At 47.3% G+C, this 72089-nt stretch overlaps 1 protein-coding gene across 1 annotated transcript; it reads left to right on the top strand.

Moving 5' to 3' along the window:
- The first annotated feature begins 19888 nt into the window (after positions 1 to 19888).
- LOC131289681 (protein doublesex-like) lies at positions 19889 to 37182 on the top strand. Its single transcript, XM_058318978.1, has 2 exons — positions 19889 to 20384; positions 37124 to 37182. The coding sequence occupies exons 1-2, from the start codon at positions 19889 to 19891 to the stop codon at positions 37180 to 37182; spliced, it is 555 nt and encodes a 184-aa protein (XP_058174961.1).
- The last annotated feature ends 34907 nt before the right edge of the window (positions 37183 to 72089 follow it).

Genomic DNA, 72089 nt, shown 5'->3' on the forward strand with positions numbered 1-72089 from the left:
TTCGGGCCAGGAAGGGCGCTAGCGAAACAACTGGGCGGAAAAGCAACGATCGTTTCCAATAAGTTGGTCTATCTGAGTTGATTGCGTCTATATTTTGGCTTCTTGGAATCACTGCTTTAGCACATACATTCGCAAATCAGTTACTAAACCAAGGGCAACCATTTGAATTAACATGCTTCGATTATCACTCGATCAACCGGGCGGAGGAAAGACGAGCGTAAAGAATCCGTCGCATTCTATACACCGGTTGGTTGTATGATGCTTTTTTAGAATTGACAAAATGTTTTTCTTAAACGAAAGTAAAATTTAAGAATCGTCCATTTCCACACGATTGCTACTCGAAAGCGGAATGAAATAACGCTTTGGAATGTATGCCAATTTAATGTGGTGTTGGTCAATCGAAACAAACACAATTCCAGCACTTCAATCTTGATACGCTCCACCAAACTGGCGATCAAACCCTGCCCAATATAGTGAGGCAGATGATTTTTCGTTTCCTATTTTCTTAAATTTTTCTTTACACGCAATACACTAAGCAACATGTATTAAAGCAGAAACAGAACAAGCACTCAAAGCAAATCAAGCAGATAGCAGCCAACTACTAAACTAACGAAGCATGGAAGGAAAAAAACAATTTAACTATAAACAGATAAAACCTAATACAGCACCGTGAAGACGACGATGGACGGATGAAGATGATGAAACAAGAGGAAACAAAATGCATAAACCTCCCCCTATCAACCGATCCAGTGAGCTTCGAGGCGAGCGCCGATGGGCCGTGCACCGGATCACAACTATTTTCTAGTAGATTTAAGTGATTTACATTGGATGGGCGGTCAACAGAGAGCCGAAGGGCGACGAGATGTGTTTCCTTTCACCGGCCCGGAGCGACTTGGCTTCTCAGGTACCCTTTTGAGGTGCCTGTTTGCACAAAGCACCCTGCGAGGTGGCGTAAAGAAAGCGGACCAATTCGATCGAAATTTGTGTCTGGCATTAATGTCTGGATCGGGAAGAGCCGAAGGTCCATCTGTGACCGAGGTATTCTGAGCGTATGGAAAATAAACTAAAATGTTGTTCAAAGATCATTGCGATCACACACTCACGCTTGTGAAATGGGGTGGGTTTCGGGTTCGCCCGGATTTCATCTCAAAGCATCCAAGGCCGCTTGCCACCCGGGGATGGCTATGAAGGGTAGATTTTTCTTGGAGCGATTTCGGACCGGTTCTTGGACTGATAAACAATGATTCCTAACACTTGCGAGCGTACACTGAAACACAAACAACCATACAGCATACATACAAGCAAACAACCGATCCACCAGGGCGGTACCTGGAGCGCTCGCCGTACTCGGTCTGCGGTCGGTATGGGGGGGTATAACTTATTTTTTGTAATCTAATTTTAATCACACAAACACACAACAAGCATATTGTATTTATTCTCTATTTAAATGCAGCAACAAGCAAACAAGCAAAGAAACATATTGAATGAAAAAAAAAAACAAATAAATAAACACAAACTCACAGTAAATAGTATCGAAATAATCAGAAGTATTCAAAAATTATTTCTCAAACAAGCAAAAAAAAAATGACAACCAACAGCAGCAAAGAACTAAGATACGCAGTAATTTCTACACCAAATGTCAAACAGAAATCAAATGCAAAATGAATTACTAACTAACTTTACACACACAGCGAAAGAGTACACAAGCGTACACAGAGGAAAGACCATCTCAGCAGTAACTTGAATGAAACTTACCATCCATGAAACCGAATCTGGAATATCCACAGTTTTTCTTTCTATTTGGGACGGTGCGTATGGGCGTGGTGCGGTGGAAGATCAAAAGCAAAAACGTACTGCGCCGTACGCTAGGAACTATCCGACCAAAAGCCATCACTTTGAAGCAAACAAAACAAGCAGAAGAAGAATACGACAGTAATTTAAAGCAAACAATAACATCGCCACAGTTAGTAGCAAAAGAAAATGTAAGAGCACAACGCATTGAAATATATCCAATAGAGACTAACGTCAGCGACGATGAAAGAAAACAAAACAGGAAAAACCAAACATAAACCAAAATGAAAACAAACTTTCAACTACTTCTTATTTACTTCATCAGTTTTCTGATTTTCACCTGAAAAAAAAACAAATCCATTCGGAAGACGTAAGAACCAAAGGAAGGCAAACAAAATAACATAAAACAACAACAACCACAATGGTAATAATGCAAAACCGACAGTACCAAGTTTGACAACGTAAACTTTTTGGCACAATTTTCGCACAATTGGAAATCATCGAATTCGGCTCAACCATAAGGCGAGAAGAAACCGGGGCCCAAGCCATCCTTGGATTGACAACCTTGCGCCTCCGCGCAATCCCCGGAAATTTTCTCCAGGCGATCGCACATTTGGTGCAGGTATGCTGTTGCACTCCAACGAAACGAAACGGACGTCCAGGTGTGAAGCGGAGAGTGAGGGGCAAAAGATAAGAATCGAACCAACAGCACACCTCTTCCGCAAATCCATGCAAAACCAAAACGAGTAACAGATATTTTCGGTACTTCTTGGGAGTTATTTTTTTTTCCTTCTTCGATCTTTGCGTTCCCTTTTTGCCATGCGTAGCAAACACATTTGGTTCGGTGTTTTTTGTCAGGATGTTTTGTGAGATAGAACCCGGAGCAAGAGAGCAAGGAAGGACGGAACAGGGAAGGATCTGGATCTGAGGCGAAAGCGCGAGGGAGCGTCACGAGTGTGTGTGCATTGGCGATAGGACAGCAGCAGGAAGCTTCCCTAGGACTGCCACAATCAACCAAAGCAGATCACCGATCAGATCCAGCGACAGAGCGCTAGGTTGCTAGGTTACGTGAATCCCACAAACACACACAGCAACAGTTATACTTTGTAATCACAAACCACAATAGACCAGCGGGCGCATCCTCGATCCTCGCCGGACGCGGTGCGCGCATTTCTCAATAATTTGATTTTATTTAATTTCACTCTCCAACTCCAACAATCGAGTTCAAGCAGAAAACCAATGCACAACCAACAAACGGTGAAACACAGCCACTGTTACACACCTACACATCCGACACCGGCACACGATTACACTACCCACAACAACGACAGCAGCATGCATACAACAGTAGCTAAACGGCGGCGATCTGCCGCAGTCCGGATCAAGTAACCCCAAAATGGCGCTACGCCATTGCCCAACTACAAAACTACAGAATGACCATATGTAAAACAATAGTATACCCTAGTTCCCGGCGGTTTCTGAGCTTGCTCGGGGAGGCAGGGGACGCAGCAGGCTAGCAATCCGATACACACCCACACAAACACACACACACACTGTAAGATATCAAACTCGAACGGCCACCGCCCCTGCCGCCTTGCCCCGGCAGCATGGGCCGAACCGGGGTCGCCAGGGAACGCACTGAACGAACGTGGAGTTAGATGTACATACATTAAGCACACCGTTTAATTTTCTCGGATCTTTACGTTCCATTTATGCGGGTTTTTGATTTTCCACTTTTAACTGGTAATCGACATTGCCAAAACCGCAATAGCTGAGGGCTCGCGCAAGGGAGCCCGCACACACAATCCCCCGGGACGCCGGCCAACCGTTTCGTCTGCAGTGCCTCTGTTCCTGGTGGCGGTTGGTAAGTGGATGGATCAAAGGGAGCCGGGATGGTGCGGTGAATGTAAAATGTTTAAAACCATTCTCATTTGACTCCTCCATCCAGCGTCCAGGACCAGCCTGTGGCTTGTGCATTACGGGACGTTACGGGGACGGCCGGCAAACGGAGGCAAATGATATATTTTATGTTGAAATAGGATAAAGTACCTAAAAATATTTCACCACAAAACCAAGAAGCCGATAGCAACGGGCTTAAGCATCACTGAGATAGAGACAGAGAAAGAGAGAGAAAGAGCAAGATTAATGAAAGAACAAAAAAACCTAAGGAATGCAAGTAGAGCACAATCGTTGTACACTGGGAATGAGAATATAAACAAAACCTAACAAAAAACCCAAGAACATGCAAATTTATCACCGAACAAAAGCAGAAACTGAAACTTCCAATAAAATGCAACATGATAAGCGTATTCGTAAAACGAACGCACACAAACAGAAACTTGTAGTAGTTGAGAAAGGATACCGAAGCCCATGAAAAAACAGCATCGGAGAAGAAATGCGAAAAAAGAAACCAAAAAAAAACAGAACATTAAACACAAGAAACGAAACATTTGTGCCAAAAATTTTCGATTGCAAAACACAATGAACTATGCAGTAAAATAAACATAAACTAACAGAAAACTGGTGGATGAACAGAAACCGAAGAGCCAGTAAATCCACCCTTACCCATACACACACACACAAGCAAAGTAATAACGATCGATGGGAAAAATCACAAACAAAAACTTGGTAATAATGACACGCTTCAATGCGAAATTTGATGTTTCAATTTTCCGTTTTCACGCAGTTTTTCAAGTGCAGCAAAATCACAACACTGGAATGTTAACGTTTGCCCTTAGTTCAGGCTTTGGTTCCGAAAACCATGGGTTTGCATTTGGCGAGGGGGTTGGAGGCGCTACGCGAAACGGGGCGTCTCCATCCGGGGCTTGAGGAAATCGAACCCGGTGCCCTCTTGCGTTTCAGTTAAATTTCACCATAGAACAGCAGGCAGTATACAGTACCAATAAATGTAACACAATGTGCGTACACTGCGAACATATTCCACTAGTTAAGAATGGTCGATGGAAAAAGTAAAATGGAAACATTCAGGCTACAAGCTGCGAGTATCAATGGCAGTGTTTGGTAAATTTTCAATACTATTCTTTGGCGACCAGTTTGGGCATTTATTTTGGGCAGCAAGCAACAACCAAAGCGAGATGCAAAGGAAGTGTACCGATCAGAACACCGTTTTCGGTTTGCTTTGCATCATTTGCACACACTACGAAGCTCTTGCGACGCCCAACGGAAGCGTCCTGTTAAGTTACTGTAATCGCAAACTGCGGCATTGAAAAAGAAATGAACTCCAGGTTTTCATTATGTTTAGAAGGGCCATTTTTACATCATCGACAGTTTGAAATGGGTACGTGAATGTACGCAAGCACACACCGGATGTCAAAGCAGTTAAACATTTTCCAAATACCCACATAGTAGCGTAATAATAGAAACGGAAAGTATCAACCGAGAGGACGAAGGAAGATTATAACCACATACCGAAAGAAGGGAAAAAAAATCCAACGAACGAAGCAGAGCCACACACGGTTGAAAAGCAAAGTTACATCACTGTCAACATCTGAACAACATCAATGCAACACAGCAATAGCAGGGTTGAAAATAAACCACCACCTACCACAACGTAGACAGGCATAACTGGAAAAACAGAATATAGCAAGCATCTACAGCAGAGCAGCAATAGTAAACGGTTAATTTTGTGCACCTCCATATAAACGCTGGCGGGTGGTGCGCTGTCCATCACCACCCGGTCGATGGATGACTTTGGATTCGTCAGCCCAAGCTGCCAGCCCGTTCACCAATGGATGAGACTTGGGTGCGTCGTCGAAGCATAGTTGATGAATGTTGAAGGAAAGGCCGTCCAAGTCTAAGGGTATTACAACACTGGAAGCTTAGACCCGCACCTAGTGGACAATTGAAACTTAACAACTTGCTCCATGACTAGTGAAGCGACGTTTCGTTCTTGGAGAACATCGACACGACCAACTGGCGATCCAAAGTTTCCACCACCTCCCGCCAGAGTTTGACCTACCCAACAAAACTAACAATAGACAGGTTAACAATAGTACACCGGCTACCAGCACATGGAGCTGTAACGACGACTAGCGAACACCTTTTGGATCGAAGCCACCTTTCGGACCGACTTTATGTTTCCATTTCGGTATCACACGGCTGTTGTGTAACAGCTCAATATGTCTGGCTAATCCTGGAATATACAAACATAAGCTTACACACACACACTCACATACTCACACATACAGTCAACGCAATGAGTGGCATTGCGGGCAGATTATAGAGCGGCAATGCAATAGGCGAAGCAAGATTTAGCATTTAGGATGCAACTGGCATTGGAAATTCCAGCAACGGTAAAGGCAAAAACAAAAGCGGAAAAGAAAACTCTTTCGGTCACAAACACTTTTAGAACCATACATTTTGTAACTGGCCACGCGGGCATCAGTTTGTGTTTTTCCGTTTCATCATGATTAGTACATACTTTCGTTTCCTTCATTCAAGAACGTTTCAGGTTTATTAATATCGAAACATAAAAAAACGAACATCAATGGTTCGCAAAATTGCGAACATTTTTAGGAGATTTGTGGAAAGGAGAAAACACCACATCAGTATCAAAATCCAACGGTAAGCAATACGAGCAGTATCGAGTGAAATGATAATAAACAAAACAGAAGCAAAAGAGTAAAACAAAGACGACTTTAACAACTAGTCGAGACGCCTCAGACGAAAAAAAACCCTCAAAATAACAACCAAAAATATCGTACATCGCGAACAACACCCAACTGGCGGATGTAGGCAAGATAAAAAGCAAAACATTACAACAATACGAGCAGCAGGACAGGTGGAGAAGAATAAGCTGGATCAACATCAAGTTCCAGAGAAGGTAGCGGTTATGTTTTTGGAAATTTTTGGGCCACAAAAGCAGCGCAGCAAAGATCGTAACCGATCACTCAACCAAACGAAACAAACAGTAACCCCGGCAAAACCAAAAGTCAAAGAAATAGTCAGATCAACCTAAATACTTAAAGAAAAAAACCGAAACGAAAACAAACGACAAAAATCAATACGAAAACACGTACGAGATGAAAATAAACATTTGGGACACGTTTAGCAAAAGAAATTGAATTTTTACGTTCCCTCGAGGACTTTTGGTTTGACAAATCCCTAAAATATCAGCTTTGGAACGAACTAATGTTACGGAATCTAATCTAAACGGTAGTTATTCTTAAGGAAGATCTAGACAGTACATGGGAACAGTGAACACAAAATTGAGACTGTGTTGAGTAAACGTTGATATGCGAAGCCATAGCCATCTAGAAATGATTGCGCTCACAAAACAAAAATTTAACGAAACCGGTGCAGAAAAGATTCACTGATCGAAGCGAATTATCTCGCTAGCAACGAGAAGCGAACGGACCGTGGTGTGGACGCTTTACTGTGTTCTGCGGACATCCCAAATCTGGGTCACGGCCGGTCAGCCGAGCAGGATTCCTAGAACTGAAGTGGAGCACAGCGAAATTTTATGCAAAAATTCGGTGTGTCAAAAAAATTATGTAATCAAAAGTATAACAAATTTTATCGTAACCGACCAGAACGCTAGATAATGCAAATTTAGACAGCAGATATACTCGTGGAGGTACGGTAGAGCATATGAAAATATGCATAATTTCGGCCCAACCCCCTTTGTGGATTTTTGAGGAAACAAAAATTGTATTTAGAACCTGTACATAGTGCCGCATTGTCCGAGCTGACCGAATCGGATCCGAAAAGCGTCCACCACACAAACACACGGCGACAATGGAATAGCATTGAAAAGATTGAACGCAAAAGGTAACGGTTTGTTACATTGTATTAAAAAGGAAATAAAAACCGTAAACGTTACAGAACGCGAAAAGATAACTTCAGTCCTTTGGCAGGAAAAGAAGGAGCTGTAAAAAATAAAACAATATAAAACGAAACTTGAACAGCAAAAACACACACACACTCGTTAAAAAGACCATCAATCTGAAGCTGGGTGAGGCAAACAGAATGTATTTACCAGTAAAATAAGGAACTTTTTGATAATAAACGCCACACTCAACGAACTGGGTTTAACGTTACATTCAAGAAGCAAACGAAAGTTGAAGTGAGGGACGAAATTGAGAAAAAGAGCGTCAAAGATAACGTAAGAAATTATGTCGAAGAAAAAAATAATAGAGGCAAAGCGTACTTACTTACTTGTGACGTACAAAAGGCAAAAAACAATTTATAGTATTTCGTGTTTAATTTACAATTACCAAACAGTATAAGTCGCAAAATCGAAGGCAAAATAAAACACCGACGTTCAGCGACAGATGTTCGAGAAGAAGACGGAGTTATGTTTTGTTGTTTTCAATTTTTAAATTAATCGTAAATTAAGTCAATCTTACTATATAATGAAAGTCAAAAACTGTGCAAACATGCAACTAAAAAGGTTAAAAAATGACGAGGTATTTGAGCAAATGCGAACGTATAAAAGCACTAAAATTTGAGAAGAAGAAAAAAATACACTCACACACACAAACGAAAGGCTTGGGAGACAAGGAAAATCCCTCTTTCGGACAATGCCTGAAAACGAAGAGAAAAAATATTCCAAAGGCTCGAGACTGTAGAGGATTGATGTTTAGAAAAAAACATTTGGTGAAAACCCAAAACCCACTGTTTCGGATTGAAGCGCGAATGTTACCTTTTGCGCACAAAAGCAGCAAAAACTAAACGTTATGTAAAATTGAAAGAGAAGGGAAAACATTACCAAAACACAAAACTAAACTCAAAAAGAAACAAACGCAAGAGCCCGCTTCTATAGATGAACGGAATGGCGATATGTGTATAAAACAAAACGGAACAAGTTTTTATGTTTGAGAATATTTTTGTCTCAAAATTTCTAACTAAATTATAATTAAAATTTAAGACGACTAAACAAATACAAACTATGAGTGACAGAGTTGGACGATTCAAAAGGTAATGAAAATTAAGCAAGAAGGAGCTGCTAAAGCTAGTCGGAAAGTAAAAAAATAAACAGAGGGAGTGATTAGGTGATTGATCATGCCATAAGTATGGAAAAGACAATGGCGATACGAAACAATATTACCTTAAATCATTTAAACATGGATATGGCGGAAGCAGTGGTCTAAAGTGTAAAAATGGAACGAAACCCCGATACTAAATCTGTAAAAAATACTTAAGCGACTAAATAAAGGTCCATTTTTAGAGAAAACAAGACCTGCGTAAAGAAAAAAGAAACCAAAATTAAGGAATTACGGAAAACAAACTAGGAACAATGACAAGCGACACGAAACCGGATGGAATCCGACGCAAACTATCATCAATCGAAGCAACACTGATACCATCAGAAGAAAATGCAATGTACTTATGCAAAAACTAAAAGTGGTTGACGCACATTAAAAACCGTTTCAATCCCTACCGGGCAAGAAGGGGACTGTGAAGAAAATGATGAAACAGCCCTCTCAATATTGCACTGTGTAAAGCAGTAGCCATACGGAGACCGTAATGCAAAAAGCTAAAAGGAAAGGGAAGAAAAAGAGTAAAAGAAAACTGCAACAATGATATCTAAGCTATGACAAGTAGTTGACGTAGGGCACGGTAGTTTGGTGGCAGTATGCCGTCTGCGTATCCCTACAGCAAACACAAGCTACAAATTGCTGAACGAGTTGGTAAGAGAACTATCTGGCAGCAAACAATGAAATCAAGATCCAGTGATGTAAGAAAAGTTGAAATCGAAAAACAACATCTAACAAAGTGGTACTATTCATGTAATTATATACTTACGAGAGCCGCAAAAAAGGAATAAAAGGTGAAAACTTAAGAAAATTATAAGACAAAATCACACTAATTGAAAAAAAATCTACATTTTGCATAAACAAGAACACAAAAAAGATATTTATGCTTATTATTTTATCTCTGTAACAAAGCGTGTCATTGTCCATACATGTTATTAGAAGTTTCAACTGTTTGGTGTAATAAAAATTAAAACTAATGAATAAAGAAAAGTAAAAATTATTAATAAACATCTGTTTTCCCTGGTTGCGTAAGATGACATTTTTTAATGAGTAAGTAGTGCAGCGGAAACAGGAGCAATTAGGAAGATCAATTTCAAAATACAAATATCACAACATTATTGGATTTTAGAAAACGAAGCCTTTTGTTTGTTCCAGCTTCAACCAATTTAAAACTTCATTTTTCGATTAACAAGAGATGAAACGAGAATTATTCTTCTTAGATAACATGAGTAATCCAAACTGGATAGGGTAGTGTTTTACTCACCAATTTATTCTAAAAGGGGGTAAGGATGGTCGAAATATGATCGCCAAAAACGAAAGTTTTCATATATTTTAACCTATCCAAGGATTCCTGAGTCATGAGAAGATGGCGTCGAAAAAGAAGCGAAAAAACGAATCAGAAGCCGTTTCTCGCGAAGGACATCATCTGGCCGTACTGTACGGCAATCAAAAATGCTTCTTGTGTCGTCTTTGCTATATTGATAAAGCGTAAGAAACGGTTTAAGTCACTTGTTTGAGAGATCCACCACCGTATCCAGACCGTAAGAAATTATTATTTTTAGACCATGTGAAACCAACTGTTGCGAGAGTACAAAGAGCACTATCTATCTTACCAAACAACTTTCCCCAGCCCTTGTGTCGGTATAGGAGCTAAACAAATAAAGAATTTTTCGTTTGAAACCTTTGCCTATGGGCAACAAATGAGCTTGCCTTCTTACGTAGATACAATTTTCTTCAACGCCTTACGTTCAACGTATCAACGTATTCTATAAATTATTAAAATTATCTGAGTAGCTCTGGAGCTGGATTCACTCGATGCCAACGTCGGATTGATTCACCTTCAACCAGAGTTGTTCACCACTAGTTGCATACTATTTTCCTCAAGTCGCACGCAACTTGCGTACTAGAAAGTATCATTGCACTCAATCGAAATATTTCCGAAATAATTAAAATTAAATTCAAATTATATAAAATTTTAACCAACACATGATTTGTCAACGTTTCCCTAACATTAGCGTTGAACAACGCCTTCAGCGTCATGGTTCTATTGGTTATTTATTTCTTGTCTTGAACATAATCATAACACAGGACGAGGAAACAAGTCATTTAGTAATCCTAAAATCCGGTCATTGGAAAATCCAATCAGCGACTCTTGGCACACATTGCTTTGAAAATTGTTGCAGACATAAAATAAATCTGATGGATCAGTTTTTTTTAGTGGGATTACTGACCATTCTGCAAAGAATATAACTTTTCAATCACATATTCGGAACAAAATTACAGGATCCTGAAATACCGAACATCCACCTGACCAGTCAAATCTGTTTAAATTCAACGAAAATAGCAGATAAAAAAATATCCAATAAATTAATACCACTTATGATGCTGGGCGTCAACGAAGTGCATTATTTCAATGCTGTTTCTATAATTGAATACAATTTTGAACCTTTGAATATGCATAAAATGATTACATTTACATTACAAATGTAAGACAAAAATTAAATTGACAAGGGCTCAAAGACTTCTTTATTTTTTAACCATAACAATGTTCACCGAAGCATTGCCATTATTTTCACATGATAGTAATTAGGTGTGTTTGAAAAACTAGAATCACAGCGCACGCTAATTTTCCTGCTTGGCAAAATGTCACACGATTTGTCAGGAGGTTTCACCCCTTCCCGAGAGCGTTTTCCTTGACCCCTTAAGGTTGACCCTTGCCGCGCCTTAGACAATGACACAATCAAATAAAGAAACGTCACTTCCGCCGAAGGAAAAAAGGCGAACGGAACGGGAAACATCATCCCCTCAGCGAAAGGCCACCAGGCCGGTCGGTTTCGATTGCAGCACCTTTTCTTCGGCGAGCCTCCCGGAAAGGCAATCCCCCTCGGAGGTTCCACAACAAACCTACCTTATTCCCCCACCCTACCTCGCCATTCCCGTAGGACACAGAACCCCATCGTCGTCGTCGCCTTCGTCGTCGTTCCGGCCGGACACCCGGAACTCGAGAAAAATGTTTTGCGCACATTGCGCCTTTCTTTCGCCCTTTGCCTCCGCCTTGGCCTTCGTCCGGCCCGCGAGCCAGCGTCCCGATATGCCAAGTGCCGAACGGTGGAGGGCCGGGCAGGGGGCGGCACGCGTGTGAAACTGAAATACGAGAGCACTTTCCGACGCGACGCGAACTGGTTTGAAAAGCAGGTCCTCCGTGGGTTGGCCGGCCGTGGCGGGCCCTCGGGTTCGCAGGGGTGGGGGTTGGGAGGGGTTGCAAAACAGGGTGGCTTGAATCTGCCAGTGGTAATGGTGGTGGTGGTGGTGGTGATGGTTTGCGAGCAAATGTACGCGAATCACGTTCGCAAGCGTGCACATCGTGAGTGGCCCCGGCCCCGTTCGCGTGTGTGCGTGTGAGCCTCGACGGGTGGCGGGCGTTCATTTTCGCTTACATTGTATCGATGTCCGTTCAATGGGTCCTGGTACAGAGGGGAGGAAGAACAGAGGGGCGATCTCGGTGCAGACTTTAAAAATAGCATCGCCGTCTTGACGCGCGTTCCGCTGTTTAGAGAGAAGTACGCTCAGTGCACTCTGTGGCGACGAGTCGGAACAACACACACGGTCGGTTTTGGTCGCGGTTTTGAATTTGGATTTTTCTTCATTTTCATCCTTCCCTCCGTCTGCTCCTCGCGAAACCGGCATTCGGTGTTATCAGTGGTCCAGTGCAAACGTGATAACGAACAGTTGATTTGTCTTTGCTTTGGCCGTAGCTGGAAGTCCCGATCGTCAACGTTTCAGCCTACTTCGCTCTAGTGGTTTTTGCTTTATTTGTTGTTCTACTAGATGCACCGGAGTGTGTGCAGGCAGTTCGTAGTAGTAGGCCGTGTCGCGTCGAAAACTTGTTGCACCGAACGCGCATATACGAGTATACACATAGTGGCCGTTTGCTGACCTACAACAACTTTCCATTCCCGGTGCCCGCCTGTGTGTGCGTTCACCCAACGGTGTGCAACTGTGCATTTAGCGTTTAGTGTGTTTGTTTTTCGTTGTTTTTTTGTTTCGCCAATAGTATCACCACTTGGCCATAGTCCGACGGCTGGCGCACGAATGCATTCCGCTCGGTGCACTTTATCAAAGTCGAGTGGTATCGTTTGGCGTTTGGCAACGTAAACGAAGAGTGGCGGTGATAACAGCGCGCACACCAGCGTAGTGAAACACGCGCACACACACAACGAACCGCGCCAACCCGTACCACACGCGCGATTCGCCAAAGGACAAATGCAGCGGCGATGTTGGGGCAAATATTTGCCAGCGGTCCGTTACATAAAGTGTAATGTGCATTCAAGCACCGTCCGTTAGTCTGTTTGGTTTTATTTTTTAGTTTTTCTCTGGGTGGGTGCGAGGGGGAAAAATTACATTTCCAGTGAGAATTTGATTATTCAACGGCGCAACGCTACTGGAAACGGCCCCTCGTCGGCTGCCCTTTTTTCCACCCTTTGCCAGGGAAAGGTTGCGGAGAGGGAAGGAGGGAAAGAAATCACTCAGGAATGAAGGGCAGGAATGTGCGAGCGGAGTAAGCGGAGAGGGGGGAGCGGGGGTGGGAGACTCGTCGTGCGCTGAAGACGTTCTTTCGATAATAAAAAGTGCATCGAAACTGCATGCCCCCCACAACCCACCCCACCCTCTTCCCCCGCCGCACACCCTTACCCAACCATAGTTTCGTATGCAATGCAACTTTGCGGCACCTTGACGATTGTCGTGGTGTGTGTTTGCAAACCCATCAAACACTCACACACACACAAACATGCAGGTGCAATTGCACACACACACACCGGTCTTATAATTAATGCAACAATGTTGCTCGTTCATTACTGCCCCCATTCCTCCCCCCGCTTCCCCCAACAGAACCCCAACCGTTTCCGTTCTCTTTCTCGCTTCAGCCGCCAACCCGGTGTGCGTCTATAGAGCGCCTGTTCGTACGTAAATAGGCGAACGTTGTCATGGTAGCGTTCTCATCCCCCCAACCCTTCGAACAAAAAAAAAAGGGTGGCCACCCCGTGAGTGGCTTGTTGTTATTCGCTCACTGCGTTCACGGGGGACTCATGCCGGATTCATTTGTGCAACGCACGTGCCTTCGTGTTAGTGTGGAGTTCTGATGTGTATGTGTGTGTGTGTATGTGTGTATCTGTGTGTATCCTGACCAGGTGCGGGGGAGGTAACGAACGAAGGACAGGAGAGGGATGGGGTGGCCGAAGCGGTTTCGGGTTCAAAACCAAAACAACAAAACATATGTTTTCGGCAATTCGTCCCACCCTCACGCGTTGGGGTTGGCGTTGCTAGGCACTTATGCGACCCACATGTCGCGGCGCAGAGATATACAAAGCATAGGAAGAAAAAAAATATAGATGCGCACACACACACACACATGCGATTGTCATTCTCGCGATCGAGCATCTGTGGTTTGTAGCGTGGGATTTTTCGAAAAAATAAAATTAAGCGTTGTCCAACATAAAAATTCCAAAAGTGTTGGCTGGGAAAGCAAGAGAAGAGGGCAAAATGAAGAAGTCGACCCATGCGAGATAGCATGCGTTCGCGAAATCACCGCTTATCAGCGACAACATTCAACACGTGTGTGCTGGGGGGATTCGGGTCAACATCACCTTTCCGCTGCAAAAGCCGCCTCTGATAGGACGGGGATCAAAAATCAATTGCATTTCTTGAGTAAAACACACCGTCGAACAGCTACACACACATAAACACCAAAAAGTTTAAAAAATGTACCCACAAGGCAATCCTGCTTTGAAACCCAAATGGTGGAGCTACTTGAATTTGCAAACATGGTAATTGAATAATTTAGGGGAAATTGGGTAAATACACACAACAAAGCCAAAAAACGCATTTAAATGTATAGCGGCAAAGAAAATATTCCTAAAAAATGCATGACCTCTATGATAATATTTAAAATTTAAACATTCAAATTAAAATTAAACATTCAAATATTAAAATTTACCCATGTTTAGTCTATTTCAACATTTCGAGGCAGTTAAATAGACATTTATCAAGCCATGATTGGTGTACTTTTTATAACGCTCAATTCAACTCTCATTTATACAAAAGAACTCTTTTCCCGGCTGATTCTGTTTATTTCAACATTTATTGACAGAATTAGTTTGTGTGTCAAAGTAGTTTAAGTACGTCAAAAAATAAATTTCAGAGAATGGATAAATTTTACATCGATGTTATTTGAATGTAATTTCTTGCAATTTAACTGTTTTGTACCGTCTTACCACCTTGTTGACGGGAGACGGATTTGACGTGCGGCGCACAAGCTAAGACAACAATGACGATTCAACAATTGATTTTACCTTCGCGTTAACCAAGTTTTCAGCGAACAAAATCATATTTGAAAAAGCTCCTTCGGTAACTAAATATTTGGTATCGTTGGTTTGCAGTGCCCCAAGTAGCCCTAACATCGGAACGAGAACGGAATCCCAATCGGTTCGGTGGCTTTTTGGGTTTGTACAGTCGATTTCGTACGGTGATACTGTGTCAAACCTCACCACCAGCAGGAAGCTGTGGCGCAATTTGTCGTATCCTTCAGCTTCTTCACTCCTGCCGGTTTGCTGGTTATGCCCTAGCCGCCTGGAAACTTGATCCTGCGGAGCGTCGCCCACGGAGAAAGGCGTGAAAGGGAAATAAAGCAGAAAACCGAACCGAAGGGAAGGACACTCTGCAGCCCTCGCGGTTCATTACATGCCCGATTATACCGTACCGCGCTCGCCGTTGTCACACACTTTCTTCGGTGTACGGTTGCTAAGGGGCTGGCCACACGGGCCTCAGCAGAAAAACCACGTCGTCGTCGGACGCCAAAGATCTTCGCAGCTAGAAGGACGCGAGAACGCGGAAGACGGTCCGGTGCGCGCCATCCTCTTCTGACGCGTAAATACCGTCACCGCAGTAATACGACACCTTTCCCGTCCTATTACTAGCGTGCGCGTCTGTGTGTGTGAGTATGTTTCGGGATGATTGCATTGTGTTGGTAAAAGTCAGTGGTGGAGACGCGCGCGCGATCGCACACGTGTTCTCTCGCGAATAAATCGCGCGGAACTCGCGGAAACTCTCGCGAAAGGGATCACGCTGCGCGAGGGGGTTGCATCTCCTGCGGGGGGGGGGGGGGGGGGGGGGTGGTGGTAAGGATCACTCACACACCCTCACACACCAATACACGAACACTCTTGTGGGGAGCTTCGATATAGTCGTGCGCCTCTGTCGCGTAAGTAAACGCTGCGCTCCATCATCGCGGTTGGCGATATTTAGTGCAAGCGTGTATGTGTGTCAGTCACACACACACACAAACACACACACCGGTGCAGGGTACGACTGGTTTGCCGGCGTGTGTTGGTACCACGACCGTACACCGTCGCGGCTGTGGAGCGCGAGTTTCAGTCGATCTCAACCGAGCGCCCGAGCAGGAAGGCATTCCAAGGCGAGACAAGGCGAAAGGTCAGCGAGCGCAAGCGAGACAGGGCGCATGACGTCTCCACCGACAGTCGAGGCGGCGAGTCCGTGCACAACTCTGTTGCATTCGCTGTCGTGCTGTCGTCGCCGTCGATGCACTTCGCAAGCTGCAGTTCCGTTTCTACCGTCGTGTCGTTCGCATCGTCTTCTCGAAGCATCATCGCCTCCGCAACGCAACTGGCTCCCCTACGCTGAATGAGAGATTGTTCCGGAGTGGAATATTGGCGCTTCTAGGTGCTTCCTGTGCCAAGGTGAAGTGAAGTGAAGTTGAACCCCGGGCGGTTCCAAAGTAAGTGGCGAGATTCGAGATTACGACGCAGTGCAACTTGTTTCGAGCAGATTCAACCGAAGCGAGGACTTGTTTATTCCAACGATCATAGCCTACTTGTTCGAAGGGTACAACATCGGGCGCCGGTGGTCTAAAGTGTAGTTTTCTATGTGAGGGACATCAGCCAGTACTAAGCACGCGCTCCACCCGTCCATAAGTCATCTTTAGAACCGTCTTGGAACTTAGGTCGCGGTTTTATTTAAAAAACTTTTATCCACATCCACTTACGTGACAACCCAAACAAAGTGTAATCGCCCCATGCCCAGCGTGTGTGTGCGTACTCTCCGTTGTGGCGCGCGTGTTGTTGATGTTGTTTCTTGAATACCTTTTTTTTATCCGGCCGCGATTTCTACCCCCGCTCTCCATCCACCGGCGGCTCGTGGGCGGCTGGTCGTTGTGAATGTGAAAATACCGATAACGGGCGCGTGTGTGAATCGAAACCGGCGGATAAAACGATTCGCCGCTTAATTTGTTCAATGCGCTCCCAGTGCCGGTAATCTGCCACGCAAAGACGCAACGTGGGCACGGGGAGCGGACGGACGGACGGACGGACACAGCCGGACTGGCATCGTCGAACAGATAAATAGCTCCGGCGTGGCCGCGATCATGTTATGCTGATAACGACTGCTATCGTAGAACATCAGGCTACCCACCGGGAAACCCGGCGGAAAGCGCAGGGTGGCGGCCATCGCATCGCGCACGTGTTTTTGGCTTGAACGCGAGCGAAGAAAAACGCAAACGAACTCGGGGGAACTCGCACACGAACAGCGTCGACAAACTGTCCGGACTCGCACTCGGAAAGTGGAAAAACGGAAGCACAAAAATCACCACCAACGGTCAACCCCGGTTACACGTGGGAAGGATTGTGTGGTTGAACCCAGGAAGACGTCCCTCGTCCGGTGTTGGCGGAGAGGGTGAAGGTGGTCCTTTCGCGTGGCTTTTGTCGTCGGTCGTTCGGTTTCGATTCGAGGAAAGCCGCCAAGTGCAAAGTGCAACCTTCATGTTGCGGCAGGACATGGAGCTTGCGCTAGCCTAGCGGCAGTTTTTCTACCGACTGTGTGTATGTGTGTGTGTATGTGTGCCAGTGTGTGATTTTTTTTCTCGATTGTGTGTGCATAGGGTTTTTTTTCTCATCAAACTGTATTTCACAGTGAAAATTGTGTGATTTTACCCGGCAGAGTGCTGTCCGGCAGAGTGGAAGAGAAAGGATAAAGTAACATAATCGAAGTTTGTAACACAGTACTAATTGAACGGTCGCTTCTAGAACCCGTCGAGTATTGTGCAAATGAAAGTGTAAAGTGCTCTATGTTCCATTAGTGTGCGGAAGATTAAAACTGTACTAATAATCTTTGCCAGCCGTCAAATAATCGGGGTGAGTTGAAAAAAAATTCTGCGAAAATTCCTTATCGCGGGTTTTTATCATGTCTACCTTAAAAAAGAAATTCATTATAGACAATTTAACTTTAACTTTGATCACTGTGGTTTAACTTGAATTTGCACGACACGAGGTCGGTGTTATCTTAATTACGGAACGTAGACGGTCTTAACTCGAAGTCGCCATATTTGTATTTGTATTTGGGTATACCACATGGTATGTTAAAAACAAAATGTCAGTGGAAGCTTCAAATTCCATTGGTAAAGATATTTTCTAATTTTTTTAGGTACATCCCTGATCAATATTTGAAATTTTACAATATTTCAATTATAGCAATGACATTTTTAAACTGCTATCAAGTGTTATCATTTTTGGTACGTTAACTAAAATAGACCGTTGAAATGAAGTACTTGTTCGTTTCAAAAAATATATTTTTATATAACGACGTGCTCAACTATAAGCGGGTCATTGAATAAGAGAAGAAAATTTTTGCCTAACTTTTATTTCAACTACAGCACCAACATTACTATTCGTTTGGATTCTTTCCATTTCTCTTGTATGTTGGTAATAGATTTGATTTAATCATGAAACTTATAAACTTCTCAAGATATTTGTAAATATCATTTCTTATCATTGTGGTGTCTAAAGAGAAACAATATTTTGTGCACATAATTTTAAAAAGAATACCTTAATTCTAAAGTAGTAAAAAAATGAACACAATAATGTTCATTTTACAATTTTTTTAAGTGACCCGCGATTTGGTTCATGAATAATAATAAAACAAACAAAATAAATACAGAATAAACTTATGTTAGTTCATAAGCTTTGATAGAATATTCGTCACATGTTCCTAATCTTATTGAATAAGCATGATACGTTGCTGAGATACGACCCGGTGCCTAACAAGTTCTGTCGTATTTTGTGTTCTTCTTCCAGCATTAGTTCTTCAACAACCAACCGTATACATCGTCCGCCAACAGAACGGCTGCGGGCTGCGATCGTAACCGAGTGGACATAAGAAATCAATTAAAGGTGAAGGCGAGCTAGTGTGGTCTATCAGGCCTCACACGGGCTCGACCCGCTCCCGTCACCAATCCGCACAACCATCACCAATTTTTTTCGCAATCGTTGCAAAGGGACAATGTCACTTCAGGCAGCGTCAAACGCATTCGGTGACACACGCAGGCTCGATTTGGCAGTGGCGGGCTTGAGCATTGATTGAGACGCCCCAAATGTCGCCAAAGCCGGAGTGAAAGTCGTCCACGGTCTGCAAGGTGCAAGCGGTGCTCGGCGCAGTGGTGATCGAGTGGTGAAGATCGGCAGCAAAGGTGTAGCAAGTGTAGGCCCGACTGGCAGATCAGAGGAGGCCAGAAGAAGGGAACATCCAAGCTGAGCAGAGGTAGTTGCGAAGTTGGAAGAAGAAAATCCCAGCAAGCAAACAGACATTAACGCAGACGCAACGGCGACGATCGGGATCGGCTGACATTTAGTGTGCATAATTAATCAACTATCTATCAGTGCGTGATCGAATCGTGGTGTTCTAAAGAACAGAAGTATAGCAAGGGAAAAATAAAGCATTTCAGAGAGTTAGAGGAGTTAAAAGAGAGAGATAAAGAGGAGGAGCAAGCAACTGGTTAGGAGGAAAGTTAGAGACAAAGAAGTTTTGCTAGTCGACTAGTCGATCCAGCACTTTTCCCAGCGGAACCGTGCACGCCCGCTGAAGGCACAAGTCTTGGGTATCCCTCTGCGATCCCAGCGCTACGTCAATCTTTCCCAACTAAGGTTCGCAAGCGCCCGCCCAGGCGCTTCTCGGCTCACACTCGCAGGGAACCACCGAGCGCGTGGTTGCGTTGTGCACTTTGGATGGTGTCGCAGGACCGCTGGGTGGAAGGGATGTCCGACTCCGGGTACGATTCGCGCGCGGACGGCAGCGGGGCGTCCAGCTCGTGCAACAACTCGCTGAACCCGCGGACGCCGCCGAACTGCGCCCGCTGCCGCAACCATGGCCTTAAGATCGGGCTGAAGGGGCACAAGCGCTACTGCAAGTACCGCACCTGCCACTGCGAGAAGTGCTGCCTGACGGCCGAGCGGCAGCGCGTGATGGCGCTGCAGACGGCGCTCCGGCGCGCCCAGACCCAGGACGAGCAGCGTTCCCTGAACGAGGGCGAGGTACCAGCGGAGCCGGTAGCTAGCATACAGATACCAAAGCTGTCAGAACTGAAAGAGCTGAAGCATAATATGATTCATAATTCTCAGCCCAAATCGTTCGACTGCGACTCCTCCACCGGCTCGATGGCGTCTACACCGGGGACATCCAACATGGCGCTGACGCTGCACCGACGGTCACCGGGAGTACCGCTTCATCCGCACGAGTCGCAGCACATGGGAGGTAAGTCCAAGTCCAGAAGTTCTATTACTACCGACGCATGCAAAAAAAAATTCTTTTGGGTACTCTTGGACCTAGTCCAACTGGGACTAGGAAGTTCTCATATCTGCTATAAGCTTTAAGGGTTCAATTTGATATGATCACTTTACAAATGTTATTACAAAACCTTCAGACTTCAAAAATGGGAAAGAGTGTAAGATTTTCTCCACCATATTTAAAAAGACGCGAAAATTAGATCGAGAACCATCACGCACCGGTTGTAAGAGGCGTCACGCGAGGACCTCTCGGCAGGACCCGTTCCCACGCGCGCCCTGGCTACATTTTATTGTTTTCTGATGAACGCTTCCGAAGCGCTTACAATGTTCTGCGCGGCTCACCGATTCCTGCCCGGAATCGGAGACCGGTTTAATCTTCTACGAGTGTCTGCCAGTGGCCTCAGCCTCGACCGACACCAGGCGTTCATCTCCGGAAGATCGTCCCGGCGAACGAGGATCGTTAGCAGCATTATTGCGTCGGTTCTTCCTGCCTTTCCTGCACTCGCATGCGAGACACGGCTGCATTTGTTTGTTCCTCGTGCCCTCTGCGTGCGGCCCGTCCAAGGAATGTGCTGGCCTGTGTGTGTGTGTGTGCGTTTAAGTTTCTTTAGCCAACATTGCCTGTTGCACGCTGTTTGCGTTTACGTCTCACTTCCAGCGTGCCCCCGTTCCTTCCCATCCCGTCCCGGAGCAGCCCTTTTTTTCGCATCGTATTACCATAATTATATTATTTAATTATTTACCTCTCTGCGAGCGAACCTTTCAAGCAACTGCTGCCGGTCCGCGTTGCGTCTTGTCCCGCCGCCGTCTTTGGGGCCGCCCTTCCCCCGCCGGACCTCGCCCGCACCGGTATTTCTTGTCATTCGCTACTGGCCGCGTGCAAAGTGCACTCTCCCGTTGCATCGTAGCGGAATCATTAGGACGCGAAAGGAACGGCACGATACAGAAATGGAATGTTGCTGTCTGCGGGAGAGACAGAGAGACGTGGATCCCGACGGACAAGGAGGTATTTCTGGCAGGTTGCGGCCCGCCTAGAGAGGCAGGTCCTGGCGGCGTGGGGGAGCTGGACTAGGCGCAACGCCACAAAAGTGCCATGAGCGCCTCACCATTACGGCGTTACAAGCGGCAGGACAAGAGAACGCGTGTTACGGCTTGTCACGCGGACACAATGGGAAAAATGGGGTGTTGTATTTTCCCCCGTCCCACCCCATCGAACGGGAATCAATGGGCGTGTTGTGTTGGGATCCGGCTTCCGTGGCGCAGAATTTTGGTTTATGTGAGACCAATTCGTACGCGATCGGGAGTTTAGCTACGGATCGTTAGCGCTCCTATGGCCTTCGGTATTTGTCTTCCAAGTATTTGCACAATTGTACATGTAAGAAACGTTTTTCCAAGGCCCCCGGGAGGGGGCGGGGGAAACGGGGTGTCATCGTGTGCAAACGGAGCAAACAACCCGGGTCGAGCGGTCATCACAAAATTGCCCGCTCAACGTTAGGGCCACTTGTGCAATTATTACTTGTTATACTGTTGGCCTCCCCCGTGCACCAAAGGGGGTTTGCGGGGAAGGTGGAGGGAAGTGGGCGGTAGAGTGCAAGAGTAGTCAAAGATTAAATTTTTCCGTATGCTAAATAAAAGTGTGCACGCAACCCCGAAACACTTTGGCGGCAATGGCGTTGCTTCCTGCACGAGAGGACGATTAGCCATCAGTACGCATCTTTCCGTTCGTACTTTTTTTGGCGTAGGGAGGAGGAGGGTTGGTCAAGCGAAGGATCAGAGGGGGGTCCGGGTTGATGCGATCGTGCGCGAAACCTCCTACCCCTTGGCCTACGATTTGGTGGTAATTCGGAATCGCCAGAGGCGCCTTAAGGCCTTTCGCCAGTAGCAACACTTAGCAAAGACACTACAGAACTTCAGAACTTCGAGGAATCAAGGGATTGGTTGTGTGTGGGTTAATTGTTTTCCTTGCCCTCTCTGCGTGGATGGCAAAAACTGTCGTTAGAAGTAGAAGTCCTCCTTGGCGGGGAACGGGAACTAACCGGCTCCGTGTCAAGGGACAGCCCGGTAAAATGACACACCGTGCAAGTGTTTGCGGTGCGGGAAATGTAACTCGTGGAACTCACCGGACGGGCCTAAGGCTAGAACAGGTTCGTCGGGGTCGGACCGAAGGCGGGGATGCGTGTGGCTGTAAGGATGCGTTTCGCTAGTTGGCAGTTGATTGATTATGGTGTCAACCATCATCGTAAATCATGCAGTGTCCCATGCAGCAACCGGTAGTCCCATCTTTCGCAGCTTCACACGCGAATGACCTCTCGTTTCGGTCCCCGTGGGGAGGATTTACATTCGCCAGAATCATCGACTCCCCTCTCGCTCGAATCGGTGAAGGTGTCCCGAAAAGGCATTCAAGATCTCCACCCCAGTCTTGCCTGCTCCTCCGAATATGCCGCACACGTGCGCGCTTGGGTTGGTGACTTGTGACTCCTGGCGTCAGGCCTGGAATGTGGCCAAGGATCTCCGCGCGCGGGTTGGACGCGATCGTACGTACTTCGAAACCCACTTATTACGTGGCATTATCGAGGGACAGGTTCGTTAGCTGGTTCGCTGATTGAGTTCGGCGCGGTACAGGAAGGTGCACATTAGTAGCGACTCAGCTTAATGTCTTAAATGAGCGTTTATGATGGGCTGTGGATGGGAACAGGCATACATACACATACTTCGGCCGGTTTTCGATGGCGATGGTTGTTGGGGTTTATTTTTGGCGCTACCCTGGACTCCATCCTATCGATGTGTACGCTCCGATCCGTTCGAGAGCGTATGGGGCGCAATATCAAATGTCATATTGGGTCGTTTTTTCTTGCTCGTGTGTGTGTGTGTGGTTGGCAGTGCTGGTCGATGCACTTCGGGTGATCGCAACCGGTTCTCGCCGTTTTTGCGTACCAAATTGTGTACGCTCGAGTTACTGAGCGAGTTCGCAAAAGTCCCTAAGAACGCGCGCCCAGCGTTGGTCGAGACACCACGACTCGGCCGGCGTTCGGTTGTCGTGGTAGCGGCAATGTGTGATGGCTCAGGTTACGCCACACATAAATCCTCGGTCGCAGCATCGCCCGGCCGGTCGCGTTGGGCGCGCAACGGTGTTGATTGAGTCATTTACCGTCAACCGATAGAGATCTGCAGGCCGGCCGTGGCCCTAATGGACACATTTCGCCGTGCGACATTTTTGGCCCCCTCGAAGAGCTCATTTCACGCTGGGATGCACTTCTACGAGCGAGTTTTTGCATCTGTGGTCAACCGAACGAACCGAGAGGGTCTCCAGTGTCCGCGTCTTGTGGCGAAATGAAAAGGATCTCAATCATCAGGATCGCGGACAAAAGCGAGGCCCCCTCCGTGCTTTGGCGGCGTTTAATCCGATTGTTCTGCCATTCTGCCGGGCAGCGGTGCCGACGACGTCGAACAAGACGTTCCTCGGATTTCACGACAAGGAATTAACCGTACCTGGCACCCTTAATCGGTAAAGGTCAATTCGCCCGTTGTGAAGCCCGTTCCGCCTGACGGCCAGTCAATGGCGGGTCCGGGGCCGCACCTCGGAAGTGAAAACACAAACGCGCATTACATCACCGACACCTCCGGGGTCCTTTCGGGTTCTTTTGTGGTGGTTGTGCGAGTCAGTGGAAGACAATTGTGCGACAATCCCGTTGGGGTTTGTCAAAAGTATATCACACTTATCCGGTACGGAAGGGTCACCGTACAGCGTACGCGTACTTTAATCAAGGCCTTACCCGGTGTCATAAATCGGAAGGAACAATTTTGTAGTCCGCATGTGAGATTCCTCCCTTTGAGTGTTTATAGCAATGAGTGTTTATTTTGAAATCTTATTTTGACAGCTACATTTTCTTGCAAAGCAATCATTCTTCCCACACGATGCTTGGCGTCAAACTCTTAGTGTCAAGAAACGTGCAAAAAACACACACACACACAACCAAGACTGATGAGAACCGCGTCAAAAAGTAAGCTCTGATGGATGCCATAAGGCCGAACGCCGCGCAAATACTTTTAAAGATCATCCCGAAGTGCCCGACGTTTCGACATTATCTGCTAGAAAGTGGTGGTGCATCGAAAGTGCAACAGGCTCAGCTGGGGAGTGGGCCAAGGGGGAAGGAGACTTCTTTTGGAACTTCTGTGACGTGTGGTATTTCGACTAATTAGAAAATTATTAATAGTCGTCCTGACCGTTTCGACCAGTTTCACCGGGGGGTTTTGGGAAAAGTTCGTCAGCAGAGATAATGGAAATGAGGCGCGTTGCATTTCCGCAGCAACTCATTCATGCCCTCTTGCACATGTGTGTGTGTGTGTGTGTGTGTGTGTGTGTGTGTGTGTGTGTGTGTGTGTGTGTGAGTTGCTGCTTACGTCTTAGCTGACGTTTTCTTCTACCCTTCCTCGTTTATCTTCCTGTTTTGTTTTTTCCCCGCAGGGCGAACGTGCCCGAGCGCGCATCCTCTTCCCGGGGAGAGACAATCGGTTCCTACAAATTAAAACGTAATTTAGATCCGTTTTTCTCGCGAGTGCTGGAATTCAATTAAAAGCGTATTTGAATAATTTGATTATTGTATGCAAATTATCGAAATTCGTTCCAACGGCACACGAAACGGGAACGGACGTGGACACAAAGACGCGAAACTGGAAAGGATATTAAGCGGAGCGCGCTGGGAGAGAGTCCGAGTGTCATCAAACTGGTTCTTCCGGGTTCGGGTGCGCATGTCGGGATTACATCTGGTTGACACGGAATGTGTCTATTCAGCGGCGACAAAAGGGGTTGCGCTTGCTTCTTGCTGCCCGCTAATGGACCGGTGGTTGTGAGGACTAAGGCGGATAAATGACGATGACAAGACGATGTTGAGGTTGTTGCCGGGAAGTTCAAGACACGAACGAAGCCACTAACCTTTCGATACAAAAAGGCTCGTTCTGATCACTTCTGTATTTCGTTGTCACAAACCAACGAACGATGGATGATCGATGAAACTGAACCCCGAAATTGGGCGCTCGGAAGGCTCTCTGGTGCGCCGAATGACGTCCACTTCGATGATCAACTATCGCGTCCGCGAACGCTCGATTTCGCTTCCCAATCGCGGGACTAAAATTATCGAAACTGTGCGATGCACTTTGCCTGCATGTGCGGTGTATGTGCCACCCGCTAAATTTAGCACCCAATGTGCAGCCAGCAACCAAGCGCAACACTGTTGCGCCCGAGATCGGTCTATTTTCGTCCCCGTTTTCCCCCCGCGGGGCGAACAAGTTGAGGTAGCATTTTGCGGCGCACTGACTTGAACCTGCTGCTCGGTACGATGCACCGACTTTCCTGAAGCCGTTTCACGTTACCCCGATCGATCGTGTCGTCCCTTCTCTTCGCCAAAGACGAACGTTCGATCCTCCCGTCGTCCGTCTTGTGACGGGCTTGTCCGCCGGTCAGCTTACACGGATGCATCTAGGCAAATCAAAATAAATAAAATGCAACAACTGCAAACGGCACTGGTCTTCACCCTCCCCCCTCCCCAGCCAGCCTTCGGCGCTGACCACAATGGACGCAACTGGCCACCGCCGTGGCGATGATGATTGATACATGCATATCCGTCGTCGGACCACCGCCGTCGGTGCATCTGGAATATGAGCATCGCGTCACGTCGCACTTAATCAACGCGTGTGTTATTTGTCTGCGGCACTTCCGTGTCCACCCCGCCGGCCCACTGCCTGCTGCCCGAAAGTTGCCACGCCATCCGATGAGGGTGTGTTTGTGTGGGTATCCAACTGCGTCGAAAAAAAAGGGCTCAAGGAAACTCCAACGTTCGATAGCAACAAAATGCACAAATTTTCCCAAAAAAAAGGCTCCACACCATCGGTCAGTTCGGTATTGAATCCCGTTTAACGTTTCCTCTCCTCCTCCTACAGACGAGTTCGCGGTGTGTGTGTGTGTTTTTTTTTGCAAACTCCTCATCATTCTTCTGGTGTCCTTGTCGTTTCTCGAATGACCGAAATAGTCGTTGCCGGGTTCGTTTTTGCCTCCTTTCGGTTGGAGGACGCCCCGTATAACGTGGCCCGGTGGAAGAAGATCCCGATCACGGACGTGTGTTGTGGAATGTTTATTTACGTTTTTCACGTGCAGCTGTCCCCGGGTTGAAGTATTCTTCCCATTTGGATTTTTTTTTTATTTGCCATTCGATTCATTTCTACTTCTACGTGAAAATGTGCAACTGGTGCGGGTACGGGTATGTGTGTGCTTTCCTCTGGCGGGCGGGCGAAAGGGAGCGGGCACCGAGAGGAATGGAGACCCGTGGAAACAAAATTTACAATCAAATTGATTTTAGCAATTGTAAATGACCGGTAGCACAGCAAGCCGAACACGCGGCCACCGGATGGCAAGACCACAACATGCCACGGTTTAACTGTGTGTGCGTGTGTGTATGTGTGATTTCCTCAATGGCTTCGACGATGGCTGGACGGATGGAGCCCGACAGTTAGTAGTGGAGGCTTAATTTATGTGCTAGACGCGAGGTTTTAGGAGCAAGGGGCAGAGAGGTTTGGGAGCCCGGGGTAGAACGGGAACCATCTTCCACCCAGCAGATCTACGCGATAGCTTCGACATCGCGGGGAATCCAGTGTGTCCCCGAGGGACCGTAGCAGTCACCAACCGCTGATTGAGCATTGCTTACCGCCATTTTTGGTGCGGACCTCCGGTTGCAAGGAAACAATAACACTCATCATAATGTTTCAATTAAATACACCGGTTGGGTGGAGGAAAAATACCGGTTGGTGTTGACCGTTTTCACAGGATTTCCAACGGCACCAACCCTTTGGTGGATGTAAATTAATTAAATAAAATTGATTTCAGATACAAACATTAACTGTTTCTATAATTAAAACAGACATATGGAAGCGCGTGTGGGAACTAAATTTATGTTGGGATATTGAGATATTAAGATATTGTGATATTAAGATATTCAGATATTGAATTATTTTCTAAATTCTAAGTTCCAAAATTCTAATACCTTTCTCTAGGTTGACAATCGCAACTCCCGTGTTCCATCTCTTAAAGGGTTTAAAGGCAGTATCTATCTCACTGCCTGCAGGATTCATACTCCAAATGCATTTAATGCACTGGCGCTTGAAATGGTTTCACTCCGTGTGACAGCGCTGAAGGTTCCCGGAGTGCCTTCAATTGTCCATCAGCGATCATCCGGGGTAGTTCCAAATCCACGGATTGATCCCGTCCTGTCCTGCCAGCGATGCCGAGACGTCGGACGAGCACATAAATCTACCGCACGTTATTGCATTTCATTGACTGTCAATGTGGCGTTGTGGCACAACATTTCAGCAATAGAGAGCAATAACAAATTTTCCCAACCGCCCGGGGAACGGGGAAGGTTCGCGGAAAACACTGCCTGCCCAGCTCCTTTATCGAGATCGGGACTCTTTTTACCGCCGCTCGCGAGTTGTTTTCCACCGGAGTGAACTTGATAGACAACGCCAGACGTTTTCCCCGCTCTGCGCCGAGCGACGACGGGGAGGAATCGCCGTTGGCAACCATTCGGCATTCGACAATGTGTATACGCTTTCACGCCCACTTCAGTGCTGCGGAGTTCCTTGGCTGGCTGGGACTCTACTGCTGTCGGCTGTCGGAAGCAAAACGAAGCTTACACCCGAGACGCTGCGCCGAGTGCGTCGAAAAACGAGCATAATTGTATGCTGTCTGATCTATTTCATTTCTGGTTTGGTTCGCTTTCTGTCCACTCGCAGTTGCGCTCGGTCCACTCCAACCCGGTGCACAAGGGGTTTGACAAGGGATCGAGACATCCATGGGAGGACTAACCCCTCCGGATCCGGACGCGCCGAGCAAAACCTTGAATCGGACGCGTTGGAGCCTTAAACCGGCTTCAGTCGCTGGTGGAGAGGATCGGAGAGGGCGTGTGGGCGCCTTGGGTGGGGGCAGGATGGGGGTACCTGCTGCAGCTAAGTAGTCACGGTTGGCAGACGTCTCTCCGTCGTCCCGGAGAAGCCCCGCATCAGCGCGGGTTTTTTTTTGCGAAATCTCTTTCCGAAAAAGGGTCAACAATGTTGACCGGTGGACGACGCCTTTGAGCTACTTTTTGATTCTTTTTTAATCTCTCTCCACACACACACACACATCAATACTCCCCGAAGTCGCGAATTCTTCAGACGTCACGGCATACCCTCATCAAGCGCCGAGGGTCTTACCGCGGACACACTTGTGGATCTCTGCATCTCTGCATACAAAATAAACAACGCGGGCCGCGAGGCAAGGGATTAAGGTCACGTTTGATCTTTCGAATGCGAGTTCTGCGAGGAAATAAATGGATTAAATAGCTATAATCTTGTGAGTTGGGAGCGTTTTTTTCGGGTTTTTATCGCTTCACGACGCCCCTTCGCGATGCAGGGTGCTCCGAAAACGGATGAAGGATGGTTCCGTATCGCGTTGGGGTTCGCCGATACTGGAGTGTATGCACCCTCGACGGTCTTCAGGAGATGTCGTAATTGACAAAGTTGTTTGCGTCGTGCTTGGAGTCCGAGTCTTAAGACAGCAGATTACGATAATAAGATTCTGCATGATCGCTTCGGGTTTGCGGTTTTGCTTCCCGGGGTTGGTAAATTGTTTCCGAGAGGACAATTACTCCCCGGTGTCACGTCGAACTCCGCGCAGGTGCACCTTCAACCCCTAGCGTACAGCCGGGGATCGGTGGCGCTAAGAGCATTTGTTAAATTAGTTTCCATTTTGTTTACCTTCCTCGAAGCTGTCGAAATGAATTTCTTCAACTTCGAACCGCGCTTTCCTTTCCTCGGGACTGGTCCCGTTGTCTTATCACTCGCTCCAAGACGCACGATCATCATCTCCGATGGCGGCTAACCCCGAAATGAGCCCCTTTTCGGTTGTAATAATCGCACACGCAATTATTCCGTCGACTGCAGACTAACACACACACACACACACATACACACACAGACCCACAAGTTGGTTGTTCGGGAGATGCGTTACGGAAAAGTAATCAATCATCCCGCGTGGCATCGGCTGCCGTGACGAACAAATTCGACGCCGCCGGTCCGCCGCCTGATGATCGCATGTCGTATGAGTGGTCCTGTTTTACTTTATTCTACTTTACTTTTTTTTTTGCGACGCATGTCCGCCTGCATCCACATTCGCCATCGGCCAGCAATCAGTATAATTCGGTTTAAGGTTGGTCAATACACTACACGGCCCGGGAAAAAAAACAACAGCGGGAGGAAATGCACCAACAAGACACAAGAAATCCTTTATCTTCGCCATGCATAACGCGAACGGTTGCTCTTATTGTTGTTGGTGGTGCTGGTGAAGGAGTTCCGTTGCGTTCTCTCGTTGCATCGTAAGATCGTTCTGAGTATCCTCTTGGCATTTTTCCCCCGTTCCTTCGGTTCATCTCACTCCCTTTGCCACGGTCGGCGACAAAATAGCTGAGTACGCGAAATTGTTGGAACGAGTCCAACGTTTGAAGGTGGTGAAGAGCGAAAACAAGAACCGAACCGAAACCCGCCCAACGTTGGCAGCGACCTTTGGCGTTGGTCAGGAAACCTTTTTGAAATTTCCCTTCGAGGTTTTTCATTTTGTCATTGCTCGAGATGTCTTCTGCTGCTCGACCGTCCGAAGTGTTTCGGGAAGGAAAGGTCCCATTCAAGCTCTCTCATTGTAAAATGAATTAATGTTGAATTCTTCCTTCTTCCGTCAAGAATTAATAAAGTCAATTAAACGGCACTTCCACGCTCGCGGTCGCAGGGATGTTGCTTTCACTTCAAATTCCTTGCGACACCTTGGCGGTGCGTTGCTTTTCTGCTTTTTTCGGGAGGGAAAACCGGCCCTGAGGGATGCAACGATCTGCCGCCATCGGCCAAATGCACCAAATGTGGTGATAATGCCACCCCGTTACGATCATTAACCTTTTCCCTTCGGAAGGTTCGGTTTCGGAGGGAGGTTGGCCCTTCCCCGCTTGTAAGCATTCCAGCAGCGACTTCACGATCTGCCCTCTTCCCACATCGTGGCACCGCGCCCATCCGTCCCTCCCCCCCGCCCCTTTCAATTCACTCCAGACGATCACTCCATTTTTCTCCTCACAAATCACACACAATTGCGATCCCCGGACCGAGCCACTCGACTGGAGGTTCGACCTTTGCTTGCAGCTTCTGTGCTGCGCCGAGGCTTTCGGGCCGTGCTGTGTCTAGCTCTGTTGGCCGAAGACGTCGCAAAAGTTTGTTGTTGTGTGTTTTTTTTTTCTCTGTTTCTCGTACAATCGTACGAAGCAACTCGCTGCTGTTGCTGCAACTTTTGCCGTTTCAGAACGTGATGGTTTGAAGAAGGAAGAAAAAAAAGCCCACAGAGCAAAGGCTCAAAAACAGTAAAGCTAATAAACCTGTTTTTCATTTTTTTTTGCTCCGCGCATTGATTCATTTCTTGCGCCGTCAACTCCGTTCTTGTGCACGGGCGAATCCGTTGCACCCTTCCTTCATCTCCACCTGCCCGATCTTGGACCAACCGAAGGGAACGGGGAGGCCCGGACACCCTCTGCTCCCCTTACTCGGCGATTGTTGTATTTACCAATCGTGATGCATGATCAATGTTGTGCGGAGTATTTTATTTCTTGTAAGAGCGCACCGGATCAGCTAGAGGGCTGGGGAAACATTTTCTTAGCGCTTTTCGTCGCGCACCCGCGCGGCCGGTTGGAGGCTGGAAAATGTGATCGTTCCCTCCCTCGAAAGCTGAACGGCGGTTGCTCGTGGGATGCGAGAGTGGTTCGGTTCGGTCGTTAGATGAATTTTGAGTGACCACAAAAAACCCGGCCAATGTTGTGGGGGAACTGGAGCGCAAAGCTTTCCCGACGAGAATCGAACAGAAAATGGCCTCTCGACGAAGTTGGTATGCACGGCAAAGGGTCAAGTTCAGGTTGGGGGTTGCGATTTATCATTGAAATCGTATGAAACAGTAAATAAATGTCAGGCCCCCATTGTGGTTTGCAACGTTCGGTTTGGTTGTATGGGTGAGAATTTGTGCCCGGTGTAGTGGTTTAAAAGTGTAAAAAAATGAAATGCTAAAGCAAACGTTGCGGTTGTACGCTTTCTGCTCGATACAGCAACTGCAGCTGCTTGAACATGGTGCTCAAATAAATGTTAAATGTTGTACAACGAAAACGCACTGCTTGTAACATTGAGCACAAAGTTGTTAAAAGACGCCAGGTTGGAATGTTTTCGCAGCGAAACGTATTTATGGCGAAGGATTTCTCGTCAAGACTCACGCTTCTCAATTGTAAACATCACTCGATCAATATTATTTTAAGATCTTATATTTGGAAAGTGACACTCGAAACGAATGCGATTCGAGAATGACCTGCAAGTTGTTTTTATTTTCAGCTTTTTTTATTAAGCCATTAAACTTCATTGGCATTGAACTTGAGTACACTTTTCGTGATCATACAGTCGCTAAATTGATTGAACTTGATCGAGTGACTTAAGAAAGTAAAGCCTCATTCGGTTCTCTTGTTCGTCTGTCGTGGCTCTGCTCAGCAGAATCTTCAGCGAAGCGGATTTTGAGGTATTTTCACATGAAACCTCGCCTTCCAAAGGAACCGAACAACTTTTACGCCCATTACGATCGACCTTCTGCCGCGTTTTTCCATGAAAGGACTCTTCCGTCATAGCTGGTGGCCTTCGCTGGTGCCAAGTTCCGGTCTGCGCCGACGATGATGATGATTTTACCGTCTCTCCCGGCACGTTGGGTGGAGCGTAGGAAAATTGGCATCCGAGCTAATAACATCGCCGCGAGGCTAAACGGCAGCCCGATGCACGACGAGCGCGTTACGGCTTTATTCGCAATTGGTTTTTAAATGCTTCGCGTCTATCCGACACCGCCTTCGCTGTTGTTGCTGAATGCAAACGAACCCAAGCCACCCAACCCTGGCGATCATGAAGGACGATCGTGAAAAACCGGCGAGGAAAAGGGCGAATCATGATGCATCGTTTCCCCTCCATCGTGGTTGGAACTCCGATAACAACCGGCCGGGCCCTGTTTCCCTTCGGAGATTCTGGTGGAACACACACACACACCGCCAAAAGGCACGCGGTGGGAATGTAACATTAGCACCGCCGAGAGTCGAAAGCCCTTTCGGAACAATGCGTGCTGCGCATATTAAGTCGGATCCGCCCCAAACCGTGGCCCACCACGGCGTGATCGGAACCGAACCGATCGGTTCGCAAGGAGCTGGTGAGTCAACTTTTTTCCGTAAATGCTGTCCTTTCTCGGCTTCCCCGTTCGGAGGTGATCTTACCCCGGTCCGGCCTCATTAGTATCGCGAAAGAAAGCGAAGTGGTGCGACATGTGTTTGCTTTAAATTAACGATGGTGTTGAATCAATACTGGCTTTCGCACGTCGTCTGAACGTCATGATCGTGGGGACGGGGGGAGGGAGTAGGACCTCTGGCTGTCAGAAGGAATTAACACGTCCGATCATCCTTGTCAAGGCGAGACGAAAGAGTTGTTGGACAAACAATTTGGCAGAAATTAATGAGTTTAACGCAAACAAGCCGCCGGAGATGTATGGGTTGCACTTTTTTTTTTGCTTGTAATGAGTGTGAATATAATATTGGCTCAGCTGGAGGGTGTTGGCTCCGTCGTGGGGTTCAACAAACAACAATTGCCGATGAACAACAACTTTAAGAAAGCATTGGACTTATTGATCCTTTGTTCTCTTGCCGATTTGTTAGTTAATTGTTCTTTATTTTACGATAGAAACATTCTTTTTTCTGAGTTCTTTTACAGAAATTCTCCAAGGAAGCATGGGTAATTTTTCCAGCCTCTGAAAGTCAATTGAGATTCTTAATGTGAATTCATTCAGTCATCGCAAGGACGTTTCATCTGAATCCGACATAACGTTTTACAGGAAATTCCAAAACTGAATTTAAAGGAACCCGCTAAAGATGCTCTCTTTCGAGGGGAGTTTTGCCTCAATATCACGAAGCAAACGCTTTTCCCGGACGATATTTCCATCTGTCCATAAATCGATGCTCTGGCAATCAAAAAACCCCCGTTTGATACGGAATCGTACCGAGTAACCGGCGGATGCGTTTGCCTTGGTGTCGTTGCGGGGATGCTTTCAAAGTTGCCTTCCAGATTCCCGGAAATCGTTCCGGCAAAAGCGTTGGCAATATTTTCATTTTCCCTCCCCTTCGCACGGCCTCAAAAAAGACGACGAGAGCGGGCTGACCTTGGCGTGCATAACGACCGGCCCTGATGCATGCATGGGATCTTTGGCTATATGGCAACGATAGAGCACAAGCGCAGAAAATTGCCTTATCAAATAACAACCCGACCAACCCCCTTCCCCGTGCAAGCGTCATCGCCGCCGAAACCGCCGACCGACCGACAAATCCGACCATTTTCATGCCTGGATCGGTCCTGGAAAACTTCCTCCCATGGCAAATAACTCCCTCACTTTTTACCTCTCTCACTCTCTCTCTCTCGCTCTCTATTTCTTTCTCTCCACGGGAGGGATGGTTTCACCCTTATCGTCGTCACTTATCGGTGTTGTTCGCGAGAAAGCCCATATCGTAATCGATATGTTTGTAATGGGGCCCGGGGCTGCGACGGGACGGGACGGGACGGGACGGGACGGGACGGGAGGAAAAGCTGACGCCACGGAAACACAGCGAACGGTAGGAGTCCAATGTACCGGAAAAGCCCCACCGACGGGCTGGGTGGAAGTAAACAGCATTAAATATAATAATAATAGAAACACCAACCCAACACCTTGGAAGGAAACCCGAAGCGAAAGCACTGTTGCTGTGTTTGTATGTATGTGCGATTGCCCCTGTGTGCTGGGGGGAGGTTCGTTCTGGCTTGGGCGGCTTCATTTGATGCCGGTAGAATGCGGGCCGAAGGCGAGAAAATAAGAAAGGAAAAAAGCAAACCCTTCATAATGAAATGATAGACACGGGCACGTTTCCAGTTTCAAATCAATTTCACACTCGAAGTGAGAACAAACCGGGAATAACTGGCTCGCTTGCACCACCCACCCCTTTTTCCCTCTGTGCCCGGATTTTTCCTACCCCCGGCACAGACGACTGACAGCCTATTTTGTCCCGGCCGCTCCACTATGGAGCAAAAAGAGCAAATTGACGGGATAAAATTCGGAATCAAATGTTTTGCAATTTTTTCATTGTAATATCGTGTAATACTATTATATTACATGCAATTATGATGTTTCAGGACATTCCCGCCAGGTGGCGCTACAAAATCCACAAATTTTAGGAATTTTCTATGGGTGCATTATTTTTTCAATTTTCTTTTTTATATTAACTTAAAGATTTTTTTAAGTTTGATACAAAACAAACTAAATTTACTACAAACTTTCATTCAAAATATTGTCATCTGGAATATAATTGATATTCAAAGCATCTAACGCGGACATAACGTCTCCTAACGAAGAGCTACTATCTGAATATTCTGAACTTGTACCATTATCTTCTTGGTTTTGAATTGGCAAGGGACTATTACTATTTGAGGAGCTGTAATCTATCTATATTTTTAAACAATTTAGCCAGAGATATTGTTGAAATGTATGGATCGGATGATTTTAATGCTCTCATAAAAATGTCTTTAATATTGAATTCTCGTTACATTTGACGGACGTGTTCTCTTCTATCCCTTCTTTATATTTTATTTCTACCTTCTGCTGCTTCCTCTCCTAAGGATCCCAATGGTGCTGGGACAATTACATGCGCAAGAACTTTGTGGACAGTAGAAGGCATTTTGTACCAATTGTAATGATGGATGTAAAACATGTATGTGTCTTTGCAACATATACTAATTGTTTTTGGATTTAAAGGCTGTGAACAGTTAATGGCTATTAAAATATTTCTAAACCTTTCTATAAGTTCTGTTTCTATTTGCAAAATATCGCTCAATTTTTCTATGTTTGAAAAAGCCCGACGACAAACATTTCCCGTCGTACTATTTCCACCCATTTGCCTTGGTTCATCTACTTTAAATTTTTTTCTCCAATACATTTTTTTTCGATCATTATACTTGCTTTTATATTTTTTAGTAACCTTCCATTTTTTAAATCCAATTCTGTACGAAATGTGGAGCAAGCATTCGAAAAATCCATCTAACAGTGCAGTGGAGATATTCCATAATATAAATTCTCAGGATTCTATTCTAAGTGCTCTACACTGTTCATTTCTATTGGTTTTGCACCACATATACAACATGTTTGCATAGACAGAGTGTCGGTTAAATATGCCAATATTTTTCCATCAATTAAACTCATGTAATATGAATAGTTTACTGCCACATAACTTGTTTCATTTAGCTTAATTGTATAAGGAACTAACCTGGCTATTTGGCTTTTGATTTCGTCTACTGTTTGTATAACTTTATCTTTTGACTCTTTCGCAATCTCGATAACAATTGGCCTGCAAAACCTTACACTTTGTGGCATCAAGTTAATCCAGATGATACCTGAATCGTCACTAATGAACGAAAGACGGATAGGCGTTAACGCCGATACTAGTAAATCACTGTCTGATGCAGTATTTTCTCCGGAACCATGAACCGGTTGATTGTATATGCTGTGTCTACTAGATCCGTCGATGCCCCACGAGCGCAATAATACGACGCTTAGTGAATCACACAAAGAAGATGAAAGGTGCCGCAAGATTTCTGCTTTTTGCATTTCAATTATTCTACATGCAGTGTGATTCACCAACTCTTGAAGATTAACTTCAACTTTTACAGGTAAGGGTACAAACAGAACAAAATGTTAGTGTAGGGTACATTATTCCGAGGAATTCTGGGTATAAACAGATGAGTTTGTGAGCTGAAGAACAAGAAAAAGCGACCTAATACATTCAAAGCAAGCCAAACCAAATTTCATTCTTTGCCATTGACTTGGCTTGTCTTTTCCCTTTCACGTGATGTTCAACCACTACCCTGCTTCACATTTTAACGATACGATCATCTACCTATATTTGATTGAATGACAATTTCATATATTTCTTACCACACATGATGCTGCATATGGCATGATGGAGACGCCTAGTAGGTGATAAACTATAAGCTTCACATATAAAGTACAGAATGACGTACAGATGCGCGCGTATGCGCAAAAAAACCTATCATTTATTGTTACAAAACATTCTAGACTATAAGTGGGTATGCATCATATTACAATCTTTCACAATCCTTAGCGATGGCGTAAGGTTAAAGACAGAAAATTGAAAAAAATTCATAGAGTTATGCGAAACAATGCTTAATATTTTGTGACTTTCAATTTCAATTTACTTAAACTGTCAACAATTTTAAAGCATGATAATATAGCTTTCCAAAACTCTACTTGAAATTCGATTCCGACCATTACTATAGGAGTTACAGACCTTCAAAGTTGATGGATTTTTTTCAATTTTTCACGCAATATTTTCACAAATCTTGACTTTGACGGGCTGTTTCTCAGAACCTGGAAGAACGGGGGCTCTAGTTTTTGGGTCATTTCTTAGTTTCATCTTGTAGTTTAAGAAAACATATGTCATTTTTCTGAAATCCAAAAATGAATTTTTGATTTTTATCCCGGCTTCGCTCCATCGTGCGCTCTCACACTTGCTCCATCGGACAAACGTTTTTCCGCGCCGGCAGTTGCTGTATTTGCTACCGTTGGGCCAGTCGACGAGTTCGCCATCGTCAATGCGCAGTGAGTCAGAAACGATAACAATGTTCGAGACCGTGACACTGACCTAGCACAATTAGAAACTGATTGACGGCGGCGAAATGAACCCGGGCGGGCCCGCACGCTTTTCCGCGCGCCGGATTTAGTTTTAGATTTTTCCTTCCCTTTTTGTAATGATTACTATGGCATCCGGTAGGGCCAGTTGTCCGCTGGGGAAGAATGTAAGTAGGTCACATAAGGACGACGGAGGACTCGGCAACCCTCGGGTGACTTTTGCTGCCACTTTATTCCACCGATGGCAAGTAATGGTAGGATCAAAGTCGGGGGCGTAATCCACCCACAATCATCCCCGCAGTGTCGTAGATGTGACGCAAGGATAAACGCACTTCCAAACGGCACACACACACATGAACACACGAAGGACGAAGCTGACCTTCACCGGTTGGGCGGTAGTTTGGTTGGATTTCGCTGGTTTTCCCTTCCGGTGCATTTCCGGTGGTTGCCTTGAGATAATGAACATCAATTTCAAGAACGGCAATAATCGTAAAATGCAGGAATATTTCTTGATGCATTCCTTCCCCTTGTTCTGCGGCGAGCGTTGGGAAGCTGAAGAAAATAGGGTGAAACGGGTGAGAGGGGGGGTGGATAAAAACCCCAACAAGCATGCCCCGAGAAAGCGGACCGTCTTGGCTAGGAAAACTCGGGCGAAAGTACAACGCATCGTCAGGCTCTTGCCCGCTTCCAACCCGAAGACGATTGCCGCACGGAAGGACGAAAACAAATGTAAGCATTGTCCTCCAGGAGTCGTCGTTGTCGGACGGGAAGCGTGCATACATGCAAACGGATGCTGCATGCGCTTCACAATCAATCCCGTGCAGACCGAGATCAATCCTGGTCGTCTTGGTTTGCTTTTTTATGATTAGAAGAGTGCGCCGGTTGGGGACGTGGGGTTTTCCTTTCCCCCACTCCCCCCACCACCACCACCACCACCCAACAACTGTGCTCTGTTTTGTCATGTTTTGTTCGCCTGTTCCCCCCCCCCCCCTTCGGCGCTCTCTCCCTTTCTCCCTCTCACCGTTGTCGCCGGCTCTTTTCTGTTTTCCAACGAATTGTTTGTCCTTTGGTTCGCTGTTTTTGTCCGCATCGACATGCTCGCGCGCGTGTTGAAGAACAAATTGCAAATAGTGGTGGAGGGTTTGAACAATAAACAGAAAAGAGAGAAAAAACAACCCAGCGAACTAAATAGCACTTTTGATGCACAACAATCAGTTCGCCGCGTTCCGCACAAATATCCTGCCGGACGCTCTGCGCTCTCACCACTAGAAAACCGCCGGAGTCGTGGCGAATGACGCTACGGTCGTAAATTTTGTCCACCAGGAACTCAGCTCATTTACAGTAACATCCGCTCTGGACACAAACGAAAAAAAATCTGCCTCCTAGAACCTGGGAGTGGAGCAGGAATGGTTGCAAATTTTTCGCCACATAAATTCCGTTCGGTCGTTGCTGGTGAAGATGGTACGAATTTTTATGATCCGAAAGGAACGGGGTAAGATAAAAATAACATTCTTTGCCCGCAACCCTAATTGGTGTCTCTGGTTGTTCGGGTCCACCCTTGCACTTAACTGGATGACCACAAGGAATGAAAGAAATTTATTGAGTTGGGTAAAGTGATTAGAGAATCTTCGTTCAGTACTTCAAGTTGTGGCTTGGATACTCGATATGTTTGACGGATCTAGAATAGTGTTGTGTCTTATGAATCTTTTGGCGAGATTCATTTCATATGAATCTTACACCTAAGAATCATTCAGATTGATTCATGAATCTGTTGGGATTCGAATCTTTAAACGTTAATGACTCTTTCGAAACCTTAATGCATCTTAATGAACCTTTCATGGATCTTTCACGAAAGGGGTTCCTCTACCCATTTTTCGCTCTTAAGTTTTCATCAGTTGATGCATCTTTAGGATTCATGAATCTCTAAAACGCAAAGATTTCGTTCAGATTCATGAATCTGATTCTGAATTACACAACTCTACTCCAGAACCTTCATTGGAATGAATTAAGTTTCAGTAACATTTCAGGGAAGTATTTGTATTCGAATAAAAACGTTAAAGCTGAATACATCATGTGCTCACTCACGCAAAAGATTGTTTTTCCGACCTTCTTACCTTCCGCCGAGCAAAGGATCGGTCAGTCAATAAAACAAGCAACCTCATACGTCTACGTTATTTACTCTCACGCCCCACTCAACTCGGAGTCAAACTCCGAGAATGAAATATTAATTTTAAAGAATTCATTTTTTTAAATATGCAAATTTTAATTAATACCCATCTCCCAGTGCAGTCGGAAAATCGGCTTCCCTTTCGGCCCCCCGCACACTACGGAACGGCTCAATTAATCGCTCGAGACTTGAGGGAAGCCCAATGCCAGGCATCAGTGTGTTACGCTCGAGTCGAGCAAACAAAGTGTGGGGGAGTTATTAGTTGTGATTATTTTGGCAACCGCCACCCTTTTGCAGAACTGCTCGGGAAACTGTTTTCCCTCCCGAAGGGCCAATCTGTCCCGACGTCCAATGCCACAGCACGACGTTGACCATTTCCAGGGCAGCAGCGTCCGGATGTTGAGTTGGCTTTTTGGGGACGAATGTGGACGAAGGACATTAAATATACATGCCATCGGACGATATCATTAAACTCATTTCCTATCGTAGGGTTGCCATCGCCGACGAGTGGTGTGGAATCTGAGCCGCAAGGAAAAACCATCCGATCCACTTGTGTATAGGGGGTAGATGGGGGGATTTTTTGTTCCCCCTCTTCCTGATGATTCTTTGCACCACACTGTATTTACGCACGAAGAGGCGCAGACATATGTTTCATTAGCAAAAAAGGGTACCTGTACCGTTTGGAATTGATAAGAAATCATTTCCGCGGTGAATATAATCGTGTCCTCGTTGCTTGCTTCAGTGGAAAAAAAGGAGACGAATGTGCCTCTGTGTGTTGGTAGGGCGTGGATGAGCTCTCGACATGCGAGTTCCTGGTTGGGTGGTGGGTCGGGTGTTTGAGATGACACTTGGGGGCGCATCGGGATCGGTCGCATAGAATGGTACCGCGGTGGCAAGGATAATAGGTTCGCCGTTTCCCCCACCCCACGGTTTTTTGCTGCTGCTGCTGTTGTTCTTTCGTTCCGTTCTATTCAGCTCGTGCGCCATTCGACAAAGTAAAGAAGTAAACTAATGAGTGTGGCAGTAAGTCCTCGACGGATTACTTCATGCGGGTGGACGAACACTCGCAATGCACCGGTGATGCACCTGCCCGGGCGAGAGGGTGGGTGGTGTGCATTTGGGTGATATAATACACACACCAACACAAACACACCCAACCCGTGACCCGCATGTTTGGCCGTGGGCTTGTTGTTAGGCAACGACGTGGCGCGAGATGGCGTACACAACAGGATCAGCGTGAATCCTACCCAAAAAGGAAGGGGAAACAGCCGGGAAAGAGTGACAAACAAATCGTGCAGGAACGCGAAAGCAATCCAGGAACCGTGCAGTTATTGAAATCCTGTCCCCAAAGGGAGAGTGAAGCCGGTGTTGGGTCCTTGGCAAAATGCTTGCCCTCCGGTTGACGCTAAGTTGGCCGCGGAGAAGTTACTTCGGGCCACTTGAGGGAAGCTAATGAGTAGAAACAGGTTTATGCAAGCCACTCGAAACGGGCCGGTTGGAATATTTTAGGTGGGGGGGAGTCGATGGTGGAAAAATATGGGAAATAGGTCCCTTGGTTACAGGCAGGGGAAAAAAGCCACTTACATGCGCTCCAGGTTGCCGGACGGGCGCAAGTCGGTTGGGAGGCGAGCCGGGAAAATCTGTCAGTCAGTGTGGTGGAACAAAAAGCACCACAAACCGGGGAAGTGGAAAAACACGGGTGGAATATTCTTTTTTGTCCTGCCTTTTTTCCTCATCGATATAGCAACAGCTAGAGCGAGCATAAATCGGGACGGCATACATCAGTGTCAAGTTCAAGGACAATTGTCAACGCGCTTCCATCCTCCCACGTGGAAAAGGGCAAACGAAGGTAAAAAAAAAGAACGAGCGAGAGCAGGAAAAACCCTCCTCGCCGTGCCCCCTTTTCCCACCGCGGGCACGCGAACGGAGAGGAAAAGCAAGTTCGTGGTGGAAAAGTGCACTTTGCACAGGGGGTTGGGGATGGAAACCTTCGGTTGCGGGGAAAATCGGTTTACTGCCAGCCGGCCGTGTCATGTTGTGTGTATGTGTGCGGGTGTGTGCATTGTTCGTTGATGTTGGCACGTTTTTCCACCCATACACAACCGAGGCAGACGAGTCGATGGAAAAACCATGTGGTGCGTGTTTTCGTATGACCGGTTTTTCCGGAGCGTCGTACCGTCGGGAAATCGCTCCCTTCTTCCCCCCCGCTCAATGTCCTGCTGCTCGTTCGGCTCGCCGTTCGGGACGGCTCCGAACGCCGTTTTGTTTGGGTACGAGCGGTTGTTATGACGCGCGGCACGGCTGCTTTTCCTGCTCGATGTGAAGTGTTTTGCAACTTTGTTGCTAACCGGCCGCTCCGTGGCGAATGAGGGGGGGGAGAGGTCGGAATGGGGAGTACCACTCGTGAACCGAGCGAACCGACTTCGAGTGAGTATCCTTCGCCTGCGAAAAGCCTGCGGGTGAAAGGGGGCCATATCCTTTCGCCAGACGCGAAACCGATGTGTAAGTAAGTGAGCACTCGACTCCGGTGCACACACTGTTACAGTGGGCTAGTGAACCTTTCACTGTGTTGGTAGCGCGAGGAAAACTCGTACCAACGGGAAAACACGGTCGCCGGAGATGCTCTCAGCTGATGCTCAACCCAGGGCGGTGGGTGGAAAATTGCACCGTTGCACGAGACTCTCATAGACAGCCATGAACACAGTCTCGTCGGACGTGCGGCACGGTGTGCGGGTGTGTGTGTGTGTGCGCGAGAAGATGCTGGAAAAGTGCAAGATTGTTGCCGAGTGCAGGCCGTCGAATCAGTTGTCACGCATCGTACGAGGCAGACGGGTGCAGTAACCGATTGTCCCGGTGCGATTTATCGTAAACGAAGCTTATCATTCGGAACGTTCATGAACTGGTTGACGTCAGTATGGACCATATCACACCTTTGTACCATTGTGCACACGGCGATAGGTCAGACTTTCTTTGAGGCAGCAATATATATTTGGAGTGGATCAGTAGAACAGGTTCGATTGGCGTTTAATCTACCTGAAACATTGTACTTTGTATTTGTTAGTACCAGGAGGAAATATCGCCCATTTGTTTGATCTTTTTGAAAAATGAAAAATTACCCTTCGAAGTACTAAGTCTTGCTTTTTTCAACTGTTGTTTGACGTAAAATTAAGGTTTAAGAAGAAGATTACTATGTTATCTTCAATATTTCCGTCAAATTTGCATTTAAAATAAGCTGGACTCAAAAGCTGATCTGTTTTACTCCACTCCATTTTACTTTTGGCATGATTTCGGCCCACGCTCTCGTTTTGAAAATATTACACCATCTTTATTTTAAGCTTTTCGTAGGATCATTAAATCCCGGGTAAGATTTGGACCAAATTATCCGTTTCTATTCCAATTAGTGCCACCTCAAGATTTACCGTTCAGGATCTCATAAGTTTAACAATTAATTCAAAAAGCGGCCAGGAAGAAAAAATATTAAAGTCCTTGCCATTAATACCCCCGGGACCATCATTCATTCCTAATTGATAGCGTGAACGTGCTGCTAGGCTCCGAAATGGTTGTCCTTATAGAGCAGGCCATTTATTAAAAGGGAAACCCTTCTTTCTTTTCGCCCATCTCGCAACAAGAAAAGGTGCAAAAAAAGGGCGCGTAGAAGGAGGAGAAAATTGGCGCATCCTTGTGTGTTCTGCTCGTTTGCTCGTTTGGTCGTCGTGTGAGGAATAACGGATTCCCACCGGAGCGGGGGGGAGGTGAATCTCTTCATAAGCGGCTCGCGCAACCTATAATTTGTGCTAATGGTTATGGGGTGGCTTTATTTATCATTACCCTAACAAATTGATAGATTTCATTGAATCAGCTTCCCTCGACTCGCCGGGAATCAGGTTGATCAATAAGTGGTATGTATGTGTGTATAGAAAAAACTACCGTCGAACGTCGACCGTCGACTGGTGGCAAGTTCATAACTCTCCTCGTTGGCAACGGTTTTTGCGAGGGAAATTGGTGCGTTTGATTTTCCCTGTTTCTCCTATACCGCACTCCTCCCAAAGCCACGATCAAAGGCGAAAGAGTCGAGCAAACAATCGCACCCATCCACCTTCCTTCTCCCACCGCTGCCCAGCCGAAGCCGCAGCAAAGGCGCGCGTGCGGCCGAATGCCGCAACTGTTGAATGCATGTCGTAAAATAAAAATTTATGATTGTAATTATCATCTCTTCTCTCGCACCCGGACCGTCTCGGGCGAGAGAATGGAGGGGTTGGGGCCCTAGAGGGGGGAGGAACAAATCTTCGCCACCACCGCGCGGCAAGATGCGGCAACTCCCCCCGGCAACTCCGCGATGCCCGGATGCATATCTCTCGTCTCACGGCTTAAGACAAAAGGCAAACAGGAGGGCGCAATCCACTTTGCGAGCGGCCCGCTGTACGGGTTTTCGCGGTTTGGTACTGCAACGATAATGGACGACCGTCTGTTTCCGTGTGTGTACGGGCGGCCTTGTCCTCCCCCTGCGTGCCCCTCCTCGACCCAGCTCCGGTGGGTCGGTTGCAAGAAAGTTGCAAACGGCTCGACCGTAGGGGAGGGGGCTGTGTCGTGTGCATTATGTGAAGTGTGCACCGTCGCTTTCGGGATGGTGATTCCGCACCTTTTAATCAACAGCAAGAACGGGGAGAACAAAAAAAAAACCAGGCAAAGACAACGCCAGCATCAATTCGCGAACGGACACGGGTCGGGGGTGGTTCGCCGACTGTTTGCCTCCTTATCTGGACGTGGATGTGTGCAGGTGTGCTTTGGGGAATAATTTGTGGCACGTTCGGTGGCTGACGCTGGGTTGACAATGTTTCGTGTGCCGCCCGTCGTCCTACTCTGGATCCCGGCAGGGGGTGTGGGAGGGGGTTTTAAAGGGTTTATAAATTTACGGGGGTTACCCCACGAAAAAAAAAAGGGTGACAATTGCGCTCGGCGGGCTTCTGCCGCCCGACGTGCCTTCATTAGCTGCATATTGTCGTTCGGTACGCGGAAAAACTGCAGTTGCATCGGCGGGGTGGCGTTGATTTTCTCAAGGTCGCACAGTGGGACCCGTTAATTGTGAGCTCTGATTATTAATGTCGATGGTTTTGGGAAGTACTTAAAAATAAATCTTTAGTTTGATAGTGTGTAAGAGTTGAACATTTTTTACTTCCCGCAACCGAACATTACGAACATATTTGTGCAAGTCATACATATTTGTATCGCCAATTAATGAATATACGATTCATTATTTGATGTATTTGAGAGCGAAGACTTTTTTTTAACCTTTTCATGTCTGACTTCTGTTTGCAGCAATTGAAGTTCCACTGATTAGTTTCATACTGTCGAAAAAAGCTCATCCTTCAGTTCGTGCTCCTGAATCATTAACAACTCTAGCATCAGTTGTTCAACATGCCATTCGCTCGAAACGATCTCGGGAGGATCATTAGAGCATGTGCTGTTTAGGGCAGCAGATCAATCAATCGTTTCCCCCGATCGATTAGCTTCTCCTCCAACCTTGTCCCCGCTCAGCATCCCTGGGAGGCCTTCGACTGCATCCTTGGGGTTTGGCCAGTCGGCCACCGGACCGCACACTTGCAATACACACACACCGTGTGCACTCGAACGCGAAAATAATAAACAGCAAACCTTTTTCCGATATCATTACGCGCCGGCTTTGCCCTTTTCGCCCGGGACGCCTTGCGCGGGGATCATTATGATCGCAATCGGGCCTTAGTGGTGGTGGTGGCGGAGGGTGACAAGGTGAAGAAGGGGAGTCCTCCTTCAGGACGGTCCGACGTCCCAACGGCACGGCGCTTTTGAGAGGTAGCATCAAATCGAGCAAATCGAGATGGATAATTTTCGATTATTACCGGGTACCGGAGCAAACGGAGGAAATGATATTGTTTTCTCGGGTGGTTCTTGTGTGGTTGTTGTTTTTGGTGTTGCACCATGCTCCAGCCCGAAACTTCTCTCGTTTCGGGTCGCCCCGTTTTGCTTTTGTTCTGTGGTGCTTTCCACAGGCCTCCCTCCACCAAACCATTGTGGCCGGGGCGAAAAAGTGGGAAGAATTCCCGGCGTACCGGCGTACAAGCGGCTTTCGGCTCGGCTCGGCTCGGCGGTGCAGCCACTTGCATCTCTCGGCCGTGCACCGACGCTCCGGGTAATTGCATAGTACCGGCCAAACCGTCGGTTTGGAGGTAGCCGCCGGAACGTTGGCTTCGAAAAAGCCCTCCAAGGCACAACAGACCGCGCCGCAGACGAAGGAAACGATGTGCCAAAGGGGTGGAGGAGGGACCGGGCGGGGGAACATGATTGCTTCACGCCGCAGACGGGCGGACGAGTCGGAATGCGAACCCTGGGCGTGGTTCCACCAAAGGGGGGAAAGCTGATAACTTTATGATGTGTCGAAGATGAGAAAATCATGACTTTTGTATTTTTATGTGTTTTTAAATAATACAATTGACGTTATGTTTTCCGCCGGTTAAGGGCCGCGCTGCACGTGATGGCGGCGAGCGAACGAACGGAGCGGAGTAAACGAAGATTTTCCTGTTTAACGAACGTGCTCGCAGGTTAATCGGTACATTGTTTTTTCGGAAAAGGTGGTCTTGTCAAATGAAGAGATTGATTCACTTTGCTTAAGCAAATTGTTTACCGGAATCTATCAGTTTATATATTCAGCATTTATTATTGTTTATTTGAAATGTTGTAAATTTTTGTGGTTTGATCAAATAATGTTAAATTTACCTTAAGAACGAACGCTGTAAGTTCGTTTTCGGTAAGAGTTTTCTCACTCTCTGATCGAGCAGATTCAGTTCGCACTTGTTAAACACGAAGCCAACGTTGGTGTTCAAACAATCAGCACTAACTGAACTGATACTCCATTCACTCCCGGACGGTCTTGCACGCCTTTCCCGAAGTGTCATGTGGGCCACTGACGAAGCGGCTTTTATAAATAGGAAGTCGTTTCCATTCGTTGATTGAATGGCTGAGTGACGTGAAATAATTGCATTCATTGCAGCTTGGCTGCATGCTCGATGGCTCAATGTCGTCGCAGTTGCGTGAAGACGAAATTGCACCTCTGCCGCATCGATGCACCGGCTCGCTGCACACACGTGCCCACGCCGCGTGGGTTTGATTTGATGCCCCGAAAATACGCATTTTCCGACGCAGTACCGATAATCAAATCGCGCGGGATCGCGAAGGGCGCTAACGCTATTGGCACGGTTTTGCAGTTTGTAGTCAATTTCTAGTGCGATACGCCCGGAGCGCTTGTAAATACTCCTCCGATTGCGTATCTATCGGTTATCGTTTTCCGCAAACCGGGGCACATATTGACGGGGCGTGTGCCATTGGAAAAACGCATATTTTGTGCTAATTTCGATGGGTCGTTCTTAGAACTTCTTCGCTTACCGGTGTGAAACGGGCTCACGTTTCGTGTTTCTTGGAGCCAAAATTCTTAGCCGGAGAGTTTTGCATCAGGGAACGCATGCAAGTGGTTGGTTGATGGACAAGAAGGCAGAACGTTGAAAACTAGGAACACTCAAAGAAACGTATTCCCTGCGTGCTGTGCGTGCAATGGTTGAAATAAAGAAAACAAAACATGACAGAGGAACTATTAGGATATCGTCTTCGCCTGCCCGGTCAGGTACGCGCCTTTTCTTATCAGGAAACTATCTGAATTTGCTGCACTGCATACGAAAGTGGCGCATAATTCCAGCCCCGCGCCAGAAGCTTACCCGGGGCTCAAGACTCGCGGAGCGATACATCAAGATGCATCTAACTATGGCCCGCTTGTCAAACGTCAAACAAGTTCGGCACGAATGTGGCCGAGAAAGCGTGTTTTCCTCCGAAGGAAACGGAAGCGGAAGAAAATGATCGATTCGCCGGGGCCAAACTAAATACGAAACGTATCTCAAGATCGATTGCAAAGCCAACGGGAAGCGCAAAAGAAATGAGCCATGCACGGCAAAAACGATCAAGAACGAGGCGCACAACACAGATACACAAAAAAAAAGCAGCGACCGTACCCGAGGGGATGGGGGGAGAGAATGGCGGTTCCCAACATCATTATCATCATTACCGAAGTGATCGCGTCATTTATGATCTGCTAAAGTTATGACCGGGACGCGCAAGAAAACCGGTGGTTTGGGCGTACCCGTGCTCCCGAACGACCTCGAGAAATGCATAAATTGGACGGCGCGGCCCGTCCAAGAGGGTCCACGGACGGACGGACTCACGAGCAGATCACTGGAGGCGATCGCGCACGAACCTTCCCATCCCCCCCCCTATCGCCAGCGTCTTCTCCGTGCCGGTGCGAAATTTCCGACCCGACGCGCGGAGGGGCGCCTCCTGCGTGTGCGTGCCCTGCGGTGGGGTGTGGGGGGGGAGGTCCGGCGGGAGGATCCGATGGATGAAATCTTCCGTGGATAATGAAGCAGCGCGCAGCAAATGCACCGACAAGGGCGAAGTGAAGCGAAGAGTTGGAGCAAAAAAAAACACATTGCAACTAAGGAAACAATTCGGAAGATTGATCGTGTGACGAACCGAGGAATGAAGAAAGTGTCTGCAAGTGGTTCTCGCTGTGTATGTGTGTGTGTGTGTGCGGCTGTGTACTTTTGTATGTGGCCCTCCTGATGGTGATGGTCCGATGGTTCGGTGGTAGGAGGACCGTTTCAAATCGCCGCAAATCGATCAACGACTGTCGAAGTCCCGGAGCAGTGCCCAACTCCGAGGACTCCGGAGACTCCGGAGACTCCGGGAGTTTGCGCCATTGTTTCTGGCCGCCAAGGGAAGGAGGTTCACTCACTGATAAATCGCTCCGTAGGCGAGCAGGCTCGGCCGGTCGGGAGGTCGGTCGTCCGGTCGTCTTCTAAAATTGATTTCAACCGCGAATTGAAGCGAGAAACGTGCTGGGAACGGCGGACGATCCTAGCCGCAGACGCAGGTCTCGGCCAATCGGCGAGGAGTCTTTCGCGAGACAAAGCTCCATCAAGAGGGATCCAATAAAATCGACAAATGAACGATCGCGCTTGTGCGCTCGCACGGGAGGTAAGGTCTCCGGTACTCAAGGCAAGGCCTGGATGCACATCATAATCATCTTCGTCATCGTCGGCCACAAACGGCCTTCCCTGGTGCGAGGATCCCCTCCCCTCCCGAAGGGGCAGCCGCATCGAAGCTTTAATGCAGAATCAATCAACGGTTCCGCGATCTGAGGAGGACGGAGATGATCGAGGCACTCTTCGCGGTGTTCCACTTGGACGCCGAGATTGGCCTTCGAGATTTCGTCCCGCGATAGTGCCGGACCGGAATTAGCCCGAGATCCGCCGGCAGGACCTCTATTGAGCCGTCGGGCGGCCATTGTGTGAATTATATAATTAATTTTCGCCCCAACCCAGCTCCGCTCCGATCCGGGAACTACAGCTCCCCGAGGTGATCCTGGACCGATGGGAAGATTCATTACGAGGCGTCAATGGGTGTGTGGTGCGAACTGTCAGCCTGCTGCCGGCGTACGATCCTCACCGCGCTATTGTCGTTTGCGAACGAAACAAAACAAAGGCCTTCAGGAGGTGGAGCTACCCGGAGGTGGAGGGTTGTTGGTTTGCATTGTCTCTCGAATTAATCTTCAGCCGGGGAGCATCTCGCGGTACGAAAAATCGGTAGCCGTGGCGAATGTTGTCGGCAGAGGAGTCGGTCTTCTTCACCGATGATTTTGCCATTCTGGATCTCGCGCGCGTGTGTGTGTATGTATGTTTTTTGCCCAAGGGATTGCCAACACCGGTTCGGTTTTGCATCATCATCGACATCCCAGCGGTCGACATCAAACGACTCGGCGGCGATGTTGCAAGACTGCAGGTTAGTCTGCAAGGTGCTTTGGGTTTTATCCTTGACGGTGACCTATTTTCTGAAGCACCTCTGCCGACACCTTGACGAATCGAATTTGGTTGTCCTCAACATGGTTTGATTTTCGAAAAGAAATTTTCTCTCTTCTCCTGAAGCATAGCGTCACCCATTTCTGCTCGATTTGTGGCATTTTATTCGACTCGTCGGTTGCCCCCCGAACGGTTGACTCGACGCCCTTCGACGTTACAGGTCGCCTTCCATCAATTATGTATGGAATGTATTGATTGGCTTTGAAACGCAAAGCTCGTACGTGGTCAGTTTGCCGGTTCGTCGGCGGCAAAACCGGCGTGCCATGGGCGATATTCGATTTCTTTTTATTTCTTCTTGCTCTGGTCGATAGCGGTTTGCAGTTGCAATTGCATTCGGCAACAAGGGGGACCCGAGCCACACCCAGAAAACAAACATGAGTATGGGAGCCAAAAATCCTAAATTAGATAGCTAGAGTTGTGCAATTGCGATTCAGATTCATGAATTAGAATACATAATCTCTGCATCATTTTTGAGATTCACGCATCTTTTAATAAAAAATGTCTCAAAGATTCATCAATGTCTAAAGAACAGAAAAATAATGCCCAAAAATATAAAGCATGAAGATTCATGATAGAATCATTAAGTTTTCGAAAGATTCATCAACGTTTTATGATTCGAATCCCAAAAGATGCATAAATAAATCTAAATGAATCTTAATCTACATTAATTAAACTCGCTTGATGATTTATAAGGCACCATACTATAGACAACTTGGCATCCAAAATGGTCCTCTTAAGGTTGGAAACCGCATAAGGTTCTCTTAAGCTAAATACTAATTTAAAGCAATTTATTAAATTTCACAAGAAACTGTTTTTAAATCAACGTATTAAGCAAGTGACTGTCAAAACCGGGTGCATGTAAGGGAGGGAGGTTTATACATAAAAATGTTCTATTGAAAGCCTATGCCGAGTAGCCCTGAGTCCGGTTCTGGCAGCTTCAACTCGCTACTACGACCACCTCTGCCGTCTGCATCGTGAAAATCCATCGCCCTACGAGGTACGTCTGTAGCTCGAGTCGGCCCCAACTATCGTTACTATCATCGATTAAACGCTCGAGTGTACGGCTTTTGTGATACATCAATTACAAGACCAACGGGGGAATGGTGCCGGTCCGGTTGCGGGAATGAAATGACATTGAAAATTTACATTCTTCTAAACGAGAGCAGTAACGCCACGAGAAATTGTTTTGCAAAACAAACTGCCTTTGGCGATAGGAGAATTTGCCAAACAGAAGACGGCGGACTCGCGTAGATTGTCCAGCTTTGGGCGTGCGATGGCTTAGGTGTTGATGACGTATCAACCACTTGTGCCGCTTTTGTCCATGAGCTAGAGAGAGAGAGAAAGAGGGAGTGGAGCAGTTGATATAAAAAAATACGTTGCTACAAACGATGCAGCAAGTGGGGCTATTGCAGTTTTCCTTGTCTTTTTCCTTTTTTCTACTGCACACTAATCTTATCGCCGATGCGCGTCCTCTGGGTCGGTCGGTCGTTTGCCCGATGCAGCGATACAGCTGCTTCTTTTCTAACCCAACAGCGGTGTTAGTTGTCGGACGAGTTGTCCGTTTTAAGCCCCGTGCTTTCGCGTTGTTTGGCCTCGTGTCGACGACGTCCATCATCAAATGCACCCTCCGGGACGAGGCGGTCTCGCTTTATTTAATGCTGGACTGTACTGGACTGGGGTGATTGTCAGTTTTTTAGCCGCTTTTCGTCCTCCCCCACCGAAACCCCCACCAACATACGAGGGAGGGGTTATACGGACTCCACACGATGCAACTCTGTATTGCACGTTATCACACGGGTTTTCTTTTCGTTCCCGATGACAGTGGCCTTCGCCGTGCATATCGCCCGATGGGGACGTTCTGCGACGGTGTTTACCTGACGCCCCAGAGTGGTAGGTTACAATCCTTTTTTTATTCTGCACCCCCGCTCCATCCGAACGGTTACTTCATGCGTGCGTTGGTGTGTGGGGACGATTTTCCACGTGAAACAAATCTTAGAAATAAAACGCATCGCGAGCAACCGAATCGATCGATTGTGAACCGTTGGAAGTGGAACCGTTTCGTTGCCACAACCTTTTTCACCAGCCTGTCGTTGGGAGAGCACTCGCTGCACTGCTAAACAGCGGGCAAAATAACGATAAGTGACAGTTGAATGTCTACTTGCCATCGTCTCCCCTGCCATCGGTTGGTGTGTGCGTGTGTCTTAAAGGGCGATGGAAAAGCTGGCTGGTGGCGCGAAGGAAAAGAGATTTCGAACGAACAATCAACGCAACAAGCTAGACGGCGACCGGCTGTTTCGTCTGCTCTCTTTCTATGTTTCCCCGGTCTTGCTTTTCCACTTGGCCTCGCTCGCCGCCCCGACGGGTGACAAGTCACTTGCGTTTCGCTTCTAATTAAGCATTAAGCGCTGGGGCCCACCGTGGAGTCGAACGGCGCGACTCACGGACAGGGGGACCGACCTTTGGGAGGCGGGAGACACGGTTACAGAGCGGCACGTGGGATATCCACCCAGCCTCCTACGACGAGACCGCGGCGTTTGGCGTGGAATAGCGAGAAATTGCGAGCGAATGGACGCAGCGTTGCGTCGGGCAGAGGATTCTGGGCCAGGAGGGTCGTCATGCAAACGAGATTGTCGATAGGAAAAAGACGGGTAGCTAAGTAGCAGCGATTTCAAGCTGACTTGACTGATGTACGGTGAACGCGCAAAGCTACCCACAAGCGATGGCAAGAGTAACGCATAGCTTCAGATAGAAATTGGAAGATTTTCTAAGGGAAGCAGCAAAAGCAAATGGAAAGTAGATTACCTCAAATTTAAAGCGAAAAGCTTGAGAAGGAAAGTACTAAGCAAACATGAACCATGCTATGATCAATTGACATAATTTAATTTCCTGTAATCTATTAATATCTGCAGTAGAAATAATTGCCTGTTCAAGAGAAAACTGTACATTAACAATATAAGAGATTTGTGTCCTGTTTTGAATCCATGTTTAAAATCTCACGAAACCAACAAATCTTAATAAAGTCCATGTAGACATCTTTGTCACCTGGCGTCATGTAAACGTCCATTTGGACTACTTACTTAATACTGATATAAGTTTGCCCGTAACGAGGACATGGTATCGAAATAGACAGTTTCTCAGAAAAGTTCAATCGTTGCAAACCGAAGAGGTAGCGTTCCATAAAAGGGAGCGACGTCACTGGCACTCGCTAGAGTTGGCCGAAGTAAAGAAGAAAAAGTACATTATCTGTGCATTATATTTACGCAAGATTTCACGATCAAAAACCCTTCCTCCCGCGCACGAATCGTACCCCGGCGCGTGGAGTTGCATGTGAAACGGCAATAAAGCGTGGTATTTACGAACCGTCGATGTTTGTATCGTCGTAATCAGTGTCGAGATTTTTCGCCCGAGCCCTCGCGGCATACGCGGTGCAACATAAGCAATTAAGGGAACCGGAGGAACCGACCGACGAGTGGGGTACGGGAACGGGTCCGCTCTGCAGCTCCTTGCGCGAACCCCGGTCCGTTTTCCCGCCCGTTTCCTTAGACGGAAGGAGGGGGTGCTAACGATTTTGTGATGGACATTTCCGGAGGGGATTTTGACTTCTTAGAAATGGCACAGCGAGTTCCCCGGTTCGCGCCCCGGTATGCCGCTGGGAATGACAATCGTACATCGGCTACACGCTCGGACAATGTAAACAATGTTTAAAATTTAAATTTCCATCCCCCATCTGGTCGACGTTCGGCTTGGTCCCGGCATGTTTTACGCGAGAACGCTCAGGAGATGGGGTTCAGCCTCTCTCTCTCTCTCTCTCTCTCTCCCCGATTGTGTTCTCCGAAGGGACAAATCTACCGGAATGGGGTGCCTTTGCATTTTGCACCTCAATGGGCGACTGCAATTGAGTCAAATTAAGTCGCGCTCCTTCGGGATGTAGGGCACCGGTTTTGTTGTCCAACAATCGAACGGCGTTACAATCCATTGACCTAGGTCGAGGTTGCAGGAGTGAGGGACTCAGAACCAGTCACTGGCAGAACGGTTTCGTGGGCACAACTTTCCTAACCCCAAACCGAAAAAGTCGCCCTCTCCACTGGCTGGGGCTGTCAGCGGAGTGAACGACCTCACACTTCACACATTGAGGTTCCAGAGCCCTTTCCTAGTTGGACTGGAGCAACCGCATCCGCTCACATTGTTTCAGCAGAGTGCAAAGTTTTCCTCCCAACGATGGTCGGGGACGCCATTGTTTGTGCGGTTTTTTTCCACAAGGATCCCGCAGTGCCGAGCGTGTTTGGTTCAATGTATTATTTGGGTAAAGTGCGCGTTCGTTGGGACTTGACCTTCCCGACCCACCCCACCCACCGTTTCCGGAGTCCTCAGTCTCCGCTGGACACGCCACGAGGTGTTGTTGCTGCGATTCTTATTTTTCCCACCACTGAATGATTGTGCACATGCATGTCACCGCAACTGTCGGTCGGGATTCGCGTTCGCGGCCCTTGCCATCTCCGAAATCTCGTGGACCGGCACCGGAAGTGCCACGTTTCGAGCTGCATATAACGCGCGCAACAACAGGAAGGAAGTTTAGCGCGCGCTCTCGCGATTTCAGGAGTCTGCGTTGGCGCTAAAATGATTCTCGACAAAAAAGAAGCAGGACCCGAGCGATGCGCGGACTTTAAACTTTACTTCCCTACTTCATCTCTGAATCTGGTTAGACGTAGTAACGTGGGAGGGTCGTCTTTTTTGGGTCCATGTTTTCATTCCGGGGACATTCGGCTCTCAAATGCACGGGCGGAAGTTTGACTGTTTGGTGTTTTCGGTCAGCGCAAATAGCTGCTCATCCAGCCATGGAGTCGCTGTGTCCGGTTTGCAGGGAAAATTTAAGCATACCTCCAGTTAAAGGAGCCTGAATAAGCCACAGATTGGGGCGGGAATTGGTTTGAATTTCCCTTTAAAGGAGGGCAAATTCTGCGCCGATAGGAAGCGGGAAGCGATTTTATACTAGAGTAGCCCAATGTTTACTCGGGCCTGAAGTACATTCAACCATTGTTGTTGTCGCGGAGGGGGGAAAATCCGATGCAGTCACATGCATTGATAGTACGGCCTCTATAATAACAAGATATCTTTATCAACTGCAGCTGTGTGCCGGTTTCGGCAGAGAGGTTTGCGAGCGAAAAAAAAAACGCAAACCTCCCGAACTGTTTTAAAGCGTGACACACGGTTGGAAAAAAAAGGAAACGAAAAACCGTACCCACTCATCAGGCGGAAAAAGTGACACCCGTCCGGGGAGTAACTTTCCCAACCATAAATCATCCACCACTTCACACAGCCAGATTGAGCCTCTCGGAAACGGAACGGAACGGAACACGGGCTAACAGTCTGGTCTGGTCGGGCAAGGTCTCTCGTTTGTCCCGATTCGAACGGTCGGTCGGTCGGCCGGTCGGTCGGTCGGTCGGTCGGTGTATGAGGTAAATTAATTTACACTTGCATACAACGAAGCTCAAGTGGATGCACTTGTCTCTCCGCCCGCTTCGACGCTGACGCCGATGACGATGACGCCTGATGATCGTCGTCGCGTTCGGGCGAGACCAAACACTACGCCAACGACACTACGCTCGTTCGTAGGTCCCCCTTTTCAACCCCTCCCTTTGCCAACCCTTCCCTTTTCGATGGGGAAGCAAACCTGACGGTGGTGAACAAAATTAGAAATCGAACCCACGACCGAGCGGGAGCACGCGCTCTCCGGCCGGGCACTCGACGGGAGGAGGGATTCTTGGCGGATTACCTCGGTGCAGCGGTGTTGGTCCACGCCTGTATCGGTATCGGTTGCACTTGGGCCTTCCGAGTTGTCGCCCGCATTGTCCAACCCTCTACTTGCATCTGTGTTCGAACCCTGCGTTCCGGGGGGCGGAAGGCAAACCCCCGGTGGAAATGTAAAAGTTAAACAAGACCCCCGCCCTTCTTTTCCGCCACATTCTAACACCTTTCGCTGCCGATGCGGGGTGACATAAACCGTCTAGAAACGCCCCTCACCCCCTGCCAAGCTGGTGCACGTTTTCCTCGCCGGGCTTCTTTTCCGGATCTTGAAAGATGGCCTGACCGGAACGGTACACGCCTGTGTGTGTGTATGTATTTGTTGTGGTCACGCAGTGACAGCTACAGTACCACAAGTGTCACCCGCTCGCGATCATCTCCTCTCCCCCCTCCCTGTCCGCCCTCCTTCTTGGCAGGTTCCAGAAGTGAGTTGAATCATAAATTACACTTACGGAAGCACTTGCCCGCCGGGACGATGTGAGCCGATGCAGTTTTGTTTAGCTTTCCCCCACCCAGCGTAGTGCATCTTACTGTTCTAGGCACGCGTATGTGTGTGTGTGTGTGTGTGTGATTGGTTGTTATAACCCTGAGCACGGCGGGTGCATCACATCATCGGGTGATGCAATCGGATGGAGGAGGGAAAGGGCGTTGGAGGCGTAGTAGAATGCGGGCGAAGGTGGCGGCGGGGTCGTGTTTGTCCGCTGGAGAAGGGTCGCGTGGGAAGGAGGGATGGGTGCAATATTGGCGCGTGCACCAACACCAACGCACCGTCGGGGTGCAAACTGTGCCGCGCGTGTTGTCCACCCTTTGCTTAGGCTCGTCCTTTCCGTCCATCCTTCCGCCCCGCCGTGCCCCGTCGACTCCCAACTAATTTCCCATTCGTTCTTCCGACGTCGAGGCAAAAACCCCGAGACATTGTGCACGAGCCGCAGCGCCCGGGGTCTGCTTGCATGTGTTGGAATGTGTAGCGCTTATTGATGGGTGCAGATTTTTGTGCTCCCCCCTTCGGGGCGGCCCTTTCTTCGTTTTGACGTTCGTGCCGGAAAATTAGGCCCCGTTGAAGGTCATTTCGGAGGGAAACGAAGCGTGCGAAGTCTGGGAATATTTGTCGCAGAAATCCGAAGGAATACGCACCAGACGAAGGCAACACGGCTAATGATGAAAGTCCTATTGATAGATCGGGCTTACATAATTATTTAGGAAAATTTATTTGCACCACGAAAGGTGTAAACGATCGCCACATTCGGTGCCAGCGAGTGCTTGCGGGGATGAGTGATCGATAAATATGTGTGTATATATATATTTATATCGTTTCGCACATCACACACGATCGCCGCGATGTTTGCGGTCGACGGTTGGTGTTGGCGCAAACATTGTGGTCATATAAATTGTATCCACCGTGGATGCTTTTCCTGGCGGGCGCGTGCAGCTTTCGTGATCGCGCTTCAAACCGGCTCACGCTCTTTGGTGTGGACCGCTTTTTCGTCTCGAGAGCCGGCATGTGATGCGACCGATAACGCGGGCGAGGGAGGGCGCGGGTGCAATCTAGGGGCTGGAAAATGTTTGGCGTTCGGTCTCCAACAACTGGTGCCAAAGGTAATCACGTCGGGTTTTGTGACTAAATATAGCATCGCACCTTTCTGTAAGTGTTCCACGCCGGCGGACCGAAGGCGGACGATCCCGTGCACGGTGGGCTCCGGCCCGGTGGCGATCGTGGTCAATTAAAACAACAACAAAAAGAGTACCCCCTTTATGGGCAAGAATAAGCCTTTCTCGGTCCAAAACGGATCTCTTTTCATTTTACAAAGCAAGGGTGTTGAACAGAAAGCAGCAGGGTTGCTGATAACCAACCCCCATCCCCCGGAGGTGGTCAGTCAGCGGAAAATGTCCCACTGTGGCGAACGTCATGAAGCTCCTGCTTCCGCCTTCTTCCCGTTGATGAAAAGTAAATAACATTCTTTAAGTAAATAGTTGCATCTTGAACCTAGTGCCAATTATTGCCTTGCCTCACGCTACCGTCCCTGATGCACCCGTCTTGTGTTTCTTCCTGTTTGTGTGAGTGTGTGCATGTTATCGTTGGCGCTTTGTGTTTGTATGCATTCGAACGCCCGGTGCCCATGGTGTCGGGTGGATATAAAAATAAAGTTTCAGACAGATCGAACCGATGCCGATGCGGACGTCCTCCGTTTGCAGATTGGCGGAGGTGAACACTCTGTCGTCGTGACCACAGATACGGGAAAAGGGGGGGCCGAGGAATCAACCATTTTTTTTTTTTTGGGGTTTGACTTTTCATCGACGATCGGTTGGGAAGGGGTTGCGATTTTTTGTACCAAGTTGTCAGTCTGGTGGTCTAATTCTTTTTTTACAATTGCTAGTTCCGACGATTGGTTTCCTCCACTGTTTACTTTTAGTTGGACAGTAGCTTCCATTGTTTGTTGCTGCACAACGTTGGTGGTTGTTTATTTAAAATAAATCCCGAATGTGAACGAACATTAAATGTTTTCTTTTCTCCCGTTTTCTTTACAGCCAATCACTCGTGTCTTTCTCCTGTATCACCTGAACCCGTTCTTCTTCCCGGTAAGTTTGAATCAGCACAGGCTTTTTATGTTTAAGCGGAAGGAAGGCAAAGCCTACGAATGACCATTAGTATTCGGTTGGTTTCGGAACCATAATTCATACCGGCGATAGACAATCTCTTCCCGCCCACCGATTGACCGGGTTTCGTTTGACCCCATGGAAATGCCATCGGAATTCTTCCCTTTCCGCACTAAAAGTGTCCCCAAGTTCACCCCATTCGAATGGATGTGGACAATATTGTTATTTATAGTTACATTCACTGCGCGATAAAAATGGGTTCCCACTATCGGGTGGAGGGAAAAAGAACACATTCCAAATCAATCCCTTCCAAACACCCGCCCTCGACAGGGTCGCGAGTCCCGGAAAATCCTGCAAACTTTTTTCCGCACCCAATCAAACGCACACAATTGGCCGCGTTCAGCATGGCTGAGTTCGCGGGATAATGCCCCGGAACTGGAGCGGATAGGGCGCGGGAAAAAAATTCTCCACCTTCCAAAAGCAAATATAGCCACCGGCCACAAGCTGTCTGCTCGCAAACTCGCGCGGTCCCGCTGCCACAAGACGCGCGAGTCCCGGGGTGGACACCGCGAGACCGGAGTTGGGGGCACAAACCGGCCCAATATTTGCCTTAACCATGTTCTCGCTCAATACCCTGAAGTACGAGCGCTTACAACAGTCAACAGCGAGTGTCTGGTTCGGCGCGACAAAATCCCCCCCTGAACCGGCCCCAGACAGAACTCTTACAAGAAGCATAGTCGGGCGGTGTGGAGTTGAAGAGCGAGCCTCGCCGGCATGTTTCACATATGTTTTGCTCGTGGATAAGCGACTGTACACGACCTGAGCAAATGGAGGGCTTGCGGTAGAGTCACAGTGCTTTTCGCTGTTTAGGTCTGTGACCATGTAGATCATGCTGTAGCGATCGTAAATCGTTCGATCATTGGCTCCGACTCAATTGTTTTATCTAAATTGGGTTATCTGAGTCAAGCGTTTAACAAGGAATGCGATTAAAAGGATTCCTGTAATTGTAATTGTTTGTTCAAACGAGGTTGGAGGTTGTTTTTTATTCAATAATTTATGTTTCTCCGAATGAAAATCTGAAGTTAAATGAATTTGGGACTCGGCAAATATAATTTTGGCGCATGTGTTGACCATAAGCTCCAGCGTCACGCATGGATTGGATGACGCTATGCGAAAACAGTATGACAGCGTGCCTGATGGCTAATTTGCAAACAACTTACATTTGCCCATACCGTACCCACCCGTTGGTCAAAGCAAACAATCTTTGAGCCCCCTTTTTCTTACCTTTCCCATTCTTTGACATTCTCTCGCTCCGGGCGGTTCGTCCGATCGCACGTCAAAGCGAATCAGCACCAACCGAACCTCGGAGGATGAGGCGCAGACCCTCCGGGGAGGGTCCACAAGGGGTGGAGAACGCAAATGAAAACGAAAACTAAAATAAGGCAAAAGTTGGCTGACTAAGAAAGAGTCGTTGCGAAAGAAACAAAATAAAACGGCGTCACGATGTAAGGAAGGTAGTAAAAACTGCACAGCTTTAGCCACATAAAGAACGCCTCCCGCACGTACCCCCTTCCCCCCGGGCGGCCCAGGGGAAACCTGGCCGAAGGGAAATAACACCAATTCATGTCAATGTCACTGTCACTCAACCCCAACATGCAACTGCATCATGCTGCGGCGAGAGAGGCTTGTGTGCGGGATGCGTTACGCGGGAAAGATCGGTGATGCAACGGTGATCACGGGAAGGGAGAGGGTGGGAGGGTACTTGATTTTTCAGGAATCAATATTCCGCGCTGTCTGTCAACTGGCTTAAACGCCCGCCGGAGCTTCGTGTTTTTCGTGCAAAAAAATAAAATAAAATAACCGGGCGAGAAAATGAGTGAAGCAAACGGGCGAAAGGCAACGGGAAAGCGGGGCTGCCCCACTGCAATAACAATAAAATGAAATAAATCCTTCCACTCGTCCATTTTGATTCCGTCCGATTTTTCTACATTGTAATCGGGCGTGTGCCGTACCAGCGTGGGGCCGAAAGGGGGAGTTCAAAAGGGCGGAAGTAACTACGAGGAAAAGTTGTTCGTGTTTGGTTTCTGGTTGGGAAATGGGTCTCGTGCCTAACGCAAGCGAAGAAAATGGATGGAAAGCAGGAAAACTAGAAAAGAACGATCGTTTGACATCGCAAGACAGGAATGAGAAAAGGTTAGCCTCATGATAGCCGAACCGTGAGCATGGTGTAATTGATCGTTTCCGTTACTTTGATATCCGAACGGAGGTTTGCCTGCCACTAAGGGGTAGATAAAATGGGGAAAATTATTTACCTGCCGCCCTAAGCACTGGCACAACATTTTTCCTACCGCTCGGGATGGTGAAGGAGAAGAGAGAATGACTAACGTTTCGAAAAGCCAGCTTTCTGTGAGAAATGGCTTATTGCTTTTATTTCATCAACGCGATTCAAATCTCCACCGCCATTTGCATGAGCCGATGCCACATTTGTCAAACGGTTAAACGATTGTTTGGCTTTTGGTTTTGGACGTAAAAAAGAAAAAAAACCCGGGTGTCCTGGACCCCGACTGGAAGGTCCCGTTGGATGGCATATTTGTTTCGCTCGATCATTGTCAGAACCGCCTCAACCGGAATGGCAATCGTCGTTTGGCGGAGATCATCTTTACATGCACAACAACTATTTGCATCCGCCGGCCGGTTTCGGTTCGGCTCGGTTTTACTCGTTGGTGCTATGATGGATGTTGAGTGCGTACTTTGAACATTGTTAGGAGCAGCCTTGTCTTGGCTTGTGCTTAATTGATATTTCCAACTTGCTCCGGTTAGCGCAGGTTCCCCACACGGCGTTAGGGACATTTTCCCCGTCCTACTCTGGTTGGCGGTAAGAGGGAGGAGGAGGTGTTGCACCTGTCGGGTGTGAGTTTTATAAATGGAATTTTCACGCGTAGCGCGTCCAGTAATGCGGGTCGTCAGCCGCTTGTTGACACTTTCTTGGTCCGGTGTGGATGGATTCTGTCCCGCTCTGAGCTCTGGAAACACGGCGTTAAGGGGATAAGGCTGAGGGGGATTGGAAGAGCACAGCCGGAAGAGTTGTCTCCAGGAATTAACTACACCGCTGATGACACGATCCTAACGAACCAGTTCACCGCAGGGAGTCCGGTCGGGGTCCGACAAACGGGCCAGAATGGTTAGATGCATCTTTGAAAATGATGGAGAGACCAGTCTGGAGCTAAAAAGAAGATAATTTTTCCACTCTGTTCATGTTGTGAGTCTGTATCACTTCGACATGAGCAAATTATCACATGAAATTTGCGATCATCGACAGCCTATAATCTTATTCTTTCATAATGGCTCGTTCGTGGATAGTGTTTCCCAAAATAGGCAAAACGCATTTCGTTTGCCTTGACATTGTTGTCCACTTACGTTATTTATAACATTGCGAATGCCTTGGGGAAGCGTTTTCCACGAATACATCGTGTAATATTAAACCGTACACTCTCGCCCGTGTTTGGACAAGTTAATTGAATTCCACCGGAGCGTGTCAGCTGCGCCACTCTTCAAACGAGTCGTGAAACTGGATCCTACCGGGGAGCATTATTAAGTCTCTATGGCTATTCGTGTGCCTCTGAAGGCCTTCCAGAACTACCTCGGACATGCGTTACTCCGAAAAACAACCACAACTCGAACCGGCACAACCGAAAGGGCTACCCGACAGTAGTGGCCGACCTTGTTCCCCGGGTGTTTCTTCGACCCCCTGCCCTGCCCTGCACTGCTCGATACGGGCCGAAGGTGTGAATGCGTTGTTATCTTGAGTCGTAAATCTTAACCGCACGGTACATCGCTACTTCGGGTGCAAAGGCAAACATGAGTGAGCTCCATGCCAATGCCCAAAATGCGGGAACGAAGCGAACCAGAAAACCTCAGTCCGGATGTCCGCCGGAGTGGTTACCGCCAGGATCTTGTTTTGGGATGCTTCCTTCCGTTCGCGCCTCTTTTCTTTTCTCCCGCAGGACGAACGCATGCAACAAGGCACAATGTTAATCACTCATCAGTAAGACAAACGGCTGGCCTGTTCCGCTCCAGCTGGTAGCCTTTCGGTAAGGTGCGGTTCCGCCCGGTCGAGTCCACCGGGACACATAAACAAGCAGTCAAACAAACGAAACAAATTTCTAACCCCCCCCTCTCAAAGCCGTCCCGTCCACCAACACATCACGTCATAAAACATATTGTGCAAAGAAAGTCTCCACTTTCCGAATGGGGGGTTCGTATTTTCCTCTCCCCTTTTCGAGTGGGTTGTACGGATGAAGAATTCACGTCAACGTGCTGGATGCCTTTGGGGATGGGGTTTGCAAGGATTCGGTAAAACAATTTCCTAAATGTGGTCGAAACGACCCGACGGACGATGTCGGGCCCGCCAGGAGCCGTAAAGCAACCGAACCTAACCTTAGCAAACCGACCGTCGTCTGCCTCGTACCGTACTTTTTTTGTTTTTTAGGAGTTAGAAAATCGTCCCAAGCAAAACCAGAATCAAACAAGTCGACGCTCAGGTTCTTCCGCAGACAACGTCAGGTTTCTTTTTGCCTCAAAACACTCGAAAAGCATAAGTGAGCATCACATTTTATCTGCCTTGCCATTCCGGGAGCATACATCATCCGGTTAAGCGTCCGAATCGGATGAAGGAATGGGACCATGGGAAGCACTCTCGGAGCCCAAACTGCAGCGGTACAGCTGCCGGGTTTTGTCCCCCCTCTTGGGTGATCCAAGCGATTTGCATCCAGCTGCATCGGGCAAGATATGGACCGTTGCGCATTGCAGCACATCGAGAGACGCAGGTGGAGAAAAGTGCCACCGATGCACTTGCGGAAACGCATAATCTAGCACGCATTTTGCTACCATTGTTGGAGCAGGCCGATCAAAGGATTCAACGCATTTCTTTGTTTATGTGGTCCGATTTCTAAGCAGGCCGTTTTGTAGCGAAGTGCCTTTGTAGCTATTTGTAGCATTTTCACAGTCCACCAGACAACACTGTTACGAAACATTGGTGGGATTGTGATTTATTGATCATGTTTGGTTTATTTGTTATATTTTCTTTTTCATTTTATTGTCATATGTGGCTGTTTTTTGTTTACACTAACTTGATAATTAATTTTAATGCTAAATATTATACGTAAATTTTATCAAGTTATTATTGCTTTTTTTGTTACATTTTTAAACCAAATGGCATCAATCTATTTTTAGTTTTTTTTTAATTAACTTTAAAATAACTCCAATGAAGATAACGGTTTGATTCCTTCATTTTTCCCTCAAGACAGCACTCTTTAGCATAAAAATCAATTACATACGAGACAAAAGTATTCCAATGTTTCTCCTTCGAGACAAACAATTGTTATCCACATGCAAGGGATAAAAATCATGTTTATCTTTGCTCGGCATGTTAGTGTTTTTCTTCATTTTAACCAAGCTCCCCCCGTTCGGCCTCCCCGAAAAATCTTAATTTGAAAACCGTCGCAAATGGTGCCGGTTGCGTTTGCAGTCAAAAGTAAAATTAAACATCTCGCCCGACTTGCTGGCGGTTCTTGGTTTTTGTTTTATTTTTACTTCCCAAATCGAATCCGCTGAACCCTGGAGGCGTCGGGGCTTGAAGCTTTCGCTAGCTTGGCGCAGTTGCCGGGGTGTCGATGGGCCACTCCTCGCACCCGTCGGTGCAATCAGCGAGAAATTACAGGCTTTCCAACTGGAGACGGAGGGAGGGAGGGATGCAGGGAGTGCATTTGCGATCGCTTCAGCTGCCATTACGACTCGGTGCTCGGTGGAAAGCGCTGGCAGCGATCCGATTGTTGTTGCAGCCTATACCTACCTACCCTCATATACAAGCTGCAGGTTGCGTCGATGTTCGTATGTATGTTTTTGCCCTCTCCGCATCGAGTGTTTGTTTCTGTTTCGTTTCCCGTCCGTCCAATCGGAGGGCGCCTGTGAGCACTTAATTAAAATTAAACTAATTAAGTAAGCTCGCCGTATAATTTTCACACCATAATCATTTTCGGGCTACCGGTAATGAAATTAATATTTCATTCTATTTTATTATTACCGTTTACACCGCCGCAGGGTGTAAGTTACAGCTAACACCGTTGCGTTGGGTTTGTCCGGGAGGTGGAGTATCCAGTCGAGCCCGTACTCCATCGAGCGTTGGTTTTTTAACTTTTCCCCATCGAGACCGAATTTACATGCACACGACCATATGAGGCAGGATCGCCCCCTCAGTCCGTTCGTGGGGACTTGGCGGGTCGTCTTCTCTGATCTTGACCAAGCCGGGTAGCCAACTAGCCAGCCCTCGAGCCTAGCATGTGTAGATCGCCTAAAGAGTTAAATTTATGGTGTGCCTCTAACCACCCGAGAAGGTCAGTCTCGCTAGAACTTCATCCCTTCAGAAAAAAAGTCACTCGGTCACGGATTGGCGGCGACACATGAATGTTCCATTGAACTCCAAAGGCACTACATTGCAGAACCTAGGGACCATTTTAAACTGGATCTACGAACATCGGCTGTTTGTTTTTCGCCCGCTAAATCGAGCTCTTCTATGCTGCACGACTTGATCGCGCGGTGTCGCCGAAGGTCCAGGAGGATCAGCCCTCAGGTGATAGAGAGAGAGGATCAGCCAGAGTGTTTGTGTGTGGTACACATTGTTTCATGATTTATCTCCCCGCCTAGGCCCCGGGTGGCAGACCACGGTTGGGAGCGGGGGACGAAATGTTAACAAACTTGGAAAGTCCCCTCTGGTTCCGCGAAGGGGTGAAGGTGGGGCGCATGCATGCTCGTTATGAATTATTCATCCTCACGTGACGATAATTCAATGCAAGTATGTGTGTGTGTGTGGTGGCATGATTTTAAAACATTTTTGCAACCACTAAACGCCATGCACACGAAGCGAAAAGGGTGTTTAAAAATATTGTACCCCTTCAAGATCATCTTTCATCCCTCATGAGCCACGATAACGGAACAAATGTCTTAATTTTGAGGGATGTGTGTGCAGTTGATTACATTTCGTGAGCTTGTGGTTGGATAAAAAATTCGTCCCTGTGAAAAAAATGGCCTTACTTTCTCTTCCCCGAAACGATCGCTTACTTCGGGCCGATTCCTTCCGAAGCTAATTGTCTTTTTAATTTATCTCCGGAAAACAAATTCGGTAGGTGCTAAAAGGATAATATCGGCGCAATAAATTAAACCTACTCTACTAGCCTGCGCACGGTGTTCCACATTGTCCAACGCAGCGAACGTTTGTGCGTTTGTGTGCGTCGGCAAAGGCGAAACGTTGCGTGGTAATAAATCTTCCGGACCATCGCGAAAGCATCATCGATCCTTGTGCGTCGAACCGCAGGGCAAGCACATCGTCCGCAAGAAAGTCTTAACGCTGCCGAAGGATGGCGGGGTGGATACGGGACTCCCGAAACTCCCCTTTGCTCGCACGATAAGGAAAGGGGCGAAAAACGCTAACGGCTCAATTGATGCACATCGGGACAGGATGATACGATCGGGGACCGTGGGGAAAATATGTTGGATCCGCCGGAACACCTCCCGGTGCTACTACGTGTCGGTGATGATTTATCGGCTCGGCATTGCCGCCTACTTTTTTGCCGAACATCCCCCACCCTTCGTTCCTCCCACCCTCCCAGCCACCGCCAGCGTGCGGTTTGTTTCGAACGCAGTTTATCCCCAAATTAATTAGATCCGCCGCTAAACAATGTTCGTCGGGGCAAAAAGCCCTAATGAGATCCCGGAGCAACTCGGGGTCGGTACAATGGGGCTGCAAATTGCCACTTTTTCTCTGCTGCCGCCTCGGGCTCCCGCTTTGGCCGGGGTTCTCCGGTGCGTTATTTGTTCCTTTTTTCCCCCGCGGACAACCAGGACGACGACGACGACGACATGTTCATCGATTCGAACGGTCATTAGTGTGTTCGAATCGGCAGCATCCGCCCGTCGCGTCGGTCGGTCAGCTCATTTTGGTACAATTTTAGTGGCACTCGTTCCGCGGTCAGCGCAAATACTGAAACAATGCGAAAAAAAACCGTGCTAATCGAATCGACTGCGCATCGATGCATCAGCGGAACCACTTTCAACGACGATTGTCAACGTCACCACAATGCAACGGTGAGCGGGTGGGCGCCAACCGCCCATTTGGGGATGCTGTTTTATGACCGTACTCCGAGGCGGGAAATGTTGTTGATTCAGTCGCGATCGGTTCCGAGAAGGGGAGTGGGGAAAACATTTTGCACGCGCCACGTTCTTAGCATGTGGATGCACTTTGTTCTCCGTTGCTCTTATGACGTTTTGTACTTTCATGCGTCGCTGCTTTGTTTTTATTATTCGTAAGGCGATTAAGATGTTGAGTGCACATTTTATTACTTTTTCTACTTCTAGTTCTTCTCAAAAAAACAATGTAAACAACTTATCTTCATACTTATCATGTTTAAAATGCGGTTTCTTTTTTTTTCTCGTAGCTTCTCCTAAGCATTTCAATTATTTTTTTTCCAAATAACTATCATTTTCAAAACGATCATTGCAGTAAAACATTCCACTTTGCTGTAAACAAAACTGCTATAAAAAAGCTCTTTTATTGTTATTCGATTAACACAGCTTCGGTACCGCGTCATCATCACCTCTCAAAAAACCACACCAAGAGGCATCTTTTTCCGAACAGTTGTTTTACCATTCCTTTCCCTTTCCCTTCCCAAAAAACGGGTGGTCCAAACGGTCCCGGAGGAATTAAACATTCGATCCATTGTGGGAAACTGTGGGCAAAAAATCGACCAAGCACAAAAATAAAAGAAGAAAACCCCTTTGATAGTGTACAAAAAGTGTACAATGTAGAGCCGCACCAGTTTCGTCCGGACACTCTCGGAATCGCATTGGGCGATTGATGAAGTTGCCAAACCGCTACGGGAAAAATGTGCCAACATGACTACGGGGGGGGGGGGGGGGGGGGGCGTATGTTGAATTTCGATTTCGGTGAACGGTCGCACTTCCGGGTGGAATGTTGCATTTGAACGGGTGGATGAAGAACAAAACGCAACAAGAAGAAAAGAGGTAACAAACGGGTATTGTTTTTCCGCTCGCTCGTGACACGGGGACGCGTGCGAATTCTTTACACACAAATAAACAAAGGCAAAAATGTGCAACATAGGCTGGAGGGAGGTTGAAAATGAATTGTTTTTAGGTACGGCGAATTCGCAAAACGAACAACGCAAAACGCGAATGTTTTGGGAGTCGGACAGCAATAAAAGTAGGCAAAAAAGGAAACATCGCGGACGGGAAAAACGGTTGGGAAAACGGGGCCTATGCGGGCAAGACTCTGCAAAGTAAATTTACATATCCGACGATCACAGAAGCGCCGCGAACTTGTCGACGCTGTTTCAATTTTTGCCCACTTCCTTCGCGGGTTTCCACCGATCCTTGCTATCTGGCCGTAATCGCTCCGGCACATTTTCACCTGGCGCACGCTACGGCGCGCCTCCATCCAAGAGGGTGCATTTCCGATCGGAAACCCCGTTCACGAGTGTGGGGGTGACCGTTTGGGGAAAACAAAAAACGAACAGGCACCGATGAACATCATTCGTTTGATGCTTTTGATTCCGTTCTGTCCGTGCGAGGCAGCTCGTTCAATTTCGATATTTTTATGCATCCCCTGTTTTTTTTTTGTTGCTAGTCATTTTATCAATTGGATAGGCTGTCACGAATTTATGCAAAATGTATTAGAGAATGACGTCCACGTGACTCTTCCAGTTTTGGGTGGTGGATGTTTTGTTGCTTCATCCGATAGTTTGTAGCGATTGCGAAACATTGCTTTATTTCGACAGAGTAATCGCATTGTTTAGAACGAAACGCTCGCCTGTTATATTTTCTTGTCGCTTCTTCTTTGTATTTTCCCTCCCGGTTTCTAATTGAACAAAATCGTTGTTATGTTTCCATCGTTTCTCGAAAATTTAAATAGAGGCGATATCACTACTTTGTTGCGGGCGCTTGGTTTGAAAAGTGTTTATTGTTTTACATCCCACTTCGCTTAAGAAAAAATAAAACCGCCAGAAACTTGCACTTGAGCTGACGCAAGCGGCTTTGGTCGTCCTTTCTTTCGGCGAGCACGTAAAACTCAATAAGTTTATGGCTGCAACAATGTATGCGGCACTTTCGGGACACCGAGCGAACCGTTTTTCCATAACGGCGTAAAAATGTCGCCTGCCAAGCAAACGAACCCGAAGACCGTTCTCGCCTTTCGCGGCCTCGGGATCCGCTTGTCGTTGTCGTCCTCGGGCGCACACACAGCTGCAAACCATTCCGACCATTTATGCGTATCGGGCCCCCGGACCAGTGCGGACCAGAACGAAACATCGTTAATCTCAAGTGGGTCCGCCTTGTCTTTGCCTGCGCAAAGGCGGCCAGCGTCGTTTTGGGTGCGCAACCAGCGCTTCACACTTTGTTGTGGCGGAGGAAATGTGTAATCGATTACGAGTACCGCGAGCAGCGTGTTGCTGGATTCGAGCAGCAAAACGAAATGTAGCTTGAAGCCGATTTCTATTCATGCGTCTGCTTCTCTTCCTTTTCAACCGTTTTCAACCAACTTACACAGGATGTGTCAACGTCGCCGGTGGTGGCATCGTAAACGTCAAAACCGACCAAAGGGTATTTATTTTGACCGAAATTTACGACAAGCCTCTTCGTGCCGCGCGAAGGAAGTACGCCTTTGCTCGTATTGATTAGTAAGCATTAACCAAACAGAGAGCATAATTGTTATGTTGGTCGGTTTCCTTTTCCCATCAACTCCGCCGTTTGTTCGAAGGCCTTCGCGTGGAGTTGTTTAGAAATGAAATAAATTAAGACAATAACAAAAAAACCCACAACTTTCCACACTTTGTTGCGGGTGGATTTTTGTCCACTTGGGCCGCGAGTCAATGTTGCGGCGGCGACGATTGTTAATTGTTTTTGTGCAACAATGTTTCCCCGAAATCAAATTTAGAAACATTCTCACGATCTCAAGAAATTACGTTTTTTCTTTGCCATGCTACAAAGTAACACAACATCCACCCGTGCAGACTTTACAAACAGCATAATATCGATCAAAATCAGCCATGCCTGTTCGTTGCCTGAATCAATAAATGCATCGCAAATGGAGAGTCAAGGTAAAGTAACGCTAATTGCTTAATCTCGTTAGCAGAGGGGAGACAATCAGACAGTTGGCGAAAGAGACTCTCAAAAGTTTTCCCCGTCCGGACATCAGCAACGGACATTACATGGACGTTACCACCGTGTGCCTTATGTGATGCAACGGAAAAGCATCCCTTTGATGTCGAGATGTGAAGGGACGTATTTGATTATGCCTCCATTAGGTGTTTGTCGGTTTTTATTCGCACTTGTTTTGAGTTGAGGCCCTGCAATACAACCCCCAAATTGAGCGGCGCGTGTTTCAACATTAGAAAACCCGGAATTGGAACTGATTGAACACCAAATTGGAATACAAATGTGTGCAAATATTATGCTCACCCAAGGGAGGGGGTGCCAACACCATGCTGCAATATTTTTCACACCTTTCCCCCGAGTGGATGTGGATTTCCCGGTGCACCCTTTCCTGGACACACTTCTGTTTCATTCATATCGTCACACATTTTCGTGATGGAAAATTCGTCGAAATCCACCGGGGGTGGCGAGGGGTTTGGAAGACACAGGTGTTATTGATGCACGCATCAAATAAACACTTCACGTGTTTGGCCGCGGACGGAAAAGCGCCTACTGAAGCGTTATTTGGAAAACAGTTTACTGGCGAAGCTGACAGCGCGTGCGAAATTTTAACCTCCACCTCAATCAACACGTTCGATTGCAATATCGTTCGCTACTTTCCGAGCGGGAAACCCCTCCCCCCTCGTACCCCTGCCTTCCTTCCCTCGCCAGCTAATTGCTGCCCTCCTGGTGATGATGACGATGCCGCGTGGGCTCAGCGTTTCGGCGACGAATCGAGCGCCCGCTTCCGCCAGCTGGCTTTGCAGGCCGTATGGTGGCGGTGGGCAAATAATAAAATTCAATTTAATTAAAATTGAAATTAAAACTGGAAATAATTACAAATAAATCATAATTATATCTGTGGTTAGATTGTGTGCAAGCTAATTATAAATTAATACTCGGCCCGCACCCTCATTAATGGTCGGTCCGATATTTCGCGCGTGTCAATTCGAATTGCTTCATCCTCGTCGAGAGAGATGTCGACACTTCACGCCGGTGGACACCATCGTACACAATCAGCATCATCTACATTTTAACCACCGACACCGATAATGATAACCAGCATTCGACCGCGTGCCGGCTTTGATGTGCCCGGAGATGACGGTTCGTTCGCTTTCGGCTTGGACACTTTTCGGCACTTAATTTCACACTACCTCCCTCTCTTCTTCCCTCCTTCCTTAATCGCCTGAATCGAACACGAAAAAAAACAGCTCAAATACAAACGAAGAGATGTCCACCGGACGGAACGCCATGTAACCGGGGGTGCAGACGACGTGTGCGCGTTCTTCGGGTCCGAAGAACGCGCAGACGAAGTGCGCGGGTTAGCGAAACTCCTCCCCGAAAAAAACTCCTGCAGCGAGAGTGAGCAGCAATATACTGCTTTCCTTTGCAACCGTACAGGAAGCAACGTAAAATCTGAGCTGCACTCCGGATTTTAGGATGTTTACGCACACAATCTTAAAAACGCCTTACATCCCTAGATGCGCAGCTTTGGGTTTTCTCTAGTGGGTTAGCCATGGAGAAATTTTAATTATTTTGGTAGCTGTTATTTCTTGTAGAGCCAACAGACCAATGAAAAACATTTTAAGAAAAGGGCATTTGAAAGCGTTATCGAAAAACATAAGCACTGTCATGAGTTCATTGCAGTAAAATAAAAATAATTGGGCTCATGACATTATGGTTGGAGGACAATACCGAGAGGTTGAGCCCTTCAGACATTCATGCAACCAATCTTCTCAAATGCCCTGTTTTCATATCACTTTCAGAGGACTTTTTGTATGAGCCCGAAACGGCTGGCCTACATTACTGGAACTACATGTTGGATCGCCTCAGCTTTTCATGTATATTACTTAGATGATAGTGGGTACAAAAATGAATACATTTTGAAGTTGATATAGATACACAGATAAAAGTATTCATTAGAATACCAATCAAACAGGTTTCCCGATACAGGAATCGTATGGTCGGTAACTGTAAATCAATATAAATGTGTTTTATTCCCTGGTTCTATTGTTTTCTCGTTATTGAACGGAATTTATAAGTTTATTACGAATGTTTGTTTTGGTTATCCTACATCGCAAGATAGCGCTATTTTTACCAATTATATCGTTCTGTATGACCTTGCGGCTGATACAAAATTGAGGCATTTTGCTCTAGCGTTAGTCTAGTTTGGTGTGAGCCGTTTCGTACTCATACAAAAAGTCCTCTGAAGGTCATGTCAAAATAGGGCAGACTTGCAACTTGAGACCCACGGGAGTACGAGAGGCCATTCAAAAGTTTGCATACACCGTCAGATTACAACAGCAACCAGCAACTTTAGCGCCAAAAAAGAAACAATTGTAATACTCATTCCTTTCCGGGTCCTCCAACAGTAACAGAAAATCTTGCCTGCAGCGGAAGTGAGAGTTCAGAAAACCCGAACATTTTCTTATCCTGTCGCTCTTCTGGTAGCCAATGGAAAAGACGAAGGTTACCGAAACCGGCCCGAAAGGTTCCGAACAATTTGTTTCACTACCACTGCTTTGATTTGTGTACGTACACGAAACACCGAACTCATTACGTCCCCCTTTTTCATATAGTCATTTTTGTTCTTTCTTCTCTCTCGAAACTGTTTCATCGGCATTTTTCTCAGTACTTCGTTCTTTTTGCATGTGCCGAACATACATCGGAGGAAGATGGAAGAACAAAAATTGCCATAGGATAAAGAGAGAAGTAACGATTTCGGCATTTCGTGTACGTACACAAATCAAAGCAGTGGTAGTGAAAAAAATTGCTCGGAACCTTTCGCGCCAGTTTCGGCAACCTTCGTGTTATTCATTGCCTACCAGAAGAGCGACAGGATAAGAAAATGTTCGGGTTTTCGGAGTTCCCATTCCCGCTGCTGCCAGTTTTTTTTCTGTTACTGTTGGAGGAGCAGGAAAGGAAAGAGTATTATAATTGTTTCTCATGATATGTCGCTAAATTATGGGTCTCCTAGTATGTCCCTTTCTTAGAAAGTTCGTTAAAAAGGTACCGTAGTCGGCCTTTCGTACCCCAAGGGGTCTTAATTCGAAGTGCGACTTTGCAGTTGGCACGTGATGTGTTGGAACCGTTGTGTTATAGCACAGCGGTTATTATTTTGCTGCT

Source organism: Anopheles ziemanni, chromosome 3 (assembly GCF_943734765.1).
Source record: "Anopheles ziemanni chromosome 3, idAnoZiCoDA_A2_x.2, whole genome shotgun sequence".
Lineage (NCBI taxonomy): Eukaryota > Metazoa > Arthropoda > Insecta > Diptera > Culicidae > Anopheles > Anopheles ziemanni.

What these genes read in the sequence shown, in the direction of transcription:
- LOC131289681 (XM_058318978.1), top strand. Translation starts at nt 19,889, where the DNA reads ATGTCCGACTCCGGGTACGATTCGCGCGCGGACGGCAGCGGGGCGTCC. An exon ending in CGAGTCGCAGCACATGGGAG is followed by an intron (nt 20,385 to 37,123) that starts GTAAGTCCAAGT and finishes CCGCGCCGGCAG; the next exon opens with TTGCTGTATTTGCTACCGTT.